Here is a 72,089-nt window from a genome sequence, read left to right as displayed (position 1 = left end):
ATGTGAAGGACATAACAAAGTTTTTCAAGTACATTAGGTGCATTCGTCTTTAACCGATTTTATTTCATGTGGACGGTTGGTCATAGCGAATAAAAAAACGTTACGACATAGCGAAGACGTTTTCAAACAGAATAACTAACTTACATAACATGAAGAAGTTTTGACAAAACATTGATATGTTTAAACATACACAAAATAATTTTTAAGACTATCTAAATATGATTTAGTACAGGGAAAACAGGTTTTGTACGTAAAAATGTTTTGAAATAGGGTTAGGATATTTCAACATAATATAAAACGTGCTGGATATAAAATAAACAGTAACTAACGCTGGTCACCAGAGGTAGTTCTAGGCATAACATCAGTGTAATTGGCCACAAGAATGACACATGACAAAATCTATCATCAAAATAGAATGTTAAATGTTGAAATAATGGAGGGTTTTCCCCCCTCCAAAATGGCCTTAAATGTAAATATGACATAGTTTCTATGAGGATGTTTTCGGGTTCTACATTCGGAAATGTCTATCGATCAATTTCCAATCATGCGCGTTTACAAGTACCTGGCGCCATTTTCTTTGTGAAAGTGCAATATAGCTTTATAATAATTTTAATCCTTCAAGACAAAAATAATATCAAATATACATTGTAACCATGTTGATTATGCTAAACTAAAGAATTTTGTTCTTATATTTTATCCACGTCCTTTAAACAGTCAGAGTTATTTAAGGACGTGCCAGGGTTAGGAGATGGAGGAAAACCGGAGTACCCAGAGAAAAAATAACCGGTCTAGGGTCAGTACCTCACATGGGTTTGGAACTCACGACCCAGTGGTGTAAGGCTAGTGATAAAGTGTCGGGACACCTTAACCGCTCGGCCACCGCGACCCCAACTTTGAATTGAATTGGGGGATGTGGATTTATTACAGGAAAATTAAATAGCATTTCAAAGAATTTTTACTTTTACTCACTTAAATAGGCTGACCAGTGTGTTACCGGTTCTTAGCTTATTGTTGATATATACTGGTACCTTAAGAATGTATGAGTCTGATAGCATTATGCAAGTGAATTGGTCAATATGTTTGTATAAATGATTTTGACCCTGACGATCTAAATGATATTTGAGAAAGATACTTATTTTGGAAAGATGTTTATATTGCTTGGAATGAAGTTATAAGGAACAAGAGGCCCAGAGGGCCTGTATCGCTCACCTGGTTTCATGAGATATGAAACAAGAATGATGCTTAAGTATATTTGTTGCTGGTATTGCTATGTCAATATATATCATAAGCATTTTAAATGGGTACATGTACATTGGTTTTGTTTTAATACTACAAATGCCAAAAAGTGCATTAATCCATGAAATTGACTTTTGGCGCGAACCTATATGGATGCTACCACACAAATGTGAGTGATATTCATTGCTTAGTTTCAGAGAAGAACCCCTAAGCCCCCTGGCGGCCCGGGTCAACCCCAACATTTTTACAAATTTGAATCCCCACCCCATAACCACGCTACCATACAAATGTGAGTAATATCCATTGCTTAGTTTCAGAGAAGAAGTTGTTTAAACAAATTTACCAATTTTGGCCCCTCCCCTCGGGGGGGGGGGGGGGGGGGCGGCCCTGTCATTTGTACAATTTCAAATTCCTACCCCAAGGTGATGCTACCAGTAAAATATGAGAGATATCCATTGCTTGGTTCAGAAGAAGAAGTCAATTATATGAATATAGCCCGATTGACCACATTTGGCCCCGCCCCTCAGGCCCCTGGGGGGTCAGCCCCATCATTTGTAAAATTTTGAATCCCCACCCTAAAGTGATGCTACCAGACAAATATGAGCGACAGCCATTGCTCGGTTTCAGAGAAGTCGTTTATATCAATATAGCCGGATTGACCATATTCGGCCCCGCCCCTCAGGCCCCTGGGGGTCAGCCCCATCATTTGTACACTTTTGAATCCCCACCCAATAATGTTGCTACCAGGCAAATATGAGCGATGGCCATTGCTTGGTTTCAGAGAAAAAGTTGTTTATATCAATAGCACCAAATTGACCCCTTTTGGCCCCGCCCCAGAGGCCCCTGGGAGGGGTCAGCCCCATCATTTGTACAATTTAGAATCCCCACCCTATAATGATGCTACCAGGCAAATATGAGCAATAGCCATTGCTTGGTTTCAGAGAAGAAGTCGTTTATATGAATATAGCCGGATTGACCACATTCGGCCCCGCCCCTCAGGCCCCTGGGGGGTCAGCCCCATCATTTGTACAATTTTGAATCCCCACCCCATAATGATGCTACCAGGCAAATATGAGCGATGGCCATTGCTTGGTTTCAGAGAAAAAGTTGTTTATATCAATAGCACCAAATTGACCCCTTTTGGCCCCGCCCCAGAGGCTCCTAAGGGGTCAGACCCATCATTTGTACAATTTAGAATCCCCACCCTAAAGTGATGCTACCAGACAAATATGAGCGACAGCCATTGCTCGGTTTCAGAGAAGTCGTTTATATCAATATAGCCGGATTGACCACATTCGGCCCCGCCCCTCAGGCCCCTGGGGGGTCAGCCCCATCATTTGTACACTTTTGAATCCCCACCCAATAATGTTGCTACCAGGCAAATATGAGCGATAGCCATTGCTTGGTTTCAGAGAAGAAGTTGTTTATATCAATAGCACCAAATTGACCCCTTTTGGCCCCGCCCCAGAGATCCCTAAGGGGTCAGCCCCATCATTTGTACAATTTAGAATCCCCACCCTATAATGATGCTACCAGGCAAATATGAGCAATAGCCATTGCTTGGTTTCAGAGAAGAAGTCGTTTATATGAATATAGCCGGATTGACGACAATCGGCCCCGCCCCTCAGGCCCCTGGGGGGTCAGCCCCATCATTTGTACAATTTTGAATCCCCACCCCATAATGATGCTACCAGGCAAATATGAGCAATAGCCATTGCTTGGTTTCAGAGAAGAAGTCGTTTATATGAATATAGCCGGATTGACGACAATCGGCCCCGCCCCTCAGGCCCCTGGGGGGTCAGCCCCATCATTTGTACACTTTTGAATCCCCACCCAATAATGTTGCTACCAGGCAAATATGAGCGATGGCCATTGCTTGGTTTCAGAGAAGAAGTTGTTTATATCAATAGCGCCAAATTGACCCCTTTTGACCCCGCCCCAGAGGCCCCTAGGGGGTCAGTTCCATCATTTGTACAATTTTGAGTCCCCTACCCAAGAACGGAAGTGACGACAACACGACTGCATCGGGTGTTAACGCCATTACTAGCTGTGTTGTCGTCACTTCCGTAAAGGAAGACTGAATGGTCGTTGTGATCGTAACTTAATTTGAGTTCTGATATAAATTTCTGAGTAATGCGTGCACAACAGTTATTAAATGATGGCCAGCTATGAAGAAAAATAATTTCTGAAACGATGACACAAATGCTTGTAGCAGTAGAGCAATGCATATTTCAGGGAGAACAGGGATTTCCTCGAGAGGGTAGGCGGTGACCTAGATTTTCGATCTTTTACTTGCTTACCTTTTAGTATTTATAAGGCCGAGGTACGATGTTTTTTTTCAAATTAAGCATGCGACTGTAATACATTAATTTACTCGTCTATAATGAAACATTTGAATTATAAATATCATAATCATGTCCACAAGTACCTGTGCATCCGATGTATTCGATTCAACCGTGTTCGACATAAGTGAGTTTTACTGTACCTATGTGCCCTGCATTTATTTTGGATTGTCTGTTAACGCAAAGACATGTTTTGCCCGTGTTCAAATACTTGAAGTTTTTTCGTCCTATTCATATTACATTATAAGCATAAAATTAATGAGAAAATGAGTGTATGCTATGTAATACTGTTGATGTGTACTGAGAGTGTGGTATAGGTAGCATAGCATGTGTCAGGTAGATTTCAATTAAAAAACATTTGAGTCGAGTAATATCGTTCCTTTTCCTGATGATGATGACCATTGGAATCATTTTGATAATAATGATAAAACAAGGTTCTTTTTTTGCAGATACAGACCCTTCATGTAAGATACTTTTTCATTAAACATAGGATGACCGATGACCCTTAAAAGCAAGCAACGTGACTAAAACCCATATACAGTGTAAGATGCAACCATTCGTGTCAAACGGTAAGCAATAGAATTAGAGCAATTTTCTGTATTATATTTCACACTTCAATGTAAATTAAAAGAAGTGCATCAACTACATATAGGTACCAGATAATTTGTTTTCCTGGAGGGACAGTGTATTTGGTTCAGGTTCCAATGTTATAAAAACATAAATTAGCCATTCTGCTTTAAGACATGTACTCAACATGGATAGGTATTTCTGATTTTTGTTTACAATGATAAAATTACAATGAGTGATCCCTCACACACTTAAAAATACAATAGACCATGAAAAATCTCTATTTATTACATTTTTACCAGTGAAATATCAAAATTTCTTCATTCTATAAAAGTGATATTTTTCACTAGTGAAGAATATCATATTTTTCACTAGTGAAAAATATCACTTTTGCTGATTTGACCAATCAAATTAATGATTAGAAAATACCAAAATAATTGACCAATCAGAAAGCCCGACATATATGTCAGCACCTGGACAGGGGAAACTACTTTTTTTGTTTACAAATTATCGCTGTAGTCCTAGTTAGCAGGTTTTAGTTGATAAAAAATGTAATAAACAGAATATCTAACAGTGTCTTCAGTAAAACCAAATATATTTCACTCGTGCGGCTAATATTTTGATATTTTTCACTCGTGCTGCGCACTCGTGAAAAATATCAAAATATTAGCCCCACTCGTGAAATATATTTGGTATTACTGAAGACACTGTTAGATATCCTCTATTTCTATAGCCATTAAAGTCAAAAACAGTATACCACTTGATCGGCTGTCATGGAACAATGTCTCTGAGAAATACCAATATATCCCTTTGTTCAATGGAAATATATATTGCATCTACTACTCAGACATCTGGTTCCACAATATTTCACTTCAGAACAAACTACTACACGAAGTGTTTGTTATGTCAAAATACTGTCTGGGTCACTTTAGTAACAGTCTGATTCGCACGTTCCCTATTACCCTATATTGTCGGTAGGGTCGTATTCAAGCAGTGACATAGTTTGTTTTACCATGCACAATATACGACGTCGGTGCACAAATGTTGAATCACATATAGACTTTCTATATGAGCCCAACATAAAAGGTACCTCTCTCGTTTATCTCAACTGGCATGCCGAGTGTAGCTCCGTATGAAAAGGTACGAGAAATTGCAATTTTAGACCATTCGACATGTAAATTTGACACAGCATTAAGAAGTTCTGATACAGTTTTGTTTCGTAAGGATGACTTTCTTGCTCGTATATCGGTTTATATTGACATTATAGTATGATCTGTGGGGTTGCAAAAGATTTAAAACATTTAATTTTAAGGGCAGGTTTGCTATTTGGTTGACCTTAACATAACGTAAGATGGTCACCAGTAGTGACAAAATTTCAATATACTGTTTGCTATATACTCCCTCAACAACTTTTAAAATAACATTTTCTTAATTTTTCTACATGTATGAAAACGACGGCTGATATTCTAGCTCGCCTGGTCCGAATATATGATTCCTAGATATGAATCGTGAAACAATTCGAAGATACCTCACATCCAATACTCTGTATTCACTTATCTGCTGTTCAACTTCCTTCATACTGGTAAGTAGTGTTCAGCTCACGTATATTACACGGATACGTAAGACACATGTTCCACAACGTGTATGACATTTCTATAGAATTTCGTTATGGCAGATGTTGGTTGATAATGTACTATTTGGATTCTACAAAATGTAGTTTCATTCCTTTAAATTTTCTGATATTCTATTTGCATAGTAGAAATTAAATTAACCAAACAACTTTATTCCATTTAAGGGATGGTTTTTCCAATTGATAGGACCGTCATTGTTGGAACTTCAACTGAATACAGGAGTAACATTCGCCACGGCTTCTACATATATGACTGTATTCAACGTAACCCAGATAATCGGATCTCTCGGAATAGGTTTCTTTCTTTACCAGAGAGTTAATTCATTCCTTCTTATTGTCATCAGTCTCACAGTTGCCGCCGCTAGTGCAGTGGCCATACCGTTGTGTCTCGCCTATATTCCAATGATGACTTCTCATGCTGGTTTGGGGATTTCTACAGGCGGACTTGATATGTGTAAGTCCACTACTTACTGAAACAAATCAATGAACACTTCCCGGTACATAATTTATGGCCCCGTATCTGAGATACTCTGTCTGTCCGTCCGTTAAGGTCAAATTTTGTATCTTTTTACTGATGATCATTTTGTTATGACGCTTTGAAGCAATGTTGGTCAAAATTAAACAAATAATCAACTGACCAAAGTTCAAGGTCACTGGGTCAAAGTTCAAGGTCATTTTTTCCCCATTGATAAACATTTTATGATGACAATGAACCAAAGTTGTTTAAAATTAAACAAAATGACAACTGACGTAGTGTCAACGTTGCTGGGTCAAAGGTGAAGGTCCAGTTTTGTATATTTTCCCTCAAGAAGTTACTTTGACGACATGCATCATGAAGCAAAGTTAATGGCAATTTAACAAGGAATCAACTGACTTAATGTTACGGTCATTGGGTCAATGTAATGTTTCAATTTTGTATCTTTTTAGTGATTAACATTTCAATATGTTATCATGAAGCATTTTGGTCAGAACTTCCGGTAAAAAAAGAATCAACTGACCAAACGTTGTTATCAAGGTCCAAATGGCAGGTTTTGTATTTTCACTTATGGAAATTTTATGCCATAACGAAACAAACCAAAGATCTAGGTCATTTGGATCCAAAGGTCAAATACAAACTGGGTCTCAGACTACCACTCTCGCTCTTGATGGGAAAGGTTTTTAAATTGAAATATATCAAAACAAACAAATGAGCATTGCACCAGTTAATGGAAAGATACAAGTCATATCAAATTATATGTAAAAAGTTTTTTCCCTTTCCTTGCGATTATTTTTGTAGTAAAACTGACAAACACCAACGTAGCTATATTGGCAAATGTCTTCTTGGCGATTATTGGGGAAATATTGCCACAAGATAGGGCGGCTCTTGTTGACTGTCAGAGTTCTCGTTCTTATATTGTTAATACATAGTTGGTGTGAAGATCTTCAGCATTAGCAAGAGTTTTGATTTGAAGCAATTAAAAAAAATGTAAAAAGCAATGTTTAATATCAGATTAAATGTATGTCATCGAACTATTTTAGAATTACAACAAAGTTACATATTGAAATACATAAAATCACAGAGAAATTAAGACATCAAGTAAATACATGTCTGTATATACCTCGCTTTTGTTTTGACGGAAGTAAAGCTGGCTCGACATGCGACTCATTCGATTCCATTCGTTATAATTCGAGTCTGATGTTTGAAGATTTGAGTTATTCATCATATATGGAATAGAAAATTGACATAAAGGAACCAAAATGTCCCGTGTTCAAACTTTTTTTTCAGTGGTCATAGCCGAGATGTCCGCCTTGTGGGGATCAGATACTGAGGTTCCTATGCACGCCTTGTATTTCACCTCAGCTCTTGGATCTGTGCTGTCTCCCCTCTGCATGACGCCATATTTGAAAAAATTAGAAGACATTTATGTGTTATCAGGAAAGGAAACTCCAGATGCAACAATCAATTCTAGTGTGTCGCCCTGTATTAATTCAAGCATTGTCATACCAATGGCACGTTGTATCAGACAACAGACATTAGAAGCACCATCAAGACTTTATATCCCATATAACATATCTGCCGGGCTAGCCGTCATCGTTTTATTGCCCACTTTGGTAATATTGATATTGTATATCAAAAACAAATTTAAGGTCACATACAATCACGAGATTTCAACTGCTGAGAGGAAACAAGTTTCTGGCAAGTTTATGTATAAAGCATTACTGATAACTGGGCTAATGTCATGGCTCGATACGTCAATAGAGGATTCTTTCGGTTACTTTTCACCATCGTTCTGCGTCACACAAATGGGATGGAGCAGCCAGTCAAGTGCCTACGTGGTATCTATATTTGGAGTATCAATAGTTATAGGCCGTTTTGTAGGTATATTACTTACTCATGTACCTTTCAGTTCTATAAAACTGATGACGTCATACTGCCTTCTGCTGATTATTGCTCAAATATTAGTAGTCGTAAGTGGAATTCTGTCGCTAGATTACGGGATTTGGATAGGAAGTTTTCTATCTGGTTTTGGTGTATCAGTTTTGTCTCCGTGTATCTTTACTTTAACAGAGGAACATTTTGTCCCTGTTTCTGGTAAAATCGCTGCCTATTTCGTAATGGTTGCGTCTTTAGGATCTGGACTTAACTCTTTGCTGATTGGCTATTTAATGGATAACATATCTAACATGTATTTTAGTTACGTTCTTTTAATAGAAAGTGTAGTTTACCTATTTCTTATTTTGATTTGTGTGATAATGATTCGTTCAAAACAAGATATTAATGATGAAAGTAATGAACTGTCAACCAATAGAAACACAGAGGAACCTCCATTGTATATAACACATTTATAATAAATCATATTTACCTCAATATTTTCAGATAAAAAGAAATGAGTTAATGAGTCTGACCAGTCTTGATATCTCTTTAACCGTGCTTTACTAATGTGTGGAATTGACTATTTCTTTCTACAGTATCTGGTTTGATAGCGACCCAGGCGCCGAATCCTTATTTCCTGCTCGTTTGATAAATCTTACAAGGGCGCAAAGAAAACGAATTTCAATAAAACACCAACTTAGGTAATGTTTTCCACTAAAGAAAACAATTGACCATATCGATAAAATGATCTTGTTGAGCTTACTCTCTGCCTTTCGAAAATAAAGATTATATCTAGAGAAAATCTCCATTTACAACTATAATTTTCATGTTACGAACAAACTACTGTATGAACTATTTTTTTATGTCAAAATACCGTCTCGATCCTTTTAGCTGCGGTCTGATTCAAAGATAACCCATTATGCTATACTGTCGGAAAGTTTATTGAAGGGCGATATAAATTTTCATAGTACCCGACGTCGGGCATTACAAATTTCTATATGATATTTTATATATTATATGACCACACTACTTGAATACGTACACAAGGTACACGATATTCGTTTATCCTACTGTGTAGTAGGTAATATTTGCGGGAGATCTAATTTCGTTATGTAAGTGGTAATTAGATATAGCGCGAAAATAATACCTTGCGAATATAGAGGTGTTCACTGCATAATGCTTACAAGTATTTACTATCCTTATCCAATAGGGGCATTCCGTCGTTGAAATGAGTTTATGCTATAAAAAGAAAAGTAAAAGGTAATCTTGTATTTAACTAGTAAAAACTATATAAACTTGACAGTAATGCAACACCCAAAGCCCGAAGATAACCCAAAAGTTCTCAAAAATAAAGTTTTTGAAAATGTGACTTCGACCCGAAGTGCGAAAATTAACCCCCGCCAAAGACAATTAATACGAGCATGCGTAGACAAGTTCAGGAACAGAAACGAAAATGGCAACATTTTTTATTCAAATATGGGAGGACTCTCAGCGAATGTTTTCTCAATAACTTTTAGTTTTCATTAAAATTAAATACTTCATACATACACATGTACATACATTAAGACAACTTTCTTCATTATATATTGTGTATCCATACAAAGGATAAAGATGATCTATAAATGTCCTACTTCTTCTTATTATTATAAGCCGTTGCATAACATATCTCTATGAAACTATTTTTGTTAAGTACCATGTGCCCTGAATTCATTTTGGTTAAATTTTTTCATCCTTTTCATATTACATTAGAAGTATAAAATGAATAAGAAAATGAATTTCCTGATAGACTGGGTGAGAGAATGAGTGTAAGTTGTTTGATGATGTTATGGGTATTGATAGTTTGATATACGTATCGTGTGTCAGTTGTGTGGCGCGTGAGAGCCCCTCCCCCTTTTCTGTCTTAAATTATAATGGCCAATTATACAGTGTAACATGCAACCCTTCGTGTCAAACAGTAAGCAATAGAATTAGAGCAATTTTCTGTATTATATTTCACACTTCAATGTGAATTCAAAGAAGTGCATCAACTACATATAGGTACCAGATCATCTGTATTCCTGGAGGGGCAGTGTATTCGGTTCAGGTTCCAATGTTATAAAAACGTAAATTGGCCATTATGCTTTAAGACTTGTACTCAACATGGATAAGTATTTCATATTTTTGTTTGCAATGATAAAATTACAATAAGTGAACCCCCACAGACATGTCATCAACTTTTTTCCCAAAGAGGAGACCCGGAGTTATCTCGGGATAACCGTATGCACCCTCCCCCTCCCATACACACGTAACAATACAAAAGACTATGAAAAATCTCCATTATGATAGCTATTAAGCTCAATAACAGTATACCCCTTGATTGGCTGTCTTGGAACAATGTCCCAGAGAAATATACCAATATATCCCTTTGTTCAATGCAAATATCCATTGTGTTACCTTCAGAACAAACTACGTCATAAATGTGTTTTTATGTCAAAATACCGTCTGGGTCACTTTAGCAACGGTCTGATTCGCACGTTCCCTATTACCCTATATTGTCGGTAGGGTCGTATTCAAGCAGTCACATAGGTTTTTTTCCATGAACAATATCCGATGTCTGCACGAAGGTTAGAGCACATATAGACTTTCTATATGAGCACAACACAAAAGGTACCTCTCTCGTTTATCTCAACTGGCATGCCGAGTGTAGCTCCGTATGAAAAGGTACGAAAAATTGCATTTTTAGACCATTCGACATAACATTCATGCTCGTATATTGGTTTATATTGACATTATAGTATGATCTGTGAGGTTGCAAAAGATTCAAAACATTTAATTTTAAGGGCAGGTTTGCTATTTGGTTGACCCTTCACATAACGTAAAGGAACTTTAAAGATGGTCACCAGTAGTGACAAAATTTCAATATACTGTGTGCTATATACTCCCTCATCAACGTTTAAAATAACATTTTCTTAATTGTTCTACATGTATGAAAACGACGGCTGATATTCTAGCTCGCCTGATCCGAATATATGATTCCTAGATATGAATCGTGAGACAATTCGAAGATACCTCACATCCAATACTCTGTATTCACTTATCTGCTGTTCAACTTCCTTCATACTGGTAAGTAGTGTTCAGCTCACGTTTATTACACTGCTACGTAAGACACATGTTCCATAACGTGTGTGACATTTATTATAGAATTTCATTATGGTAGATATTGTTTGATAAGGTACTGTTCGGATTCTACAAAATATATAAAAGTGGGGAAGACATTCATATGTTTTATTCAGAAGTGTCTTTGTGGCGATTTTCGGCAATCCCACTTAGGCTAGATGCTATTGTAGTTGATTATTGTAATAATTGCTTCTATTGTCTTATAGAAGGCAATTGCAGCATGATAAGTTTTATCATTATCTGTACTTTTTATGTTTTCTGAGTCATGAGTATGAGTTTTTATGTAATAAATGTTAAATGTCATCATTTTGGTGGCGATTTTCATTCAAATATATTGTCCGAGTTTTCTTGTTATGAGTGTAGATCATTACATATATATTATCATTCCGTTAAATGGTTCTGACTTTCTGTTTGTATAGTGGATATTAAATTAACCAAACAACTTTTTTCCATTTAAGGGATGGTTTTTCCAATTGATAGGACCGTCATTGTTGGAACTTCAACTGAATACAGGAGTAACTTTCGCCACGGCTTCTACATATATGACTGTATTCAACGTAACCCATATCATTGGATCTCTCGGAATAGGTTTCATTCTTTACAAGTGAGTTAATGCATTCCTTCTTATTGTCATCAGTCTGGCAGTTGCCGCCGCTAGTGCAGTGGCCATACCAATGTGTCTCGCCTATATTCCAATGATGACTTCTCATGCTGGTTTGGGGATTTCTACAGGCGGACTTGATATGTGTAAGTCCACTACTTACTGAAACAAATCTATGAACACTTAATACATAATTTATGACCCCGTATCTGAGATACTCTGTATGTCCGTCCGTCCATTAAATTTGTTCCTCACGATAATTTTGATATCTATTGACCAATTTGCTTGATACTTGGCCTAGATGTTCAATTCACAAAAATACACACTAAAGTAAAAGGTCAAGATCTAATTTTGTATCTTTTAAATAATGATCATTTTATTATGACACTTTGAAGCAATGTTGGTCAAAATTAAACAAGTAATCAACTGATCAAACGTCAAGGTCACTCGGTCAAAGTTCAAGGTCAAATTTTGTATCTGTTTAGTGATTAACGTTTTATTATGTTATCATGAAGCATTTTTGGTCAGAACTACCGGTAAACAAGAAATCATCTGGGCAGGTTTTGTATATTCACTTATGGAAATTTTATGACTTATGAAACTGACCAAAGATCAAGGTCGTTGGACTGTGCTGTGGCTGCCCCTGATTAGATTAAATGACAAGGTCATTTTGGTCCAAAGGTCAAAGACAAAGTGGGTCTCAGACTCTGTCTCTTGATAAGAAAGGTTTTTTAATTGAAATAAAACAAATCAAAACAAACAAATGAGCATGGCACCAGTAAGTGGAAAGAAACAAGAGTCATATAAAAGTATATGTAAAAAGTTTATTTTCTTTCCTTTCGATTATTTTTGAAGTAAAACTGACAAACATCAACGTAGTTATATTGGCAGATGTCTTCTTGACGATCATGGGGGAAATATTGCCACACAATAGGGCCCTTGTTAACCTGTCAGTGTTCTCGTTCCTATATTGTTAAAACATAGTTGGTGTGCACATCTTCAGCATTTGTTTTTGAAGAGTTTTGAAACAATCAAAAAAATGTAAAAAGCAATGTTTAATATCAGATTTTAGAATTACAACAAAGTTACGTTTTGTTTTGACGGAAGTAAAGCAGGTTCGTCACGCGACTCATTCGATTCCATTCATTATAATTTGAGCCTGATGTTTGAAGTTTTGAGTTATTCTTCATGAATGGTAGAGAAAATTGACATAAAGGAACCAAAATAGCCCATGTTCACACTTGTTTTTTTAGTGGTCATAGCCGAGATGTCCGCCTTGTGGGGATCAGACACTGAGGTTCCTATGCACGCCTTGTATTTCACCTCAGCTCTTGGAACTGTGCTGTCTCCCCTCAGCACATTTATAATAAAATCATATTTACCTCAATGTTTTCAGACAAAAATAAATGAGTTAATGAGTTTGGCCAGTCTTGATATCTCTTTAACCGTGCTTTACTAATGTGTGGAATTGACTATTTCTTTCTACAGTATCAGTTTTGATAGCGACCCAGGCGCCGGATCCTTATTTCCTGCTCGTTTGATAAATCTTACAAAGACGCAAAGAAAACAAAATTCAATAATACACCAACTTAGGTAATGTTTCCACTAACGAAAAGAATTTACCATATTGATAAAATGGTCTTGTTGAGCTTACTTTCTGCCTTTCGAAAAAAAGATTATATCTAGAGAAAATAAAAATTTCCATTTACAGCTATAATTTTCGGAAGTAACATTGTCTGACCAAGCACGCGTCATCAGCCCGTGTAGGGATATTATTATTGGAGTCAATTACTATCGCTCCTTGTCGTGACCAACATTTTCGCTTGATAATTATAAAATAAAAACCAGGTAATTTTTTTTTAAAATAAGGACTGACCTGATATTTATCAAACGGGGATGGCTCTTAACAATGACAAAAATCATTATACATCTTTTTGAAGAAATACAAACATCATTTTGCCCTTAAATTCTTAAATACGATGCATATCCATTTGAATTTGAAGGAGCGACCCTTCGTGTCAAACAGAACTTCATGCTATCTGATGATTTACAATTCGTTGACCTGGAGGCATTTTCTAAATTATATCTTGCACATACATGTAAAGTATAGGCGATGCACCAATTACACAAAGTGTGCAAGTACGTTATAATATTTAATTCTGGAATAGTACGAGGTCTGATTGATAAGTTGTGAGCCTCATATTGAATAATTTGAATTTTGCCGACAATATTGTATTATTTTTCCACAAAATCCCTTTCAGTATCTATACACTTTTTCCAGCGGTGTTTAAGGACCTCAATGCCACTTTTATAGAACTCCTTTTCTTGGCTGTTCAGAAAGTCATCCACTGCATGTTAGGGTTAGGGTCCCTACAATAGCAGTTTTCAGTTCTGGAAATAGATGAAAGTCTGATGGAGCGAGATCAGGTGAATAAGGCGGATGCTCAATCAACTTAAAGCTACAATCGTGAATGGCAGCTATGGCAACGACAGACTTGTTCACCCTAACCCTACCGATTTTGTCCGTTTTGCAAAAGCGCTTGTCTTGTTTTCTTTAGAGCGCTACCTCGTCGATATAAACTAACCAGACGAGACAGGTCCTTGGCCACACGGCCCTTTATAGTTAAACAATAGTAGGACTTAAAAAGAACGTCCTTGAGTACCTCCTTCAGTACGAGGCTCACAACATATCAATCAACTCTCGTAGTGTCTCGGATCGTTTGGTATTTGGCTGGTTCCCATGTAATAACAAGAATAGATGGTTTTATGATGTTTAATTTGTGTAATGTTTTTGGATTGATTGAATAACGTAGATTGATCCCCCATATATATATGCTCTACTTTTATATTAGAACAAGTGGAATCTTGAGTTGAATATAGAAAAATCAAAAGTTATGATATTTGGCCGACGAAAAACGCCAGGTGATTTGAGATTTATTTTTAATGGCAAGGCTTCAGATATTGTGAAAGAATTTAATTACCTCGGTATTTTTTTTTTTTATCTTAGTCTGAATAATTCTTGAAAGCTTAACGTAAACAAACACGCAGAGATACCAGGGCAATGCATAAGGTACTAAGAAAAAGTAAATTACTTGATCTAAACAGAGTGCTAACTGGACGTATTTGGCAAAGAAAAAGTCAACTGTTTTATTATACGGTTGTGAAGTATGGGGTTTTTCAAACAATATTGTAATAGAAAAAGTCCATTTAAAATTTTTCAAACTGCTACTTCACCTAAAAGCATCTAGCCCAGATTTTCGATTGAAGGAGACACCCTCTAGATAACGCGATTAAAACCAAAATTATTAGTTTTTGGACGAACCTTACCGCAGCTAAAAGTGATAAAACCAATTATTTGTTATACAAGGTATCGAATATCGTAAAGAAACTGGTGGTAAAATTGTAATCACCGAATGCATTAAACATATTTTGATTATTTGTAGACTTTCCAATAGAATGGCTAAATCAAAATCCTTTCAATTCCAACTGACTTATTCCCAAGGTAAAGCTCACACTAACTGATCAATTCAAACAAAACTGAATGGAAATATATGTTGAGAGTCTCCCAAATATATTACAATATATAGAATTCACAAGAACAAAGTCGGTTTTTGAAAAGTGTTTCAAAATTGTATGCAAAAATGACGCTTTAACTATTTGTTGATTAAGAACTAGAAATAATCTTTTACCTGTTGGAAGTGGAATTTGTAGAGAAGTATCTGCCAAATGTGTGATAAAAGAAACATCAGGGGCGAGTATCATTATATAATGTGAATGTGCTTTAGGAATGAAAGAAAGTGCTGCTTACCATCCAAATTGATCCTAAAACATAGTGTTTTATCATAACAAAATATCATGTTGTCCAAAAAAAAGTATTTACATTTATCAAAAAAAAAAATAATAACCTTGTATGTTCCCTGAATAATGAATCTTCAATCAAAATAAATTCAATAAACATCTTTTGGAAATGTTCATCCCGCATTACTTCTATGGTTGATCTGATTGTATATTGTATTATATTGTATTACATTATGTTATATTATATTATATTGTATTACATTATGTTATATTATATTATATCATTGTATTATATTATATTACATTACGTTATATTATCATGTATTATATTATAAGTATACCATTGTTAGTAACGGTATTGAGATTGCAATTAATGAAATGAAACCACGCTATCACCAGTTTTGCACAAACAAAGTATGCTATCGGTTTCCCCCAGGCGCACGTAAACTGGGTCATCTGTTTTGTTTTTCTTCGGTTGACCGCATTCTTGCAGAGAGCGGATCGCAATAACCTCGGAATACATATGTGCCCTCTATCATGCAACATTTCAGTAGCCCAATAATCTATTACACTAGTCATTTAGAAATTAAAAATAAATACATTCACTTTTTCTTGGTTTCATAGATATATAAATAGTATCATTTATCAATTAAACAATAGGTAAGCCCCTTTGTTTGAAAAAAATCTTTTTTATTTACCTATTCATTACATGTTACGAACATGCTACTTTATAAACTGTTTTTATGTCAAAATTAGTGCTGTAACGATACATCGATACGTATCGATATATGTTCGTTTTGTGCCGCGATACGATACATCGATGCAGTCATCCCTGTATCGTAATATCGCCGGCATGGGTGCGGGTCCATGTAACACATTTGATACAGCGAATCGAGCGCGCCGAAGCGCACCGTCAGTAAAACGCTTGTAACCGGATTGTATGAAGTCGCCAATGCAGAGCGCCTTGATGATTGCGAATAAATATGGACAACGGCTAACGCTGACAGCCATGTGTAATTCCGTTTAACTTTATCTCTCTATCTATATCTATATCTTAGTACTAAACCTCCTCCGACTTGTAAATCAAAGATATTCGTTGACAGAATGGGAGGCGGAGTTAATGTATTCCGGGAACACAATAACTTGAATTCGCATTAAATCGGCATCACCCTCATTTGACAATTTTACACCACCAGCAATACAAGTATTGAAAACCGAAAACCGTGGACAGGTTTAACACAAATAAAGCCGAAAACCACTATGTTTAAAAGCTGATAGCAAACATGCTACATGATGTATCGATAACTAGTTTATAATAAATGATATGCGCCCTTTTCGGCAGTGGAAATGAATGTTTCCGTGAGTTGTAACTTGTTGCACGTTGTTGACCCAAGGTATAACATTCAGAGTCGACAATGTTTCAGTGACAAGACTCAAGAGTCCTGTTTATATTTGACATTTATTTAGATCTGTTTAATTCTACTGTTTTTGTTAAAAATGTGTTCAATGAGCGTCATTAAAACTTCAGATTGAACGTTAAATATTGTTTGATTTGTTTCAATTTATGACAATTTCACGTATACGCGATACGTATCGTACCGTGACATTGTTGCCGATACACAGCACTAGTCAAAATACCGTCTCGATTCCTTTCGTTGCGGTCTGATTCACAGATAACCCATTATGCTATACTGTCAGAAGTGTTGTATTTAAATTTCATGTAAATAGTAAATCAAGTGATATTTATCCAGATTAAAAATCACTATTCTGTTGCAATTAAACAGAAGTAGCTTGACCAATTGTTAATGTGTCATGGCTATCCATGGGTCTTGATTTTGTATCGAAAATGTGTTACTATTAACAGGTTTTTTTTTAACACAGAATTTGTACGTACACTTTTTGTTCACAAATTTATCTACTAGCAGTAGATATTTTTGACACACACTATGTACGTACATTTTTCGTTGGCTAAAACGTACAACTAGTAAAACTATTTTGCACGTCCGCCATCGGCCATCGTAAACAAGCGCTCGCACTACCTGCAGCTATAGACACTTGTTATCATAACGGCATGGTTATTTTGTGCAATATGTCTGAACTATATGAGCTTTATTTGTTTTCATGAAACTTGCATTTTACGCTTGTTTTGCCGAAATTTTGGGCACTTAGCCCTTGCTATATAGGTGCCTCTGTCCCTGGCGGAGGACACCCCTAATCAGACTCCCTAAGGATCTCTAGAGATGGCCTGACTGGACTGGTTTGTGTTTCTTGCACCAATTTAACTTATTATAACAGTACTTAACAGGATCTTTCATTTGACCAATAAAGATCATTTAATTGTGTGTGCCAAGATCTCGCACTCGGATATTTTGGTTATTATGTCATGAAGCCATTGAAGCAAAAGTATAAAACATAAACACTGCACTTTTGTTAATGAGTAGTTTTATTTCTTTGAGAAGTACAGTATGTATGATGTGGACAACATTGAGATATCTTCTTATTCTCCCATGCCTGTATAGACACATATACCCGCGGGTATATAAACAGGAGGATTTATATTTTGGAAATTAGAAATATGTCTGCAAGACATGAAAGTGCTCGCTCCTCCTGAGGATTTCACTTTGTCAAATTTGATATTGTGGCGGTACATCTAATCTCGACGTGTCCCTGTATTCCGTTGTGCCATTTTCGGCGACGTTCTCATGTCGGTATGACTGATCTGTTACTTTGTTATTTATAGCAATTACAAGTTGCAGCAAAAAAAAAAGTCTTTTGAGTCCATGAAACAGTGCTATAATTTTCATTATCATGGTCACGAAAAAAGTATATGGGTGGTCAAGTAAAGTACTCGACTTTTCAAATTACGTTACTACATGTACATATCCTACAACACCCAGCATAAGCTCCGCCTACCTCTCTCCTGGATGCAAAAAAAAAAAAAAAAAAAAACAGAATTTATACCCCTGGTCTTCAGTACTTTCAGTACTTTGATTACGACAAACATTCAAAACTGAAAATAAGTTTTGTTCCCTTATTGATCTGCTACTTGTTGCTGTTTTTCTTAAAGTTCAATTGTAATTTAGCAAAATACCTAGATAATTGAATTAATTTACGATTTCCAAATGAAATCCGTTATATGTCCAATTTACGTTGTTCCTCCACATACCACCATTACTAAATACAAACACTTTTGTTTTATTTGTATTGACTGTTGAATCCCACTATTTTGTATATATCTCTAAGAATTTAACATGTCTTGTTAGCCCTCTTGTGTTTCTGAAAAAAGTCACCATGCCATCTGCGTACATCCTAACTTGCATTAATTTTTTCTTTCCTCTGGATTGTGTTTGATCAGGGCCCAGTTGTTCAAAAGATGATTACCTTAATTACTAATCTTGATTTGTGAAAATTTCATTTCTCATTTGTTGCAAAACCTGTGAGTATATCATCTTTAAATTATGCCAGTTCGAAGAGAATTAAGAATTATAGAGTTTCATAAAGTTTTGTTAAGCTAATTCTACCATAAATTATTATATCAGGATTTGAAAAATGTTGTTAAAATATGATTAGCCTAATCACCTTTTGAACAACTGGACCCAGATATAAGTCTCTAATTCTCGCCTCAGTTTTAAAATTGAATACGTTTCTCCACGTGAGGAAATATCTATATCATGGTACCATGTTGAATGAATTGGTCAATTAGTTTTTGTTTGACACTCAGTGCATAAATATTGTCTATCCCATACCCTATTTTAACCTGTATTTATTGAGTATTGATTTCACGAATGTCAACCATTTACAATCAATTCGATCTTGCAACCAAAGTTTATATACTAAGTGATATAAAGTACTAGATAGTTTATTTTCATATGTAACAATTTTATGCTGAAAGGTTATCATTCGTGTTTTAATTTCTATTTCTAAAGGGTAACGACCAAGCTCTATATATATCATAAAATTTGGGGTATTACTTCTCAGGTTAAGATATATTTTGCAAAATTGCAGGTGGATTTTTTTCAACCCGCATAGCCATACAGTTAAATAAGTAGTACAAGTGAATAAAACAGTTGGATATCAAAAGATATTGGAATATTTCTAATTTTCTTATAAAGACCATATATAATGTTTTTCTAACCTGTTCAGACAATCTGTTCCTGGTTTTAATGAACGTACCGTTGTGATACTATACCAAGGTAAGAGTATACAATCATCAGTGGCTCATCGTTCTAATTAAGTAAATGACTATACTTTTACTTTTTATTTGTCTTAAAGATGGCGACTTTGGCTTTTAGTGTATTGACTATTAATTTCCAATTCTTGCAATATTTTTGAAAACAATTCGGCATTCTGTAGACGTGTCGTCAGCATACAAATTTTCATTACAAAAAAAAAAAAAAAAAAACTCCAAAAAAACCCCCAAAAAACAACGTTCTAGATCATTGAGGAATTGGGAAAACAGATATGGCGACAAATTTTCACCTTGTCTCAGTCCAACATTACATATTAATCGGCAATGAGTTTCTTCCAGAGTCCAACTCAACACATTATCAAACGCTTTTTTTCTTTAATCTATGAAAGAGCTTTTGTGTGTGCGAAATATGAAAGAAATTAATGAATGGAATATAAAGATATTTTCTAACGCACACTAACCTTTTCTAAATCCTGCCTTTAATTCGATATAAGATTGATTCCATCGGCCAATTTATTTAGTATTCCTAATTATCGCCGTAAACAATTTTCCAAAACAAGAAACAAATGCATTTATTGGTTTCATAACATCAACTTTCCAGGATTCTGGAACTATTTCGTATCTAGGATTGTATTAAACAGTTTCACATATATAGGTAAAAAATATGGCAAGTATTCTTGATACACTCATTGATAAGATATCATCAATACCACTTGCTTTATTATTATTATTATTTCTCAATTTTTTGAATAAATATTTTAACTTCATCATCTATTTTTGGCTAATTAAAACTTAATATAGAATGATTATCTTGTATGACTGAAAGATCAAAATCTTCATCTTTACTCGTATTGGTGCTGAGATTTATATAAAAAAAACCTCATTAATTGGGAAATTTGTCTCACTAAGTTTACTAAGGATATCCCATAATTATTATTTCCTGTGGTTTCCCCTGAAATTCTCTCGGAGACGGAGTGAATATATCAGTAATTCCACAATCGAACATATAAGTGAAACCGGCCGCTTGTAAAATATTGTTCAGCGACATTTAATAAGATTGTGGAACCAAATTATCGGGTGTTTTTTTGTGTTTGCACAAACAATAGTTTCGTATTTTTTAACGACATTATAAATGTAATCATATTAAAGTTTAAGTATAAATTCATATCTAATTAATTAAAAGAATATGTTTCGTGTAAATCAAACTATTATATTTACAAAAATGTGTCCTTTAGCATTCATACGAAACTACGGACGTATTCCAATTGATTGAAACCGAGGCGCTACCAAGCACATTCCACAACAACCGACCGAAAGGACAGGTGCTAGTTAGCAAGGATAACAGATACACAACCACTACTTACCTGGCGTTTAACATTAATGGGCAAGGATGCAGCTTAAGCACATGAAAGCTTTGCTGCAACCACAGGTAATTGCTTTTCAACCAGAAAGGTTTAACTTGAGACAAAAATTCCAGTAGGCCTACTGTTCTATCCTCGATCTGACATTTCATTTTCTGTTGGCTTCAGGGTTTGATATACCTGAGAAGTCGCAATGATAGTCAAACTAATATAGTATCAAACTAATGTAAACTTCACAATGCATGTGGGATTAGTGGGTAGTTGACTGGAATTCAACATTTACATTCCATCTACATGTAAATGCATCTGGATACAACCCCCCCCCCCCCCCACCATTTCCACATAAATTCAACATATATATACCTGCATCCCCTCCCCCCACCACACACACACACACTCACTCCGGCAAACATCAGAATACCAAAATAACCTATATGTATTAAAGCGACTATTCGGGGAAGCAAACTTAGTCTAGATGCATTATCTGGTCTTCCAAAAGTTCTATCACAGCAATGCGATGGTCAAGTTCTGCTTGCATTGTCCAGTTTTGACCACTTTAATTCGGGAAAAGCCCTGTCCTAATATAACACATATCTATTTTTATAAGTCACGTGGTATTTCGAAAACGAGGCAGTGAGAAAACGTCAACAGAAACACGTGAATTTTTAGAGATGTCCGATTCATCAAGCAGTCAAAGCAGTAACACGGTACGTAAACACTTAATTAACATGTCATATATGATGCATGTGTGGGACTTATGCCTAAAGATTGTTTTCATATGACTTAATACATGCAATAATAACAATAAAAACTGAAATCGGTGTGAATCGGCATCCGATGCAGAGATGGGGCCCAATGTGGGGTAATCTAATGTATGTCATCGTCACCGGTGATATCGTGATCAATTCATTTACACTAAATCAATAGTTGTGTAGGCATATATATATATTAGAAAACAATCAAGACATAGTGTTATTGATTTAACAGGATATGAGTAGATGAGGTGAATGCTTACAGTAATTTAAACAATCAAATATCATGCATGTAGACCTACATGTATTTCTCGACAGAAGTGAAGCTTCGGGAAACGTTTCAATTACCAATATGTTATACATGTATACATGCACATGCACATAACGGCTATTGACAAAGCCTCTTAGCTCCAAGATTCTTACTTCCATGACGATATGTGTTTTGTTTTCTCATCAGTTTGAAGAACTTCATGTAATGAATTGCCAATTCAACCTCGAGCTCCCTGTTTAGGACGGAGTTTCCAATTTTGGACAGCTCAATTTACTATTATCAATTAATAAAGCTAAACTATTTGTATATTTAAAGATCTATTGATTCTTTATAAAAGAAATACTCAAAATATGCCATTTTATATTGTTATTTTATTTGTCTCTATATATTGAATAAATTTCAATTATGTTTAATTTTGAATAATGAGTTCCCCCATGGAAAGTTGTAATAGTTTGCATAGTACTGCTGTATGTATAACATTATTTAAATTTTGCACTTGAAGAATTCTTTTGATACCAAAGTCTTACCCCCATCATTACCATTTAAAGGAATGCTGCTGTCATTGATCACCAAACATAATCAATATACCAAATAGAGCATACGTATATAGCTATAGACTAATCATATTTTCATACCAGGCTTATGTGATCTTGTTAACTGAAGTGTATTAGAATACCTACTTTTGGTTGCTGAACATGCAAATTTCTTTAGTTTTCTATTGTTACACATATATAAATGAATTAGTATGTACATGTATACAAATATACATGTATATACAAATGTATTTATATTTTGTCTTCGATATGCATAGCAATATAAAATTCATCAGTAAACTTTTCTGTTGCATTGCATTGTAAACTTTTTCCTTCAGTTTTGCTCTTACAATAATTTCTTGCTTTCTCATCAGATAGATTATGAATATGCACAAGTCCATACATCCCCAAGGAGGGGGAGGGGATTAAGGAGGAGGGGAGGAACCTGTGGACGGCTAAGGGGTCGAGGAAGGGGTCTCGGGGCAGACAGCAGTCCAAGGATGGAGAGGGCGAGGTAGAGGAAGGGGGCCAAGGGGTGCACGTGGTACAGTTGCTGTGCTGCAGCAGGAGGATCAGGCCAGGGTACTGACATTGCAACAGCAAAGGAGAAGGGATCTACATGAACCTTGCGCTCCTATCATACAAAGCTAATAATCATATTTTTGTAATATTAGTAGTGTGACTTTCTGTATGCTACTGTTTTATGAATGTTATCCACAATTTACTTCATCATTCAAATTATTTTGACTAGTTGATAATCAATTACAAAGTACTGTATTATTTCTTTTCATATCTTTTTTATTTTGATATTTCTTTGGCATGTACACAGACAAAAAGAACAGTAGACATTTTACCAAAGCATTCAGGAGACAATTTATACTATTACTCACTGAAAGTGTTAAATTTTACCAAAAATGCACAGACCCTCTCACACATCAAACATACTTCCCATATGTGTATGAACACCTAATTTTTAACCAACCAAGTGAATGGTATGGTTATAAGACCTGTTTCTCTAGGTAGGTATTTACATTACACATGGGGGTATTTCATTTTAGTTCACAGAATATTGAAAAAATATGCAACTAGACACTTGATTAACACATTTATCAGAATGAACCATCTATGAACACAATGTTATTATAAGTTAGTAACAACTACACACAATGTTAGTACACACGTGCACCTCAAACACATTCTCACAAGTGAACACTTCGTATACACACTGATAATTGAACACTTCCTACAAACTGATAGTGAACACTTCCTACACACACTGATAATTGGACACTTCCTACAAACTGATAGTGAATAATTCCTACACACACTGATAATTGAACACTTCCTACACACACTGATAAGTGAACACTTCCTACACACACCGATAGTGAACACTTCCTACACACACTGCTAGTGAACACTTCCTACACACACTGATAAGTGAACACTTCCTACACACACTGATAGTGAACACTTCCTATACACACTGCTAGTGAACACTTCCTACACAAACTGATAAGTGAACACTTCCTGCAAACTGATAATTGAACACTTCCTACACACAATGTTGAAAGAACACCTGCATTTACTGTCAAGTGAACACTCTCAAACACACACTAGTACTGAAATGTAAACACCTGCAATACACCATTAAGTGAACACCTACCTCCTACATGTTCTGAAATTGAACACCACATTTACACAATACTTACTTCCACAAACAATTATCAAAAAACGCATACATACCTTATATAAAACCTTAGAAAAATTTGGGATGAAATTTGAGGGAAAATAGATAAGTTATATAAGTGCATTAAAATTTATCAACTCAAAAACCAAAAATAAGGAAAAACAGTTATTTTTATACATTAGAATGCTACAGTACTCCCACCCACATGGATTTGTTCTATAATAATTGTTTTATGTATTAGGATATAATCAGAAGGATGGACCCAAAGCCACTGATAAATTTAGTTCTTCAGCTAGTGTATCGTCAGCCAGGCCTAGTTTTTGACCTTTGCGAAAATGTAGGTGAACCAGAGGATCCAGGACTAGAACCAAATGTTGCTCCTCCAATTCATTTCAACTGTACTGCACATCCAACATATCTCCATTGGAGAATGATATTTGCACCACATGCTTTTCTTTGACAAGTTGTGGGTATTCGAACTGACGTGAGTTACAACAGGGCACTTTGGAAGCATATGGATTTCCTTTCTTCAACACTATCATTTTGAGTGTCTGTTTCCACAATGTCTCCTTCCTCCTCTGCAAGCTCATCATCAACATCAACCTCTTCCATTTCTATGGGATCTTCAGCCATTGGCAAGTGTTCAGGTTGACGTGTCTGAGGTATACTGGATAGTAAAAGATAATGTACAATGTAATTCATTTAAACAAGAGGCCCAATGAACCTGTATCGCTCACTTGGCTATACAGCAACTTTGAAGTTATCTCAGTTATTTCTGAAGATACTATGAAGATTACCGCTTTATCAAAATCACAGTAGGCTAGGTTTATCAATAACAATTAACTTCCAGCATACAATTAGGTTTCAGAGCCTCTGCTAGTGAGAAACCATTTTTTTTAAAGATTAAGCCTATATTTAACCCAAATTACATAGAATGAATGTCATTCATTTTGAACAAACTTGGTAGCCTTTTACACCAGCATGTTACAGGCCTAATATCAAGTCCCTGTGCCTCTTGGTTATTGAGAAAAAGTTGTTTAAAGTAAAACGTGGACACCGGATGGCCAGACAGAAAGACAGCGGGACAGACGTCGGATGCCGCCCCAGTACTCCTCCACAGCAGCATATTACAGTTATAATTATATGTTTCTTGGTTATTGACAAAAATGTCCTTTTAGTTTACTATTGAGGATGTTAGACCTGTGTGACCTTGAATGACATTGACAGCAAGGTCATCCATTTACAGACTGTGTGCAGGATGACAGGTGACAGAACATAATGTCCTGCGGGGAAATTGGGCGTACCAATACCTCTTTACTATATATACAAGTAAATGTATTATTATAGCAATAAGAACACACCATCAAAAATAACACAACATACTTACTCAATAAATGAGGTGTCATCCTCTTTAGCCTTCTGTTGGTAATGGGAAAGCAAGCTGGCATTAATGTTACTCTGGGAGTCTGACTGTAATGCTTCCACACAAGATAAATCAGACGAGTGTGATGACTGAGCTCTGAAATATTAAAATTATGAAAAATTACACAATTCTTTTAAAAACAAATATATATGCCCGAAATGGTGTATTATTTATTCATGACATGCAGTAGCAGAGCATATTTATAATTACAGAATATAAATTTAGTATGTTTGACTGCTCACCCTACCATACAATATGGTGCTGGGTCTAACAGTTAAAATATGTTGTAAAAAACAAAATAGTAAAAACATTTATGGAATTACAATGTCATATATGTGTGACCTGCTACAGTTTACTTCAACACGGAACGATGAACACTGAATAAAAAAATTAAGATACATCAATGTATATTTTGAGGGGTTATAAATCCAACATAGTTAGATCCAAGAACTTACTCTATATCTGAGACATCGGAGGTCTATCTATAGCTATAGGTTCTTTATGGGTATGTGCAGGCGTAGATGTTACTGGTGTAGGGGTGCACACATGTGATGGCGGTCCCATAGAAGTTTCAGCTGGTGTCGGGATGTCTTCACCTGCATGAACTTCTTGTGTCAATGAAGTGCACTTGAAAAATATAAAAATAATTATGTACTGCATGCTAAGTTATAATGATAATCTTTTCCCCACAAATCGTAATTTTTACCACATTTCAAAGAATGGAACAAAACAGCACTTGTATTTGAAGCCATACACCAATATTATTTGCAAATCGTTTATATTATGAGTCAACTGTATATCTGAAACATATAGGCCTATATGCCTACATGTAATATAATATGATAGTCGTCCTGAAAGTCCTACTGAACTTTACACATACACCATTTTGTATTTAATAAAGAAAACAGTAAGCTTGATAGGTCTGACATTAATCATCAGTCATACATCAATTGATAATTTTTCATAATTAAAATGATAGTGGCATAAATATAGCCTATAGCTGTGATATGCGAACAATAAAAAAACCCGTATAAATTACCCCTTACGGGGCCCCATAAAACGGAGGTGGAATGTGTCTATCTCTTCATTCTACCACAGGCGTCTGAAGTTCTGACAGTAAACCGAGATATAATACCATATAAAAAATAAGAGTATCTACTATAAAAAAAGAAATAGTAGATACTCTTATTTTTTATATGGTATTATATCTCGGTTTACTGTCAGAACTTCAGACGCCTGTGATTCTACACATCATTTTTCATTTATGTTGCTTGAAACTAATAACCATTACACTTAAGCAACATACTTTATGCATTGTTTGTCAACAAAACTAAGGACATTTACGAGTTACATTCTGATAACGATATAAAATGTGCGGCAATAGAATAGAACTGACCCTACGCAGGCTACGGGCTTACCACTTATCCAGAAGAATCCGTGCTGCATGCTCGTTTGTAGAGAAACTATTTTCTTCATTGAATGTCTTCCACCTAGTGTGTTGTTTCCCCAGTCGTATAATCGGGTTGACCTGTGACCATTTCTATTTACGTCGCTATGTTGCCGAACTCGTTACAATTCTAGGCCGACATCTCTTGGCTTCGGAAGTCATGTTTCTGCCGCTTATGTTTACGTTATACTTGCCTAGATTCTTGCGCATGCGCCCAAAGCGGGAAATTTGCATTTTATCTCGTCATTCGACAGTGAGAGGATTCCCCAGAAAATTATTATTTTTTAATTCTAGGGGTTACATATCGCCAAAACTTCAATAAGAATTTTTCATAAGAGTGTATTTTCTTTATGGATTTGCCGTTTTTTCAACTTTGACCTATTTCTTCCCCGAATAGTCGCTTTAAGGGAAAATTCCCAAACTTAAAATTTCTTTGGCGAATTGAAGCATTATAGAATTTAAAGCAAAAGTCTGTCAAGGAACCTTCTTTCATCCTTTAACTCTGGAAAACAAACTCTGTAATGCTTTTCTGTTGCATATAAGGTTAAGAATTTTAATAAGTTAAAGAATATTGATGAAACTGACCCAAGGTTTGAAAAAAAAAAAACTTTTCAAGGTAGAGCTTTTATGAGGTCTACTTCTAGAAGATACCATTAAAACAACTATTCTGTGATAATTTCTATATTTATCATGGTGACAGGATGGGGCAGCCAAAATATGCGCCATAACATGGTCAGCAAATAACCAGAAGATGGCAGCCTGTACGTCAGACCGGGTGGTGCTATTGTTTGATGAACAGGGAGAGAAGAGAGACAAATTCTCTTTAAGACCAGCTGATGCCAAGGTAAGTTTAAAATGGAATTATATTGTTTTACATATTACACATTTATAATTAAAGAAGTAAAAAAAATGTAATCGGAAATGAACCAAGTATTTAGTTGTTTTAATAATTAATATACATTATGTATTTTTATATTAATTTTGCTTCCATTCACATTCAGTATGGGAAGAAAAGTTACACTGTGAAGGGATTAGCATTTTCACCAGACTCGCTGAAAATAGCTGTGGGACAGACAGATAATATCATTTATGTATACAAGATTGGAGAGGACTGGTAAGTTAACAGTAAGCCATTATCACATTAATTCAGAGAGAAGTGTCTGAAACACTTTTCAAAGTATCTGAAAAATATAAACTAAAAGTGTTCATCATCTAAGCATGTTACAAGGATCTGAGAAATGGTTTTGTGGACAATGACTTGTGCCCATGTTTAATGTGATTTTCATCGAAGATTAATAAAAAAAAGAAGATAACATTGTCATTTCATTTTAAATTAATTGTCATCATTTAGGGGCGATAAGAAGACCATCTGTAACAAGTTCGTACAACAGAGTGCCGTCACCTGTATGATCTGGCCAAATGATCAGCCGATTGTTTTCGGATTAGCCGATGGAAAGGTAAGAACATATCATTAGTATAATTCATTACCTAGGTTTTTCCATCATTTCTTTTATTATAGGTTCACGAGTCTTATGTTTTTACTCACAGAATACTAATTATCTATACTATCTTATTTTGCATAGATGCATGTACTTTTATGGTCATTAGGCATAAAGGATAGCAGAACCAGAATAACACCCATTTACATGTTACCTGATATTAATGTTTTGTTACATAGACTGGCGATTTCTTTTGATTACATTGACATTGAATACATACCTTTGTAAGAAAAAATTCTATCAGCTTCATAAAAAAGACAATCTTATATGTTAATGGAAAATTTAGAGTGTGATATAAAAATATCTAGATGAACTACCAGACTAGTCTATTTACATTAATGCTAGGTACTTTTAGATTAATAGAAATTATCTAAAACATTTATCAACACCTGTGTCTTTAGAACATATTTTTCATGTGAATTTACGTCTTGGCTTAAATACAGTACTACTTGTGTTGATCAGGTGAGAGCAGCAAACATCAAAACCAACAAATCATCTACAATATATGGAACAGACTCCTATGTAGTCTCCTTGGCACCAAAGTATGTAGACATAATGTCACTGATTGTTTTCATAATATAGTCATCAGCTTAGATGTAGATATCAAATTAGTCTCTGGAATATATAATTATGTACTTAACTTTTATACTTATTACTAGTAGCTTTTAAGTTAAATATTTTAAGTTTTTCAATAATTAAATTGGTGAATTGCAGAGTTTTTTTGCATAAGGATATAATATTATATATCACAGATTCTCTGACTAATGATTTTTAACAATGAAATTCATGACTTCCATGTAACACTACACATTTTCTCTTCCAGTCCAACAGGAAAAGGTTTCCTATCGGGCCATGCTGATGGTGCCATTGTTCGCTACTTCTTTGATGATGAAGGTTCTGGAGATTCTCAGGTGTGTTGATTGGTATTTGTTTTATCAGATTCGGGATATATTTTCTGACAAAGCATGTATCATCTATCAGTTTTAAGTTCCTTCAAACTGTGAGTCAGTGATTGTCTGATTATGATGTGAAATCTCAACATGCTATTTTGCAAGTGTAAATTTAATTCTTTCATTTGAAAAAAAACTTGAAAATTTAGACCTAGGGAAATGGTATTCCATTAAAATATCTACATGACCCCAGGACTCCAAAATAAATCAATTTTGTCCATGGTTTGATTTCCTTCATATGACCTCTATGTAATTTATTAAAGAAATTCTATATGTAGTACCACTTAACAAAACGTGGAGTCCTGCATGGACGGGATATACATTTTACTGGAATAGCCCTAACTAGCTATACAGTTTACAAGCCCTATGAAAGTCTGTAATTGTGATAATCTCTGTTGATGATACTGGTAGTTGTCTCACAAAGGTAGGTTATTGTGGAAGTGAAACATACAGGAATTCTAAATAATTTATTCTAATAATTTGATTTCAGGGTAAGGTATGCACACACCCCTGTCCACCCTATGCCTTGGCATTCTCCCAGAATTCAATCGTAGCAGCCGGCTGTGACAAGAGAATCATTGCATACGGAAGAGATGGTAGAAGTTTCCAACATTTTGACTTCAGTCGAGAAACTGACGAGCATGAATTTACAACTGCTGTGTGTAGTCCCAGTGGCCAATCTGTTGTTATTGGAAGTTTTGACAAGTAAGTAGACTTTGCTTTTGTTAATCATTGACAAGTACAGATTTGTATGCAATCTGATAGTAAAGATTTTTTATCTGCCATTTTGTATTAACAAATTTTTCTGAAAATTACTTAACTTCATTGTTTGATATTAAAGGTACATAATGTAATAAATAAATTAAAATTTGAATTTTTTTTTTAAAATTTCTTTAGAAATTTCTCAGAAATTTCAAGAATTTGTTTTTCATTTTGTCTTAGTAAAACTTGACTATGCAGATATAGCAGTTTTCTTGTGTTAAAATTAAGATTGGATCTGATAATATTTTTTTCAGATTGAGAACTTTAAACTGGAGCCCTAGACGACAGATGTGGGATGAACCAAAGTTAAAGGAGATCAGGAATCTGTACACTATCACGGCCCTGGCCTGGAAGAAGGATGGATCGCGTGTCACATGTGTAAGTGTCACCGGGCAGCACATGCAATTCATCACATGACGAAAGTGTTAAGTGTTACGAACGTTCTGGAAATGTCACACAATGAAAGTTTGAATATTGTTGAACATTAAAAATCCAGATATAGTCAGAGAATAAAATATCATGTTAACACAATTGTCCATGAAATTTTAAATTTTACTAAAAAGAAAGAATGTGATATCTCATATTACATGAAATAGTGTCAATATCTGACGGGGTATTTACCTAATTATCAGTTCTGTTTCACACTTGAAGTGATGAAAGATCAGTAAAAATAATTGAAATAGGAACAAAAGCTTAAACTCAGAAACTGTTGGTATGGTTTTTGTCTGGAAATGAGAATCAGCTTGTTGACAGTATATAGCTCGGTATTGTAGGTTATAACATTACTTATATTTAGCAAATTTACAGTAAGTTGTGACTGTGAAGGGTTATACAATAATTGTACATTTCATACTAAGGAGCTGCACACATTGTTTTGAAGATAACTTAAAATATGTATTATACAAATTGAGTGAGACAGAAATGCTTTTCATTACAGGGAACCCTCTGTGGAGGTGTAGAAATCTTTGACTGCTGTCTTAAGAGAACCATTTACAAGAACAAGTTTGAGATGACACATGTTGGACTGAGTCAGGTAAATCAAGCTCTACACGAGTTGCTGTTAGACACTACAGTCATTGTCATGGTCAGCATATATCATAAAAAAGCAATTTAAAAAGTAGAAAGTGTGGATTTGTATACTTGTTAAGATACTTGACTGAACATCTTTTAGAGAAAGGTTCATATTTAACATGAATTCTTCATTTTTAATTAATGAATACTTCATCCTCAGGTGATTGTGAAGAACATGTCCAATCAGAGCAGGGTTGTACTCAAGTCTCACTATGGCTACGAGATTGATGAGGTCAGGATCATGGGGAAAGACCGCTACTTGATAGCTCACACATCGGACACCATTCTTTTGGGGGACCTCACATCCAACAAACTCAGCGAGGTAAAATCTGAAAATTATCAAAGAGGGAATTATTCATATTTTGATTATAAGCAGTTTTAATATTTTTGTTTTTCATTACATGGCTAAATTCTTTTAACTATGTGAGGTTAAGATTAAAACCTTAATCTTAGTATCACTGATGTGATGAATACTTAATTTGGTACCTATGTTTTTTGTAATATTTAACTTAAAAAGTGAAATAAAAATGTGTAACTTATAAAGTGAAATAAATGTGATTTTTATAAGAGTTTTTCTTTTGTAGATTCCTTGGCATGGAACAGGAGGAAATGAGAAATACTACTTCGACAATGAAAGTGTAAGTTTGGATAGTCTGCATTCTCATTTGAGGGGTTCAGTTTCAAGAACCCTTAAGGACTGCTTAACTCTTTCCGTACTCATGACGACTACACGCATCACAATTAACATGCCTTCCATCTTTTGTGACGACTCAAATCGATACTTGATATTACTTGCTGGTTCAGCATAGTCATAAGAAGAAATTGACACGGAATTGATGATTATTAGAAATAATAAGCAATGTAAATATTGTATTGATGAATTATTTTACGTACCAGAAGCATATTCATTTGTTAAGATTGTCTATTTCAAAGAATTCTGCCGGTTCATGCCGGGTTGTTTACATAGCTACAAAATGGCGGCCTCAAATTTACTTTCGTTTTCTGCGAGATTGTGGAGGTGTTAAACACAATAAAGCTATTAAAAACGATAGAATATATATGATTGAGTAACGTTTACCATCAAAATAAGTAAGAAATACGTAAAATATTTTTACACAACGAAAAACGATGTTTTGGCTTCATGATTACTTGCATATGTGTGACACATGTGCCGATCAACATGTCATTTCCCGCGATTCTGCCTGGTGATTTCGCCGTATTTCAAACGAAAAATTGTGTAAAAGAGTTTCTGTACTCAGTACTCGTTCCATATGATAAACTTCATTTAATATTAAGCATCACACAACAGTAAAAGATCATTTTATCGATGTCTGATGTGATAGCCATATGCTCCAATACACAAAGGACCTACCCAGCATTCACTTCCGGTAGCGACCGCGAAATTTGAATGAGTACGTAAAGAGTTAAAATGCTGAACCTACCACAAAAAATAATCTGATGTTTATTTCCAGAAACTTTATTGTCTCTACAATGAACTTGTTCTGCATATAAGTGCATGTCATAGCAGTTACTTTAAATAGAGAAAAAACATTGTTTTTGACATGAAGTATTAAGTAATATAACAGTATCAATTTTAATAGGAGAGATAAAAAGTAAAATGAAATGTATTGCTAAGCTACAAAAAATTTAAACTGGTGTTAAAATGTATGTCATCCAGTTAAATTCTCGATTTTCTTGTGGAATTGTAGGTTTGCATGATTTTCAATGCTGGTGAGCTGTCTCTGATTGAGTATGGGGCCAATGAAGTGCTAGGATCTGTTAGGACAGAGTTCATGAACCCTCACCTAATAAGGTAGGTAACACAGATTATTTACACTAGTCTCATACCTGTCAGGGGGTCAGAACTGGAGTTGTTCTGAGGAATTGGGAAGGCAGAATCTTGATATGGGCTATTCATATTTACCACGGTTGTAAAAATTCCTATGGGCCATTTGCTTTTCGTCTTTGCAAAACTTTCAAATTCCTATGGGCCATTTGCTTTTCGTCTTTGCAAGACTTTCAAATTCCTATGGGCCATTTGCTTTTCGTCTTTGCAAGACTTTCAAATTTCTATGGGCCATTAAGAACTTTCATATGCTCATGGCCCTTGTCATTCCCAACCCCTGCATTCTATTATCTGTCACTCATGTTAAATTTGTTTTGACAATAAATAAAATCTAATAAGTGTTTAATTGTTAAATAATTCGGTTATGTTTGATTCACAGTGTAAGACTGAATGAGAGGAAGCAAAGAGGAGTGGATGACAACAAAAAGATAGCTTACCTCCTTGATCTGAAGACTGTTGCTATTGGTAGGTATTGAATCAGATGTACTATGTATAAAGCAAAAAAAAGATGGAGGACTCGTGAAACAGAACCCTTATGGTTAAGCTGATATTGAAACTAGGTGTAACATACAGTTGTCTTTGTTGCTTTCACCTCTTTGAACTTATTTTAGAATTACCTTTAAACAAACTTGATTAAGTTTTAAGAATCAGAATATGTCTGTATGTGTATATTGGAACATTAAATGAAAGAAAATGTTTTAAAAATGTGTTGGTATATTAACTTTTAAGGTTGACTGCTAAGTTAAACTTACAGGTATTTTAAGATTAATTTTACTTTACGAAAAACTTTTTTTTTTTTTACCTTTCAGTCGACTTGAACTCTGGTTTGACCCTGGGTCAAGTTAATCATGAGTCCAAAATTGATTGGCTGGAACTCAACGAAACTGGACGCAAGATGTTGTTCCGAGACAAGAGGATGAGGGTAATGCTCTGTTACAGTACTTGGTCCTTTATTCATGTGTTCACATAAATCTGTTGATTAATTAATTGCATTTTGAAAATTTGCAATAATTCTTTTCACTATTTTGTTTTATTTTTCTGGTACATATGTGTTTTGGGACTTATAATTCTGCAGAATTCTTTTTAAATGAAAATATAGCATTTAATATAAATTTACATTTTAATAGCTCAAATTTCTAGAATTTAGTTTTATGTTTGCTTTCCCTAAAACATCAGGATTTGAAATATAAGACTGGATTAATTGTATGTTACAACTAAAGTTACAATTTATTACTTGCAATTATAATGTGTGAAAGTAAATCAGATCAGAATTGGACTTCTTAAGGAATATTTTGTTCTTGTTTTCAGCTCAACTTGTATGATGTGGAGTCTAAGCAGAGAACTACTATCCTCAACTACTGTTCCTATGTACAGGTAGAGACATGAAATATGGCCACATACTAATTCATTGGTCGACATTTCCCAACAGCTCAAGATTTCATCATGAGGCTTTTTCAGTGTATTATCATGTTTGAATTGCTAAGTGATACAATATTCATTTACCGTAAAAACCTGTGTTATTTGCACAGTTTTTTTTGTACTGAAAAAGGTTTAAAGTTGGGGTTGCGCAAATTATACAGGTTGAAATGTTTTCAAAACTTTTTACAGAAAAAAAGATTGTCAGTTCTAATTGTCTGCCATCTTGGAAAAAGATGGAAATTCCAGTTAGGAACTAATAAATACCAATAAAAGCAGTAAAAATGAACACATTTATTTATTTATTTATTTATTTAGTAAAACACTCTCCTCTTTGACCCTGGCTGTTAATAGGACGTTAAACAAAACAAACCAAACAAACCAAATCCTCTTGATAAGTTTCTGTTGTGATATTTTGAGTTGTCTCCCGTTAACAGTGGGTGCCAGGCAGTGACGTGGTGGTTGGACAGAACCGCGGTAACTTGTGTGTCTGGTACAACATTGATGCCCCAGAACGTGTCACCATGTTCCCACTCAAGGTAATGTTCCCCTAAATAACTCTATAAGTCTATCATCAGTAAATCCCATCAACTGAATTTGAAATTGTTTTTTGTGTCAGATAAAAATGGTGGATTGTTGATTTAAAGAAACCAACGGATTGAATTTCAGTATATGCTATTAAAACTAGCTTATAACATATGATGAAATATTCAGTTGTTCACTGTTGAGAAATAAAAGTCTGTTTTAGCCCTCAATGTGAATACTGTTCATATTTATAACCTTTTCTTCCATCGCATATATTGAATATTGACCTGAGAAGCTATAACAGTTACTGAATATTCTGAAAATGGATTAAAAATCAGTTCAATATGACATGGGAATCATTTCTAAGGTAGCAATGAAATAAACAGCTACTTACTTCAAAAGTCAAAGCAGTTACTGTTTACAACAAAGTTTTGAATTAGAAGGGAATTATTTTTATTGATGTTGTGTGACCTTCAGGGTGACATCGTAGACCTGGAGAGGACAGATGGTAAGACCGATGTTGTGGTCAACGAAGGAGTGACCACTATCTCCTACACACTGGACGAGGGACTAATTGAGTTTGGGACAGCCATCGATGATGGTGATTTTGAAAGGTAAGATAAAAGATCATGGTATCAGTGATGTGGTAGCAGATTGGGTAACTATATTTGGTGTAGTAGAATGCTACATAATCCAACACCACATATCTGAACTTTCAAATATTTAAAGTCTTGCTGTGTCCATAACATAACAAATTTACCAGTTGTCATGAAATCACATATCCAAACATCTACACATTAACCAAACAAAATGTCCCTCTCTGAAACATTCTTAATGTGTTATAGTTTTGCATTATTATTGTATGACCGACATAAATGAACATTTAGGAGATTATTTAACTTAAGAGATTTAATGAGAAGAAAAAGTAGTGTTGTATGGTGCATTTCTACAAAAGATCAAATGATTTGATCGGATGGCACAATGTCTATTATCAACTTTTGAAAATTATCTGTATGTATGATACAGGTCCCTTGGACCTCTTCTTTTGAAAATATGATTTCAATTAGAAATAGATGTTGGCGGTGTTGAAAAGTGAAAATTTTGTTTGTGTGATTTGTCCCATAGGGCAGTGTCTTTCCTTGAGACCCTGGAGATGTCGGCGGAGACTGAAGCCATGTGGAAAACACTGAGCAAACTTTCTATGGAGGACCGTCAACTGCACATAGCAGAGAGGTAGGAGTTCTTATATTACAACTTCCTCCAGATTCTGATCTGACTTAATAGGATCAGTGTTATCAACATTTCTGTGTTTGCATCATCTAGAAATTTGAAAACATTTGGACCGTGATGTATTGGTACCAACTGATTGTTATTATTAAAAATGTGTCGAGCGTTGGGTACTCTGGCCTTTCAGCCTTTTAGTGGATGAGAAAAGATAGGAAAATAGTATGGAGTGACAGGGAGGCAGGGAAAGGAGATTGGGGAGTAGTCTGTTGTATCGTATCTAGAATATATCTATAATTTTGAAGGTGACAAATTTGGTATTCCAGAATAAAATGATGTAAATGCAGCCTAGTCAAGGCTTTTTTTCTTACCCTTGATATTTTGCTATTTTGTATGTGGTATTATATGTACATTTAGATTTTGAAGAATTAAAATATGATAAATTTTCAAGTAAAATAACCAGTTGTTTTCTAATTTACCCAAGAGACAAAAAACTCACTTTGGAGAGTCAAAAATATACTTCGTAATCTTAGGTGTTTCAGAATCCCTGTTTTTCTGTGGTACTTTTAATGTGTTAAAATCCCTGATTGCCCAGTAAATGTTTACTCATTATGTTCGTGACATATGTTAAAGTATATTCTGACTATCACCATGCAGTCAGTAAAATCATCAATCAGCCAGGACTAGAAGTGGTATCGTCCATTTTACTTTACAGATGTTACTCTGCCCTCGGAGACATAGCCAAAGCTCGGTACATGAAGGAAACCTTTAGAATCGCCGAGGAAATTGCTCAGACTACTGTAAGTAATATTCCCTAACTTGTGGCTGCTGTCTGTAAAATTTTAGCTGACATCTCTGTTTAGTGTCTGGCAATATTTCATTAATTTGGCAGTACATGTATGTGAACGCTTTATAATTGCATACGGATGATATATATACCCTGCTGAAAAGAGTGATTGTTTTTTGTGAAAATACTGTTGATATGACTAGTATTACTTTCATGATTTAATATTTTTCACAGTAAACTAACCAATCACATACCATCATTTACTGTATAAATAGGTATGATGACATCATCAAATACAAAATTAATTTTGCTGGCTTCTTATTGGGGATGCCTTCTATTTCTTCAGCACCAGTAACGCACGCTGTACAGCTGTTTGAAATTAAATGAAGTATTCCTTCTTTCTTTATAAATGCCTAGTATACACACTTGTGAAGCACGGTATTTCAGCTCCTGTCTGGAATGTTAATGTGATAGTATATTCAGATTATTCTGTGTTGCAGGGAGGAGATGGATTCAGTAACTACAGAGTGAGAGCCAGGTTCGCCATTATGGAGAAGAGGTACAAGGAGGCAGAAGGAATCTATCTAGAACAGGTATGTACTGTCATATTTCATCAAAGTAATTCCTCTTTCATTGTTAAATTCATAGAATCTTATGCTGCTGTCGTTTTGACAGAAATCCAATTTTGACTGCTCACTTTTGAGTTGAAATTTGACTTCTTGATGCTGAAATCTGATATTTTGATATAGAATTTGAACATCTTAGTATTCAATATGTTGTGTGCATATAGTTTTTCTAAAAGAGAGAGGATAGCAGTATAACATGTAATGATCCGATAGTATGAATTAAAGATCTGTGGCCTAAGGATGTTAAGAATAGCAAAAATAGACTCAGTAAAAGTGTGTTCCTATGTTAAAAGCGTTGACAATTTGGCCATGTAAATATGAAGTGTTGAGTGTTAATTGATGTTTTATATAAAACTCTATCTGTGCTGTGTGTTACAGAACCACGTTGATGAGGCTATGGAGATGTACCAGGAGATGCACATGTGGGACGAGGCCATAGAAGTTGCCGAGGCCAAGGTTTGTCCCCACTTATACAGTTGTCAAATATGTTAAAGGGTGGTCTCTTGACAAAGTTGGTTTCTTAACAAAGGTGGTCTCTTAGTATAAGGTGGTCTCTTGACAAAGGTTGTCCCTTGACAAAGGTGGTCTCTTGACAAAGGTTGTCCCTTGACAAAGGTGGTCTCTTGACAAAGGTAGTTTCTTAACAAAGGTGGTCTCTTGATAAAGGTGGTCCCTTGTCGACAAAGGTGGTCTCTTTACAAAGGTGGTCCCTTGTCAGAGGTGGTCTCTTAGTGTAAGGTGGTCTCTTGACAAGAGTCCAAGGTTGTTTCTTGACAAAGGTTGTCCCTTGTCAAAGGTTGTTTCTTGACAAAGTTGGTCCCTTGACGAAGGTGGTCTCTTGACAAAGGTGGTCTCTTGACAAGAGTCCAAAGATTATTTCTTAACAGAGGTTGTCTTATATCAGAAGCAGTCATTTGCTAGAGATGGTCTCAACAAACAGTCTCTTGACAGAATAATAACATATTGTAAACTATTTGGTGCAGAGTAGGCGAGAAGTTGCTTTATAGTGTGTTTCCTGAGCAGATTCAACTGTACAATGTAAATACATGTATCTTAAAAGTCTTGTACAGAAACAAAACTGGGATATTCGGACATGACCAGAAACAAAAGCCTGGAAGCAAATTTGATTAAAATAGTTCTTGTGATATTCCCTTGTGGGTATTTGCATGTTCAGATTTAATATGATGAATCCCACAGACCCGAGACATTAGTATAAGTTTCTTAATCCATTGTTTCATTCATTGTAAAACATTTAATTATAATTTGACAGAACCACCCAGAACTGGAGAACCTGAAAAGGAGCTACTATGCCTGGCTAATGGAGACGGGCCAAGAGGAGAAAGCAGGAGAGGTAAAGTCTTAGGGCTGACTCTGAGTGGTGGAGGTCTGTCATAGATAGCTTCCTGGAAATTCCAAAATCACATTATAACCATATACAATGATATTCCATGCACTTGCAAGGGCATGCAATTTCCTATTAAAAGTACTAGTCAAAACAAAGTCTACATGCATAGTGTAAATAAAATCTGAAGACAACTTAATCTTCATTTTCTTTGTAAATATTGAAAATTTCAACGGCCTGGAAGTTTTAGCCAGTAGATTTTCTTTGTAAATATTGAAAATTTCAACGGCCTGGAAGTTTTAGCCATAGGCTGAGGCTAGTGAAATTGAACTATCCCTCAAATGAATTTTAAAATTAGTATTTAGCCATATCTGTAAGCCCAGTTATTGTACAAAAAAATTTCACTTCAGGTGAAAGAACGAGAGGAGGACAACATGGCTGCTATCAACATGTACATGAAGGCAGGACTACCAGCTAGAGCTGCCCGACTCGCCACAAGTCGTGAGGTAATGTAGTCATTATTAGCTGTATTGCTGGGAATTTGGTATATGGAATCTAATCTTTTAAAACTTGTATTGTGATAATGACTAGCAGGAGAGGTAATCTATGATATATAAAACAGTTGTTACCTTTTGCTGAAAGCTGTTACAAGAAAACACATATGGGACTGGGGTAGACATTTTGATAAATTACATGTGGTGAGGTGGGTTCAAATTAAAATCGCATCTATGTGTTGGTGGGTTTTGAAATAAATAAATAGATTCTGTTGTTTGGTGTATGTGATGTGTTTGTACCATTTTTAGCTCACCGGTTACATTTGTACGTCCACATCCCACTTTAAAGTTTTTGGGGTCAGTTTATGGAAAGCTTGTAAGTCCAAAAGTATACACCTCACACCCTTCTAATTTGGTTTATGCATTCAGGAGTGATGATATGGCTGCAAAATCATGCAGAAAAAATTTATGAGTTTTTCGCATTTAACCATTTTGTGGACTTAACTTTTTTAGCACCAAAATCCTTTTTAAAGTTTTTAGCACCAAAATCCTTTTTAAAGTTTTTGGGGTAAGATTTGTAAAGCTTGTAAGTCCATACCCTTCTTATTTGGTTTATACATCCATTAGAGGTCTAGGAGCAATATATTATGTGACGTACAATTTCACAATGACATGCTTATACATACATAAAAAATAAATGCATACTGTGATTGCTGCTGCCGGTGAGCTTTCGCAATCATTGATGACACTTATTTACATTAAAATTGCTTCTTTACGTGGATACTGTTCACAAAAAAGTGGATATGTGGGAGGGTCATCAAAATTTATGTCCCATATATGTTTTCCTGGATCAGCCCTGAGGTGAATATCAATGAAGAATTCATCTCGGTTCTATAATGTAATCTAAATTGTTTTCAAATGACCTACAAGAGAAACCTACACTGTATATCTATAGTGTGGATACAAATTTATAAAATAAATGATGTTATGTTTCCAATACAGGAGTTGATGTCAAATTCAGACCTCATCGCTAGAATCGCTTCCGAGTTAATCAAAGGAGAATTATATGAAAGGGTATGTATTTCATTTTACTAAGTAAACGACAACTTTTAATTAGAATTATTATCTCTTATTTTAGGTCGTTTTGATAGTCTGATTTCAAAATAAAAACTTGACTCTAGTTTTCTCCTTTTGTCCAGATAAATCCCAAAATTTACCAAAACTATTATTAATTGGTATTAAAAGACATTTTAAAAGGATCAATGCTGAAATTAAGGCTCTTGTTACTGATATATGTATTTCGATGACGTGTATTGATTTTGTACATTGTATTTTGATTTGTATATTGGTAGGCTGGAGACATGTATGAAAAGATACATGACCAACAGAGGGCCATGGACTGCTTCAAAAAGGGGAGAGCTTATCATAGAGGTAATAGAATGTCACTAGTAACTTATCCAACAAGCTTTGATTGTATTGATATATGAACTGATAATTTGATTTTTACTACTTAGCTGTTAAACTGGCGCGGAACTCGTACCCAGCTGAGGTAGTGAAGCTTGAGGAGGACTGGGGAGACTATCTGGTCCAGCAGAAACAGTTAGATAACGCCATCAGTCACTTTATAGAGGCCGGGTTAGTATGACAGTTAGATAACGCCATCAGTCACTTTATAGAGGCCGGGTTAGTATGACAGTTAGATAACGCCATCAGTCACTTTATAGAGGCCGGGTTAGTATGACAGATAACGCCATCAGTCACTTTATAGAGGCCGGGTTAGTATGACAGTTAGATAACGCCATCAGTCACTTTATAGAGGCCGGGTTAGTATGACAGATAACGCCATCAGTCACTTTATAGAGGCCGGGTTAGTATGACAGATAACGCCATCAGTCACTTTATAGAGGCCGGGTAAGTATGACAGTTAGATAACGCCATCAGTCACTTTATAGAGGCCGGGTTAGTATGACAGATAACGCCATCAGTCACTTTATAGAGGCCGGGTTAGTATGACAGTTAGATAACGCCATCAGTCACTTTATAGAGGCCGGGTTAGTATGACAGTTAGATAACGCCATCAGTCACTTTATAGAGGCCGGGTTAGTATGACAGTTAGATAACGCCATCAGTCACTTTATAGAGGCCGGGTTAGTATGACAGTTAGATAACGCCATCAGTCACTTTATAGAGGCCGGGTTAGTATGACAGTTAGATAACGCCATCAGTCACTTTATAGAGGCCGGGTTAGTATGACAGTTAGATAACGCCATCAGTCACTTTATAGAGGCCGGGTTAGTATGACAGTAGATAACGCCATCAGTCACTTTATAGAGGCCGGGTTAGTATGACAGTTAGATAACGCCATCAGTCACTTTATAGAGGCCGGGTTAGTATGACAGTTAGATAACGCCATCAGTCACTTTATAGAGGCCAGGTTAGTATGACAGTTAGATAACGCCATCAGTCACTTTATAGAGGCCGGGTTAGTATGACAGTAGATAACGCCATCAGTCACTTAGAGGCCGGGTTAGTATACAGTTAGATAACGCCATCAGTCACTTTATAGAGGCCGGGTTAGTATGACAGTTAGATAACGCCATCAGTCACTTTATAGAGGCCGGGTTAGTATGACAGTTAGATAACGCCATCAGTCACTTTATAGAGGCCGGGTTAGTATGACAGTTAGATAACGCCATCAGTCACTTTATAGAGGCCGGGTTAGTATGACAGTTAGATAACGCCATCGGTCACTTTATAGAGGCCGGGTTAGTATGACAGTTAGATAACGCCATCGGTCACTTTATAGAGGCCGGGTTAGTATGACAGTTAGATAACGCCATCAGTCACTTTATAGAGGCCGGGTTAGTATGACAGTTAGATAACGCCATCAGTCACTTTATAGAGGCCGGGTTAGTATGACAGTTAGATAACGCCATCAGTCACTTTATAGAGGCCGGGTTAGTATGACAGTTAGATAACGCCATCAGTCACTTTATAGAGGCCGGGTTAGTATGACAGTTAGATAACGCCATCAGTCACTTTATAGAGGCCGGGTTAGTATGACAGTTAGATAACGCCATCAGTCACTTTATAGAGGCCGGGTTAGTATGACAGTTAGATAACGCCATCGGGTCACTTTATAGAGGCCGGGTTAGTATGACAGTTAGATAACGCCATCAGTCACTTTATAGAGGCCGGGTTAGTATGACAGTTAGATAACGCCATCAGTCACTTTATAGAGGCCGGGTTAGTATGACAGTTAGATAACGCCATCAGTCACTTTATAGAGGCCGGGTTAGTATGACAGTTAGATAACGCCATCAGTCACTTTATAGAGGCCGGGTTAGTATGACAGTTAGATAACGCCATCAGTCACTTTATAGAGGCCGGGTTAGTATGACAGTTAGATAACGCCATCAGTCACTTTATAGAGGCCGGGTTAGTATGACAGTTAGATAACGCCATCAGTCACTTTATAGAGGCCGGGTTAGTATGACAGTTAGATAACGCCATCAGTCACTTTATAGAGGCCGGGTTAGTATGACAGTTAGATAACGCCATCAGTCACTTTATAGAGGCCGGGTTAGTATGACAGTTAGATAACGCCATCAGTCACTTTATAGAGGCCGGGTTAGTATGACAGTTAGATAACGCCATCAGTCACTTTATAGAGGCCGGGTTAGTATGACAGTTAGATAACGCCATCGGTCACTTTATAGAGGCCGGGTTAGTATGACAGTTAGATAACGCCATCAGTCACTTTATAGAGGCCGGGTTAGTATGACAGTTAGATAACGCCATCAGTCACTTTATAGAGGCCGGGTTAGTATGACAGTTAGATAACGCCATCAGTCACTTTATAGAGGCCGGGTTAGTATGACAGTTAGATAACGCCATCGGTCACTTTATAGAGGCCGGGTTAGTATGACAGTTAGATAACGCCATCAGGTCACTTTATAGAGGCCGGGTTAGTATGACAGTTAGATAACGCCATCGGTCACTTTATAGAGGCCGGGTTAGTATGACAGTTAGATAACGCCATCAGTCACTTTATAGAGGCCGGGTTAGTATGACAGTTAGATAACGCCATCAGTCACTTTATAGAGGCCGGGTTAGTATGACAGTTAGATAACGCCATCAGTCACTTTATAGAGGCCGGGTTAGTATGACAGTTAGATAACGCCATCAGTCACTTTATAGAGGCCGGGTTAGTATGACAGTTAGATAACGCCATCAGTCACTTTATAGAGGCCGGGTTAGTATGACAGTTAGATAACGCCATCAGTCACTTTATAGAGGCCGGGTTAGTATGACAGTTAGATAACGCCATCAGTCACTTTATAGAGGCCGGGTTAGTATGACAGTTAGATAACGCCATCAGTCACTTTATAGAGGCCGGGTTAGTATGACAGTTAGATAACGCCATCAGTCACTTTATAGAGGCCGGGTTAGTATGACAGTTAGATAACGCCATCAGTCACTTTATAGAGGCCGGGTTAGTATGACAGTTAGATAACGCCATCAGTCACTTTATAGAGGCCGGGTTAGTATGACAGTTAGATAACGCCATCGGTCACTTTATAGAGGCCGGGTTAGTATGACAGTTAGATAACGCCATCAGGTCACTTTATAGAGGCCGGGTTAGTATGACAGTTAGATAACGCCATCAGTCACTTTATAGAGGCCGGGTTAGTATGACAGTTAGATAACGCCATCAGTCACTTTATAGAGGCCGGGTTAGTATGACAGTTAGATAACGCCATCGGTCACTTTATAGAGGCCGGGTTAGTATGACAGTTAGATAACGCCATCAGTCACTTTATAGAGGCCGGGTTAGTATGACAGTTAGATAACGCCATCAGTCACTTTATAGAGGCCGGGTTAGTATGACAGTTAGATAACGCCATCAGTCACTTTATAGAGGCCGGGTTAGTATGACAGTTAGATAACGCCATCAGTCACTTTATAGAGGCCGGGTTAGTATGACAGTTAGATAACGCCATCAGTCACTTTATAGAGGCCGGGTTAGTATGACAGTTAGATAACGCCATCAGTCACTTTATAGAGGCCGGGTTAGTATGACAGTTAGATAACGCCATCAGTCACTTATAGGCGGGTAAGTAACGCCATCGGTCACTTTATAGAGGCCGGGTTAGTATGACAGTTAGATAACGCCATCAGTCACTTTATAGAGGCCGGGTTAGTATGACAGTTAGATAACGCCATCAGTCACTTTATAGAGGCCGGGTTAGTATGACAGATAACGCCATCAGTCACTTTATAGAGGCCGGGTTAGTATGACAGTTAGATAACGCCATCAGTCACTTTATAGAGGCCGGGTTAGTATGACAGTTAGATAACGCCATCAGTCACTTTATAGAGGCCGGGTTAGTATGACAGTTAGATAACGCCATCAGTCACTTTATAGAGGCCGGGTTAGTATGACAGATAACGCCATCAGTCACTTTATAGAGGCCGGGTTAGTATGACAGTTAGATAACGCCATCAGTCACTTTATAGAGGCCAGGTTAGTATGACAGTTAGATAACGCCATCAGTCACTTTATAGAGGCCGGGTTAGTATGACAGTTAGATAACGCCATCGGTCACTTTATAGAGGCCGGGTTAGTATGACGGTTAGATAACGCCATCAGTCACTTTATAGAGGCCGGGTTAGTATGACAGTTAGATAACGCCATCAGTCACTTTATAGAGGCCGGGTTAGTATGACAGTTAGATAACGCCATCGGTCACTTTATAGAGGCCGGGTTAGTATGACAGTTAGATAACGCCATCAGTCACTTTATAGAGGCCGGGTTAGTATGACAGATAACGCCATCAGTCACTTTAACGAGGCCAGGTTAGTATGACAGTTAGATAACGCCATCAGTCACTTTATAGAGGCCAGGTTAGTATGACAGTTAGATAACGCCATCAGTCACTTTATAGAGGCCGGGTTAGTATGACAGTTAGATAACGCCATCGGTCACTTTATAGAGGCCGGGTTAGTATGACGGTTAGATAACGCCATCAGTCACTTTATAGAGGCCGGGTTAGTATGACAGTTAGATAACGCCATCAGTCACTTTATAGAGGCCGGGTTAGTATGACAGTTAACGCCATCAGTCACTTTATAGAGGCCGGGTTAGTATGACAGTTAGATAACGCCATCGGTCACTTTATAGAGGCCGGGTTAGTATGACAGATAACGCCATCAGTCACTTTATAGAGGCCGGGTTAGTATGACAGTTAGATAACGCCATCAGTCACTTTATGGAGGCCGGGTTAGTATGACAGCTAAATAATTCAATCAGCATCTTTATCGAGTCTGAGTTAGAATAACAGTCCAAAGTGAGACATTCTGTAATGTATTAGCTTGATGGCGGTTGTCTTAGGAAGATGGAGTGAATCAGATATCACAGATCAGAGGTCAGGGTCATAAGTAAAAAGTCAATGTCACAGATCAGAGGTCAGGGTCATAAGTAAAAAGTCAATATCACAGATCAGAGGTCAGGGTCATAAGTAAAAAGTCAATATCACAGATCAGAGGTCAGGGTCATAAGTAAAAAGCCAATATCACAGATCAAAGGTCAGGGTCATAAGTAAAAAGCCAATATCACAGATCAGAGGTCAGGGTCATAAGTAAAAAGTCAATATCACAGATCAGAGGTCAGGGTCATAAGTAAAAAGTCAATATCACAGATCAGAGGTCAGGGTCATAAGTAAAAAGTTGATGTCACAGATTATATAGGTCAGGTTTATAAATAAAAGGTCATTTTCACAGGTCAGAGGTCATGGTTGAAAAAAATGTCAGGCAAATAATGCAATATTAAAACTATTAAGTTAACATGGTAATGAAGAGAAGCTAGATCAGTTGTCACTGGTAAAGAAAAGGATGATATCAGCTGGAGAGGGTATATTCAGGAAAATGAGGTGGAGGTGATTTTCTGTTATGGATGTTGATATTAATCATACTAAAGTATTCTTGGTATAATTGTAAATGTATCTTGATTACAGGGCAACAAAGAAAGCAGTTGAAGCCGCCATTAGCTCGAGACAATGGGCAAAGGCAGTTCAGATCCTAGAACTACAGGATCCATCCATGTCCGCCAAGTACTACAAGAAAATAGCGGATCATTACGCCACGACCGGTGAACTGGAGGTAAGTTGGAGGAATATGAATAATCACTTGTTTTTTCAGTTTAAGATTTCACATCTAATAACAATCCGATTGAAACTCAGATGGAGACTCTTGTGATTTATCGTAACTGTTGTAATGATTAAGAGATATACTGTAAACGTGGAAATTTACGCGAGCAGGAAATTTAGCCAATTATAAGGAGTACTTTTGATCGCAAAAATTACCCCCATGCATATAGTTACATATCGAAATTGGGAAATTGAACCCCCTGCGAAAATAACCATGGTTACAGTACGCAGCCACACCCAGATATTTGAACAATATATTTCACATTTTCGGGAATTTTGGATTCCTTTGTGACTGTACTATTTTTATATATTGATGACTATCATCATTACAGATGGCTGAGCGATACTATGTGGAGGCTGGCTGTACTAGAGAGGCAGTTGACATGTACAACAATGCTGGGCGATGGGAGATGGCTCATAAGGTGTGTTGATATGATAACAGATATTGCCGGAGCACAATTAACTGTAGATAATTAACCTAGTTAGCAGCTAGCCCAAGTAACCTCTTGCCCAAACATCAAAAGTTAGAAATTTTGATGGACACATGTCTAGTGTGGGGCCAGAATGTAACTCTATACTTATAAAAACATGAAATTAATTGCTAGCGAAGATTCAGAGTGAAATAACCAGTTTATTTATTTTTTGTGTCACAGCTGGCATCAGGTTACATGAAAGCAGACGATGTGGCCACACTATATATTTCCCAGGCTCGGCAGCTGGAGGACCAGGGCAAGTTCAAGGAGGCAGAAAAGTCAGTCCCTTTGTTTTGAAAATTGATTGTTGTCACAGTGGTGTTGATATAAAGACTTAAACTATGAAATGCTTTGGATTTAAAAATTATGCAGGTTGTATATAGCTGTAAAATTTATGAAATGCTTGTATTTTAAATATGCAGGTTGTATATATAGCTGTTAACATTTTATTTTTTGAAATTTTATTGATCTGAGCATTGCTTCCATATAAACAAGTCTTCATTAAGTGTTTGTAATTTAAACCTGCAGGTTGTACGTAGCTGTTACTGAGCCTGACATGGCCATCACGATGTACAAGAAACAGAAGATGTATGGTGATATGATTAAGTTGGTGAAAACCCACCATCCAGACCTCGTCAAGGATACACATGTCCATTTAGCCCAGGTCTGACCATGTCTTTTATCGTCATAAGAATTACAATAGACAGAAAAAATATGGAAGAGAGAATTCAAAGTAACCAAAATGTTAGCCACATTTGTGAAATGTTTTTGTCATTTATGAAGGCACTAATTAAATATTCTATTAATTCATAGTGTGAATTCCAAAAAATAGCATATGCCCAAAATTAAAGGCTAACAATACTGATCCAATCCATGTATTTTTCATATATCTTCCTGATTGGTACTTAATGTTTAGTCATTCTTGTTCTACATATTAATTACTGGTAAGCTAGGAGGTGAATTAAAATTTTTGCCATTGAAAAAATAATTTACATTTAATGTACTATTTTGATGTTTCTCAATATTTTATTGGTAAAAATATAATTAAAACATGCTTTAATACAGGGGAATGTTTGCAATAGTGTCATGATGAAAGGACATTTTGAGATTTTCCATTAATGGTTGCTTTGTAGGAGTTAATGGAGACAAATAACCTGCGACAGGCAGAACATCACTTCCTCGAGGCTGATGATTGGAAGGCTGCTGTCAACATGTACCGTACTCAGGATATGTGGGACGAGGCTCACAGGGTATGTTATACATAATCAGGGCCACCAGTGCAGGGAAATACAAATATGAACATTTACAATATATACTGTCATAATAGGTCACAATAGATTCATGTTGAATCTCGCACCATTGATAGAGCCTTGAGAAGCGGGCAGTATTGCCCCATAGTACCCATGTGTGTAGCCAATAGGATGTCACTATTACAGTGTTAGCACGGGCCTTGAGAAAGCCTTGAATTTCATTCTGGGCCTTGAAAAGCCTTGAATTTCATTCTGGGTCTTGAAAAGCCTTGAAAATTGGTTTACAGCCTTGAAAAATTCCTTGGAATATTAAGGTTTCATTAGGATAAGTGAAACCCTGGCCACTGATCATTTGGATTCAACCTTGTCTATGTCGCCTCCCCTACAGACGTTAATAATTACCTTGTCAAGTTGTATTTTGATCAAGTGGATAATTATAAGTTGCTTTTTTGTTCTCTTGTTCCCTCTCAAGATGACTTAGATAACAGGTAAAATGGACATTTAATTAAGACATTGAAAAAGCCTTGAAATGGCCTTGAATTTGGTTTGGCATAATCTGTATGAACCCTGTATTATGTCATGTGATATACTGATATTATTTGTGTAATTATAGGTGGCAAAGAATGCTGGTGGGGCCACAGCTGCCAAACAGGTGGCCTATCTGTGGGCTAGAAGCCTTGGTGGGGACTCTGCTGTCAAACTCCTCAACAAGTTTGGATTGCTGGAGGCAGCTATTGACTATGCTACAGAAAATTGGTGCGTTTTTTATTATTTTTAAAAAAAGTGGAGATAGAAAAAAATTGACATGTTTTTAAATTCATTTCTCTCCACAAGGAATTGCAGATCTCTGAAGGGAATAATGAACATCCAAATGCTTCAAAAGTGTAGTTGGAGGAATCAAGTCTCTCATTGTCCGGCGTAGGGAACTGCATTACCAATATGTTAACCCTAATTTTAATTCCTCATTGAGCTAAAATTCCCAGGGAATGATTGCCTTTTGTGGACAAGCATGCATTCTGATTTATTGAAAAAAAAATCTATATAATTCTAGCCATGGAAAGTTATTGTGTCTTTAGACTTAAGTGTCTTCTAGACCATGGTCAATTGACCATACAGTATATTAAGAAATGCATTCCATATTGAGGTTACAGACCATATTGGGTATAAAGAAAACAATTTGTTTGCTGTGACAAATAATAATGTAGAATTGATTGATTTGTACATTTATTTTGAATTCTCGTTTTCTTTCAGTGCATTTGATTTTGCTTTTGAACTGGCTCGCATAGCCATGAAAAATAAACTGCCAGAAATCCATCTCAAGCATGCCATGTACTTAGAAGATGAAGGACGATTTGCAGATGCTGAACGCGAGTTTATAAATGCACAAAAACCAAAAGAGGCTGTTCTAATGTGAGTGCAAAATTCAAATTTCTAAAATTGATTATAGTCGCTAAACTGATTTTATTTTATATGCAGTGATCAAATCAGACTGTTGATAATTAAAGAGAATAAAGAAACTGTATTTTTTGAATTTAACAGAAAACTTTGCTGAAATATTGGCTAAAGTGCAAATAAATGACAATCCTTTTTGTTAGGTATGTTCATAATCAGGACTGGGATTCCGCCCAGCGCGTGGCCGAGTCACACGATTCTGACTCTGTAGCTGATGTCCTGGTTGGACAGGCAAGGTTCGCGTTCGAGGAGAAAGATTATACGAGAGCTGAATCTTACTTACTACGTGCCCAGCGACCAGAGCTAGCAGTCAAGTATTACAAGGTAAAAATATGCTATCAGGTCAGCTTTTAGATAATGGTGAAATAAAAAAGTTTTTTTTTTTTTTTTATTATTATAAAATTCCAAATGTTTTGACAGATTGCCCTAATATTCTTGATTTATCAAATAGAGGTACATCTTATGGTGTGTTCTTGTTGTATGGCAATTCTTGATCAGAGAGTAATTTACATTATAATTTAATTTGTGTGTTGCAATCTTACTCCTAAAATATTTACATGAAATTGTGAAAGCCTCAATGTGAAATTTATCTCTAGAATTTTGCTGAATATTCATACATTGGTAAGCTGTAAAAAGTAATAAGGAATATCCCAGACAATACATAAAAAGGACGGGTAAAACATTACGAACTTCAAGAAAAGTAAAATTTGAAAATTATGACCTTGGCATATGGTATCTATTGTAAGAAAAAAAAGTACACTTTGGTTCACTTCATTACAGAAAGATATTTCATTCAAATATTTATACGTCGGTAAGCCTGTGTTTGTTGATAAGTCAACCCATGTTTGTTGCAGTTTTAAGTAAAATGCTTTTCCTTTATCTGTCAATTATCCCATACAAGTCAAAGTTGATAGATGGGTTAGTCTCCTGAGCTTACTACATGACAGATACGGTAACATGTAAACTGAAAAAAATTAATACAGTTTATCGATATATGCATTTTAAAAATCACTAATTATATTACACAAAGAAAACAAGACACAATGTCAGGTATAGGTAGTTCTGTACGTCCAGTGGTCTCCCTTGGGTATATTGTGTTGGTTTCCTGGGCTTACAACAGGATAAATACGGTAATGTGTATTCTAACAAATGTTACATTGTGTTGGCAGGAGTCGGGTATGTGGCAGGATGCCCTGCGGGTTTGTAAGGAGTATGTACCTCACAAGTTACAGGGACTTCAGGATGAGTATGACCGCGAGATGACAGACAAAAATACAAGGTAAGTTTTATTTTCAATAATTTTAAAAAATAGATGAAAGATTTTTCACCCATTTCAATATTAACATCAATGAATAGTTTTTAAAATAGATGAAAGATTTTTCACACATTTCAATATTAACATCAATGATATACATTTTCTGACAAAATATTGTACAAATTAGATCTGTTAACAGGAACAGAAGATTTTGTCAAAATCAATCTATCTATCTGTCAAAAATGTTTTTAAATGTAACAGTTCTTTTTTACTTAATTTGAGCTGCCCAGTTTTATATTTGACATAAAATGGTATACTTGTGGAGAGTTTGAATTCCAAACAATGATAACCAATAAAATGAGATATGTCAGTGATGATAAGATATTCATCCTCTTTTACAGAGGGGCAGAGGCTATGGTACAACAGGCGCGCGAGTGGGAGTCGTCGGGAGAGTACGCCAGGGCTATAGAGTGTTACCTCAAAGTTACACCACAGCTAACCACCGACACAAACCTCATAGAAAAATGCTGGATCAAGGTTAGACAAGCGAAAATCTGTTATGAAAACTGAATCTATCGTTATATAGTCTAAGCTGTCCTAAAGGCCCACTCTGTATACCAAACACTATTATCATAATTTAAAGACATGTTTTAATTTCTGATATAATTTGTTGTGTATTAACCTTTTTATAAGGCCATCAGTCTGTAAGGACAAATTTTCTTTGCTCCCTTGATTTTCCTTTACAGAAAGGTTTAACTATATCTTAATGCCATTAAGCTGCATGAATTCATTTTCATGAATGGATTTATCTAAACTTAACAGTATTAAGAAATCCAGATGCTATACCTGATTTCTTTTTTTTTTTTTTTTTTTACTATTCACAGGTTTATAACTGTTACAGACTGAGGTCGACATTATACAACTTTAAAATTTCAAGGCGCAATTACATAATGTACTTGAATGCAGGTGTGGTTATTTTTCAAAGAACTTATTAATGATATGTTTAAAAGTATTAAAATGAGCACAATTCTTATATTGTATTGAAACTTAACAGGCAGGTGAGCTTGCAATAAAATTCCTCGGACAGAACAAAGCCCAGACTGTGGTTGAGATTGTGGCGCCAAGATTAGCAGAAATGAGGAAGCACAGCAAGGTAAGCTTTGATTTCTGTTTAGAGAAAATGTTTGTAGAATCCTGTCTCAGTGTGTGATTCTATATTGGCGGAAGGCCCTTTGTAGATTAAAGCTTAATGAAACCTGGTGATTAATTTTCAGTTTTCTGCATTTTAAACCAAAAATGGAGTACATGTATTTAGGATTTTGTAAGAACATGTTTAAACACTGCATGTTAAGCAAGATGTCAAATGAAAGGAATGCTAAATAGTTAAAAGTTTTGAAGAAAATCTGTTCTTTTTGATAAATCATACTTTGTAATACCCCTACCTTGGATTTTACTCCTGTTTGTTTTGAAAAAGGGAAGTTCTGTTCAGTATACAATATTCATCATGTCTGTTTGTCCGTCCATCCATCCACATTCTCTTTTCTAGGACATAGTCTGCAAACCTAGGAGGATCTTAGGAAGTCAATGTGTCATGTACCAGAAGTTAGTCACTGTGGGCTACATTTTGACTTTTGACATCTTTATGACAAAATCATTTTGTGACTGTATCAGTATTTGAATGTATTACGGAAATTGTCTTGATAATTTTTGTGTGATAATAGTATTAAGTATTTTTTTTTTTTTTTTTTTTAAATGTTTAGGCAGCAGAACTTTATCTCAGTGCTGACTTAATCAAAGAAGCCATAGACATGTTTATGGCTGGTGAGGACTGGAACAAAGCCAAGAAGGTCGCCAAGGAGTTAGAACCAAGGTAATCCATATACAAAGTCTGTGAAATCATAACCCTCCGCTGAAAATACTTCGAGTCAATGCTATCATGTGGCCTATTCAGGAGGGAAAATTTTACTGTTGATACAATATATTAACTTCTCAACACAGGATAATGTACATTTCATTCGGAGGCAAATGTTTTGAAGTTTGTATGATCTCCATGTTTGTGGAGTTAGTCTCTCCCCTTTTCTTAACGACTAGGCCCTTTTATACCTCTGTCAAATTCCATTGGAATAGACCCTCTATTTAGCAATATAGTCCCCCTGTCATTATCGGTCTGATTTTTCTAATTTCATTATTGACCTTTCATTTAAAAGAAATTGCACCATTAATTGTTTTCTGTAGATTGGAGGCCTATGTTGATGAACGCTACAAAGACCACTTGAAAAATCAAGGAAAGGCAGAAGCTGTAAGTAAGAGTCTCTACAATGGAACCATTGTCATAAATTTATGTTACATAATAATCTAATTAAGGGATAGGGTTACTTTGAAAAAAATGCATCAATATCTTCTCTGCATAGCTCCTATAACTTAGGATATTTTTTCATGTAATATCTAGAAAAATGTGTATTTGATAAATTCAAAATGATATTGTGACATTCCTTTTGGCAGTTTCAAATTGGCCATTGTTGATGTTGCTGGGGCACTGGACATACATCAATATCTTCTCTGCATAGTTCCTATAACTTAAAATACTTTTTATGGAATATTTATAAACAAATGTATATTTGGTAAATCCAAAATGATATCGTGACATTCCTTTTGGTATTTTACAGCTGGCCAGTGTCGACGTTGTTGGAGCACTAGATATGTATGCTGGCAAGGGTGAATGGGAAAAATGTCTACAAACAGCAGAACAACAGGTAAAGCCTAACCCATCAGGAGGAACACATTAACCAGTATTCAGTCCATCCCTATATAAAAAATTTACATATTCTTCATTTTACTTTCCTTGACTGATTCAAAATTTTTAAAATCAACTGAATAGCTCCTAATATTAGCTAATATGTTGAGGTTTCATGGGTATTTAAAATTTTGTGCAGCATTTCATTGTAAAAATTTTGCAAAATACTAGTGAACAAGTCTAGACATTTGTGAAACGTTTACAGAGATTATAACTCAAGATACAAATAATTGTTGTGTTATGGCATTTATTTTTGCGTTATATTTAATGAGAGTGGATATATTTGAATTAATCCATGATAAATAGTACAGATACATATATTTGTTGTGGTTTAGTATTCATTTTTGCATTATAATTAATGACTTCCACAGTGGATATATTTGAATTTATCCATGATAAATTGTACCAACTGTCCAGTATTGAAAATTTATGTTTGACAGAACCCTACAAGTTATATTTCTTTTGTACAGTACTAAGAGTTTTCATTTTAAAACCTAACTATTTAAAATTTATATTTGACAGAATCCCAAGGTTCTACACAAGTATGCTGCGTTGTATGCCACAGATCTTATCAAAGGAGGTGAAAGTCGAAAAGCTTTGGATATTTACGTCCGATATGGAGCGCCTGCAAATGCCCAGGTAAAGCATGGAACTGGACACCTGCTTTAATTAAAACAGAAACTTTAATTAAAACAGAAACTTTAATTAAAACAGAAACAATTATTTTGTAATAGTAATATAAGCCAGGAAAGTGAAGATTCAAAGTTTTACTGAAGTCTGAATTTTAAGATAAAAAAGTTGGACACATTTGGTAAATTTCTTAGATAAGTTGATATTTTTTCTTAATTGAAGCAGCTTTCCCATGTGGATGTTCAAGCTAGAAATCACTTCTCCTGGTTAAATTGTTTCATGAAACTGGTTTACTAGGGAACATAATGCTTGATTTTCTGTATGTGTTGGGTGGTCAATGAACACATTAAATATGTTCTATTTTGCAATCATATTATTTCATTTGTAATCAAAATCAATATTGTTTGCAAAATTTCACATTGTTCTTAATTTTTCCTGCAGAATTTCAACATATACAAGCGTATATTTAGTGACGTTGTAAACACACGAGACTTGAATCGACCTGAAGCCTACAGAATATGGGCGGACCTGAGAGATGTATTCTATGATTTAGTGAGTTCTGTTCTCCGTTCTGCCAGTCTTATAACACAAGTGAAAACAACAATCTCTACCAATCAGAGCATAGGATATCTTTAAATTCTTTTATCTTACTAATATTTTACACACTGTACAAATGCCAGTCATTGGCAGTGAATTTTAACTTGCCTCTTTAGCATTTGATTAAAATCATGTTGTTGACATTAATTTATAGGCCTCTTTCATCTACTTTGAAGTAAAAAAGCCCCTCATCTCAGATACTTGTCCTGGTTGAAATAAAAAAATAATCTCCCTCGTTATTCTTCAGGAGAAAATGTGTGGAAAAAAGCATCACGAACAAACCTTTCTACTGTTGTTAATTTCCATTCTAATTAACTGTGAAATTAGATGTGTTCATAGAACCATTATGAGCAATCATTGTTTCCAATATTTTGAAGCAGTTTATTTGAAAATTGATAATGATTGGTTAAAAAAACCCATGCCCTTGTCTGTTTTTTCACCAACAAAATGAGAAAAAAAATAAACTCACTCTCTCATCTCTTTTTAGGAAATTTGCCAGAGAACCAAGTAATTAATTTGACTAAGCCTTAGCAATTTACCAATTTTATAGTGTACCTATTTGATTTAGATTTTTTGGCATAACTTATTGTAATACAGACAAATCTTGTTAATATCTTGAGCTCAAAGAACCCACTTTTGATGGTTCCAATGATAAAAATGCTGATATACTTGGGAATCTCAGTTTTTGTATGGCCCCCATAGACTTTGTGATAACGAGGTCTAACTGTATTTTCTTAAGTGAAGTATCAAGAACATATTTTGAATTAACATTTTCAATAATTTTAGTTTTTTTGTACTGAAATAAAGTTTAAAGTTGGGGGTGCGCAAATTACACGGGTTTTTATGGTAAGTAGATTTGATCATTAACAAAATATGTGTATTATGTTTTCAGAATGAGAACATGGGAAAGTCTAATGAAAGTGGTTCTCCCCAACATAACGAGTTTGAGTGGATGTTGCTCATTGCTCACTATTATGCCACACGGTCCGCAGCTATGGCTCACAAATCCCTGGACAGTGTGGCCACCAAGTTGTCTGTGTCACTGCTGCGGCACACAGACATCATACCAGCTGACAAGGCCTTTTACGAAGCGGGCATGATGTGTCGGGTATGTCAGCAAAATACTAAAAACTGTAACATGAATAATTTCTTTTTCATCAAAATGTGTCGGTTCAGGTTTCTAGTGCATTTTATATATCACAAATATTGTTACACAATCTATCATGGGGCCACATTGGCCGAGTGGTTAAGGTGTCCTGACACTTTATCACTAGCTCTCCACCTCTGGGTTGCCTGTTGCCTGGTACTGACCGTAGGCGGTGGTTTTTCTCTGGGTACTTCGGCTTTCCTCCACCTCCAAAACCTGGCATGTCTTTAACTGACCATGGCTGTTAATAGGACGTTAAAAAACATAAAGCAAACCAATAAACCAAACCAAATCTATCCACCTGTCTGTCTAAAAATTTTATCAAGAAATTTTGCAATATTGGCCATACACTCATTAAGGTTGTATGATATTTTGCATGAAAGTTCTTTTGAGATGAAATGTCATTGCTATACAGTCATACTGAAAAAGTGGATAATCATTATCTTTTATTTAACAGCTTATCTCATGTTTGAACTTTTTAAACAATTGTATTAGTTTGATTGTCAGGATTCCATTTTAGCAACAAATAAACCATAAAATTTCAATGTTGTGTTCAATGACATTCAATTGAATTTCAGGCTATAGATGAAATATAATTTTGAGAATTTCAAAGTTTCTGACAGTTGATAATTAATATATTACTTAGACATCTTCATCAAAACTACAAAATGAAATCCCTTCATAAGATTTTCATTAATTCTTGTAATTAATGAATCATACATTTTCATGTTCAGAAGGAGCTGTAGTAAGAGTTAGTTTCTGGCAGTTTATAATGTTCATAAATGGAAAAAATGTCCTCAAACACGATACACATCTGAACATTATATGTAATAGTGTCTGTAGTCAGAACTTTATGACTTCTTCTTTGGAACCATAACCCCCAGAGTCATAATATTTGACCTGCTGCCTGCTTTGATGAGTAGTAACAGTTTTCTTCAAATGTATGACTTTTTACTTTTAAGTGAAATAAGTCGGAATGACCTATAAATTGTGTTTTTGAAATATATATATTTTTGTTTGTCTTTGGTTCAACATCCTTGCAAAAGCCAATACATATGAGGAAGGTTTTTTTTATTACACAGCAAAATTGAAATTCCTAGTAATACTTGATATTGGGCCTGTAGCATGCTGGGGTAAAGGGCTACAAAGTTTGTTCAAATAAATGACCTTGACCTTCATTCAAGGTCACAGGGGTCAAATAGGCTATAATCTTCAAACGACTTCTTCTCAATAACCAAGAGGCCCAGGGACTTGATATTAGGCCTGTAGCATGCTGGGGTGAAGCACTACCAATTTTGTTCAAATAAATGACCTTGACCTACATTCAAGGTCACAGGGGTGAAATCGGCTCAAATCTGTAAACAATAATTTTGCGATAGCCAAGAGCCTCCAAGACCTGATATTAGGCCAATAGAATGCTGGAATGAAGGACTAGAAAATTTTTAATATGAATAAAACTAGCTTACAATGATATTTGAATAAAGAGGTAATCAACATAGTATCTTTAGAAATGACTTCAATCAACTTCAAAGTTGCTGTAGAGCCAGGTGAGCGATACAGGCCCATTGGGCCTCTTGTCTACTTTAAAATGAAAAAAGGCCCCTCATCTCAGATATTTTTCCTGGCTGAAATAAAAAAATAATCTCCCTCGTTATTCTTCAGGAGAAAATGTGTGGAAAAAAGCATCACAAACAAACTTTTCTACTGTTGTTAATTTCCATTCTAATTAACTGTGAAATTAGATGTGTTCATAGAACCATGATGATCAATCATTGTTTCCAATATTTTGAAGCAGTTTATTTGAAAATTGATAATGATTGGTTAAAAAAAACCATGCCCTTGTCTGTTTTTTCACCAACAAAATGAGAAAAAAAATAAACTCACTCTCTCATCTCTTTTTAGGAAATTTGCCAGAGAACCAAGTAATTAATTTTACTAAGCCTTAGCAATTTACCAATTTTATAGTGTACCTATTTGATTTAGATTTTTTGGCATAACTTATTGTAATACAGACAAATCTTGTTAATATCTTGAGCTCAAAGAACCCACTTTTGATGGTTCCAATGATAAAAATGCTGATATACTTGGGAATCTCAGTTTTTGTATGGCCCCCATAGACTTTGTGATAACGAGGTCTAACTGTATTTTCTTAAGTGAAGTATCAAGAACATATTTTGAATTAACATTTTCAATAATTTTAGTTTTTTTGTACTGAAATAAAGTTTAAAGTTGGGGGTGCGCAAATTACACGGGTTTTTATGGTAAGTAGATTTGATCATTAACAAAATATGTGTATTATATTTTCAGAATGAGAACATGGGAAAGTCTAATGAAAGTGGTTCTCCCCAACATAACGAGTTTGAGTGGATGTTGCTCATTGCTCACTATTATGCCACACGGTCCGCAGCTATGGCTCACAAATCCCTGGACAGTGTGGCCACCAAGTTGTCTGTGTCACTGCTGCGGCACACAGACATCATACCAGCTGACAAGGCCTTTTACGAAGCGGGCATGATGTGTCGGGTATGTTAGCAAAATACTAGAAACTGTTACATGAATAATTTCTTTTTCATCGAAATGTGTCGGTTCAGGTTTCTACTGCATTTTATATATCACAAATATTGTTACACAATCTATCATGGGGCTGCATTGGCCAAGTGGTTAAGGTGTCCTGACACTTAATCACTAGCTCTCCACCCCTGGGTTGCCTGTTGCCTGATACTGACCGAAGGCCAGTGGTTTTTCTTCGGGTATTCCGGCTTTCCTCCACCTCCAAAACCTGGCACGTCCTTAAATAACCCTGGCTGTTAATAGGACGTTAAACAAAAACAAACCAAACAAACCAAACCTGTTAATAGGACGTTAAATAAAATAAAGCAAACCAATAAACCAAACCCAATCTATCTGCCTGTCTGTCTAAAAATTTTATTAAGAAATATTGCAATATTGGCCATACACTCATTAAAGATGTATGATATTTTGCATGAAAGTTCTTTTGAGATCAAATGTCATTGCTATACAGTCATACTGCAAAAGTGGATAATCATTATCTTTTATTTAACAGCTTATCTCATGTTTGAACTTTTTAAACAATTGTATTAGTTTGATTGTCAGGATTTCATTTTAGCATCAAGTAAGCCATAAAATTTTAAAGTTGTATTCAATGACATTCAATTGAATTTCGGGCTATAGATGAAATATAATTTTGAGAATTTCAAAGTTTCTGACAGTTGATAATTAATATATTACTTAGACATCTTCATCAAAACTACAAAATAAAATCCCTTCATAAGATTTTCATTAATTCTTGTAATTAATGAATCATACATTTTCATGTTCAGAAGGAGCTGTAGAAAGAGTTAGTTTCTGGCAGTTTATAATGTTCATAAATGGAAAAAATGTCCTCGAAACACGATATACATCTGAACAAAATATGTAATAGTGTCTGTAGTCAGAACTTTATGACTTCTTTAGAACCATAACCCCCAGAGTCATAATATTTGACCTGCTGCCTGCTTTGATGAGTAGTAACAGTTTTCTTCAAATGTATGACTTTTTACTTTTAAGTGAAATAAGTCGGAATGACCTATAAATTGTGTTTTTGAAATATATATATTTTTGTTTGTCTTTGGTTCAACATCCTTGCAAAAGCCAATACATATGAGGAAGGTTTTTTTTTATTACACAGCAAAATTGAAATTCCTAGTAATACAAAATGTCGATTATGATGAAGTAGGATAATGGCTGGTGAGGTGTAACTGTTGTGTTGTAAAAAGATTTTATTTTATAATTTCAGGCCACTACTCAAGAAAACATGGCGTTTGTGTTTCTGAACCGATACTTAGATATCTCAGAGGTAGGTACCATAACCACTAACCCACAATATTAGAAATATCAATGTTACTCATTAGAACAGCTGTTACTAATATAATTTCATGAATCAAAACTAAATATTTATTTTTTACTACTTTTTTCCAAAGCCATATAGCATATTATTACTGTAAAAGGCTTCAAAGCTTGCCATTTTGAATACAAATTAACTGTGAAGACGTTTTGGTTTTAGGCAATAGAGGAAGGTTCCCTGGACATGTTGGACCATACTGATTTCCAGGACACAGATATTCCGTTTGAAATACCACTTCCAGAGAAAGCTCACCTCGCAGTAAGTATAGTTTTCAGCAAATGTGACAATAGTGGTCAATTTTACTCAAACATTATTATGAAGATTTGATTAAAAACTTTCAAAACTTTACATTTATTGATTACAAATATAAGTTAATCCATATAGTGGATTTTTTTTTCTTTTTGCCGTTTTAGATTTGTCAACACACTCATAGATACCTTACTACTAGCAGTTATATTTGATTTCATTTCAACAAATTTTATTGTACAAAAATACACAATAGGATCAGATAACATGCTAAGCCTATATAAATCTTCTCTAGGTATAAAGAGATAATTTTGAAATTTAGATAAAAATAACAGATTGAAGCAGATAAATATGTATATGTCATATTTGTACTGATAAACTGTTACTGGCTAAAGGGAGGTAATAACTTCATTTAAATTTGCAATTTGTATACCCTAAAGTAGATTTTATTAAAAATATATTATTAAAATTTCAAAGAGATATATTTGATTTGCTTTATTTGTGATTTTGGTGCTTTGACAAGTTTACTCTTTGATAACACCATGTGTAGTCACCTTAGTATATCATGTGTATAAAATAAATGTGAATAATTAATTTCTGGATGAAAATTATAAAATTACCATAAAAGATATATTAACATCATCTTAAAAGTTATGTAATTAATGAAAACTGCCAACAATGAGAGGGTAGGGGTTACAGAAATAAATTATCACCAAATTTAGGGGCAAGGTAAAAAATCTCCACCCTAGGGATGAGATTCTTAAATATCTTTACACCGGACTGTACATTAAAGTCCTATATCCCTGCGTTGAGAGTTATCCATGCTGCAACGAAAATGAGGATGTGATTTTATCGGTTATTGTTGTTTTTAGAGCCAACAACACGAGGATATCAAAGAGTGGGTGTTAGCTGTGTCTATGGACCAGAAAGTGGAACAGGTGCTGCCCCGCGATGAGAGGAATGTGTACGAGGCTTCTCTAATGGCCCCAGACACTGGTATCCGCTCACTCCCTTGTGTAATCACAGGTAGGACTATCCTTAACAGGGATTTGATATTTTCTTGGATTAAAAAAAATAACAATAAGATTTTATCGAAAATAAAAGTATGAAATTTCTGATCACTGTGACCCTGAAAGTCATCTTTCTTTCTTTCATTGTTTTGATAATAAATCTTTGTATTCGTTTACAAGTAAACAATTTTTGTTGTTGTTTTGTTATCTGTGATAAGTTGTCTCCCCTGCGATAAACTTGTAAATTTTGCAATCTTACTTCATAGGTATTAAAAGACATCCTTCTGCTTATCTTTTCCCCCCTCATACCATGGCAATTCAATGATATTATCTTAATGGAATCCGCAATTAAGATCAGATTGGTCTTGAATTCTTCAGCCAAAATGACTTCATATAGTAACGCCATTCATTGTTTGCAATCAATGTCCTTGCTGATTTGATTCATTCGTAGAACATAGCGAAGCATTTCCATGACCTGGATCAAAATGATGTAACAATCACGTCATGTGATCTTGACATGCATCTATCTGCAATGTATTCAGTGTTGTGGGGTCAAAGGTCACACTTGATAGCCTTTGAGGGTAATGTAGGGGTAGAATGTATGTAAGTCCTGAATGACTTTTGTTTTGATTTGTTGACAGGTTACCCTGTGTTGAGAAATCAACTGGATTTCAAACAGGCAGGAAAAGTTGCAAACAAAGATGATTGGAATAAGTTCTTAATGGCCACAAAGGTAAGACATTGCTTCAGGCTGTTTTAGGTTGACAAGAAGAATTGGGGAAATTCTGATCTAATTCAGGCCCTGCACATATTTTTTAATTAGCACCATCATGCTATTACTAAATTTTCACAATACATTCATTTGAAATATTGTGAAAATTTCAATGTTTCTCTGTTTTATGCCTCTTTATGATTCTTTTAAATCCTTAGACTTGTATTTTAGTCCTGGCCAAATTTTACAGAAAATTCTAGAGTGACCATCAGTGTTACTTGGGATTTTAAGTAAAACATTTCAACACAAACTAGAAATCTGATTACTGATAGAATTTTGTCAAGTATGACAGGATCGCCAATCCATGTATAAACATGATTGATTTGATAGTTCTGAGTGTGGTAGATTTGTTTGCTGATGTAGTCCTGAATTTAAGTTGGGCCAAAAGTTATGAGTTGGTCCAATGAAAACATAAAATGATTTTTATTTTTTTTTTTTTTTAATTTTGCTGGAGATGTAGATTCTTTAGATAAATACTGTTTTTGATTATTTACAGGAGGAATTTATTTTATGTGAGACATATTAAAAATTTCCAAAAAAGTTCAATAATTACCAAAGAATGGATCTGCTTTCATTTGGCATATGATCATTTGAAAGTCAATAAGTCCATCATGAAAACACTGTTGACCTGATGCTGACTAGTAAACACTCCTTGGTATGATATTATGCAGACCTATTGCGATTGTTACTTGATGTAGATATTTATCCCAGATAATAAATAAACATGTCATAGATTGTTTTTCTCAATTAACTTATTGTTTTTTGTCCTGTTGTAGGTTTCCCACAGCACAGAGCTCCAAGACGTCCTAAAGTTTATTGGAGTCTGGTGTGGAGCGACACCTAATCCCACCTACTCCTTCCAGTAGTAATTGACTCTTCGGCAAATTTTTTCTGCTACCGATAGTTAAAGCTGTTTTATTTGTCTCGTGGGATCACACCTTTGTTCTGTATCCCTCAGAGTAATTTCTTCAGAAGATTTTTCTATTAAACCGTCCATTTACCTTCAAACTGACAACTTGGTTTTGCCAGCAAAGTTTATTAAACTGTTAATCGACTTCTGTTGGGAATAAGAAAGGAGTTTCATCAACCAGAAAACATGGTGGTCATAAAAGGTGCTTTTTCTCTACCTGTTACAGAATCATCTGGCAGATTTTATCTTCAACACAAGGTTCTGGAGGATATAGATAAAAGTGTTCAATAATTCTTGTGTATAACATTTCGTTCAAACTTTTCGTTATGCATATTAGTTATGCATATTATGTTCAAGTGAAAACACCTTGAACGAGTTTGTGTTTCAAGGTGTTTGGACCAAGGTCTCTTACTATTCATAGAAACTTTCTTTTTCACTTGTGAGAAATCATTTCAGAAAGAATTTGATAAAACTTTATATCAGTGGTCCGGTATGAGAATACCTTGAACGAGTCTGTGTTTAAGGGTATTTGGACCAATGTCAAGGTCACTTTTGACAATTCATAGAATTATGGCCAAGTGGATGATTATATAAGAGACAAAAGTGCACAAAAGGAGATTCATTTGTGATGACTAAATTATTATACTGGAGAAAAACCAGTTTGTACCATAATTTCCTTATGTAAACCTTTACAATATCTGTAAAACAGGACACTGACGTTTCTCCTCTAAAACCTTTTGAAAATAAATATCATTCAGTTGACTTCTGATATAAGGAAATATACTTGATCTGGCTTTGAGGTAGATATATGGATTTAATATGGATGTTAATCTCTAAACTGTTCCTAGTACTTTGATATACCTGTGTCAGAGAATTCCATTTACTTTTCTAAAATCGTGCTGTATGTGTAATTTGACTGTGATAACACAATGTTTGCATCTGGACGAGAAATATATTTATGTCTTTAAATCCGTCCATATAGAAATTCCAGATGTCAAGAAGAGCCGTTGGTCAATGTACTTTTTAAATGAAGATGTTGTTAGACAGATCGGTCAAAGTCTAGTTTTAAAAACATTTTTTTTTGTCCGAAATCACTCATACATTTTGTTGTGTAATTTATTAATTTATTGTAAAATAAAAAGTGATACTAGAAAAACAATTTAGCCTTTGTTGTTTTAGAGAATAGCTGAGAAATGCAGGTTAATTAATCTTTACATAATCTTTACAGAATATTTCTTCTTTAATTGAGATCTAGATAATTTGACCTTTATTCAGAAGAATCCTTGGGGGAAGGGAACCCAATTTGCATAATTGGTAGGTCTGGATAATAACGCTCATGTAGGGTATATGCCTGACTTCAATTTAGACAGTAAGGTGTATGAATATGCCAGCTGTATAACACTGCATACTGTAAGAGGCGACTAAATATAGCCATACCTATCTGCCGGATAAGGGAAGTTCTTCTGATGTCTTCTATTTAGGTGATATTGTTGTAAAAACAAAATAAGTAAGACCTGTTGCATCCCACTGTCATCCTCGATACTCCAGGGGTTATGCTTTTGCTCGTGTTTTTCTCAATTAAGTGCTAAACAGAGGTAAAATTCTTAGGGGTCTCAATATATTTTCTATTAAAACATCCATTCATACGTCTCTAACATCTGTCAAAAGCATCAAAATAACCCAACACACGTAGACGTATAGGAAAACACTTCAGCAGTCTAGGCAAACTCACCATATACCATTCATTTATTCTGTCCAACTTCAACTTCTGTCCAATTACATAATACTTCAGCGCTGAAACAAAAAGAAAGACAAATTCAGGAAAGGGCACCGAGATTCATATACAACAATCATGAAGACACCTACGAAAATTTACTAGCCCGTTCAAAATTACCTTCTTTCAAAATTAGGGGACTCTGATTTTTGCCATGGAAGTATTTCAAAATCATCAATAAACAAATACCAAGCACACGATCTGATCAACACTACAGAAAAATCACACACATTTAGATAACACAACACAGCGGGTATACCACATGTTAGGACCACTAAGTATGGCAAACACTCATTTCGATCAGAAGCACCCAAGATACTGGAATTCCCTACCAGACCAGTTTGGAATAACACCAACACAATTCAAAATGCTATTAAATTTATCTTTTTAAATCATGACGTTCTTCATTCCGTCCAGCCGGTGTGAAGATTTCCTCTCCGTTTCTAACCGATGGCTCTAAAATTTAACAATGATAGCATGCATAAATAGTGTTTGTCGACCGAACAATTTTAAAACCCACCGTCATCAGAAATGGCGATGGGTATTGTCCGTCCGTAAACAGTCCTTGTCGTCATTTCATCTTCAAAGTCAATGGAAGGATCCTTTTCAAACATATGTGGGCTCCTATTAGTCACTCTTTCTACGTATTGGCGGTCTTGAATTTTGAGAGTACACTAGGAGTTTGCCATCGGTATTATTGCGCCTGTCCGTCTGTCCGACGTTAGCGTTTAACCCTCATCCATCTTTGTTTTCAAGCGATTAATTTTTTTTGCAATTGACATTCTGGGATGAGGGAATATAAAGTTTGTTTAAATAAACGACATTGACATACTCTTAAGGTGACAGATATAAAGATATAAGAATAAAAAAGAATAAAACAAAACAACATATAAGATATAATGATATAAAGATCTTAAAATGACTTTTCCGGAATACTGGTATTTTAGGTTGAAGATTAATGCTTTTTACACTAGTATCCTCAGATGAATAATCTTGATAAAAATTCCAATGCCACTTGTGTTAAAAACTTCCAACATGTTTTAAAGGAAAAAAGAGGTCCATTGTCATATGGTATTTGACAAGTTGCATTCTTGCGTAAAGTGCCATGTAGTTTATTTGAATGGTTGTATGAAAAGACACAATATATTCTCGCCTTTCAGTAATAATGATTAAAAAAAAAAAAAAAATGAGTAAGATAAAGCCGAAATTAAAGTAAAGCTTCTAGAACTCGTTAGTGATGTTAGTTGATACCTATAAGATGACATTGATCCACTCTTTAAGTCACAGGACAAAAATGTGTTAACACCTTTAAAACGACTTCTAAATAGTATATCTATTCAGGATTGTGATATTTGGTGTGTAAGTATAGCCAAAAAGAAGTGGTACTTTGGGAACTGCATCAGACGAAATTGAATCTTCTAGCAAAGCTTTCTCTATAAGCTGAAGAACAGATGAGCGATGCAGGAACATTGGACCTCTTGTTTCATTACTGTTTCAATCTTTTGATAATGTACTGTCTATCTAACTGCACTCGGAATACCTCGGCCAATTCTCTACGGTCATCTAACCGTAGAGAATCGGCCGAGGTGTTCCGAGTGTATCTAACTGTTGATGAACGTATCGTCCAGATAAAAAGCCCTCAAGTGTCATTGAAGGCGTTACACCAAGGATATGTTATCTGTTAACTGTACTGTTGTTCGTCGCGGCGTTCTTGTTTGTTTGATTATAATCTTTATTCATATGAGCAATAAACAGTAGTCCATATTTAAATGGTTTATAGTAGATAAATAGATAAATACAATGTTTATAATGTATTCAGAAAACTAATTGAGCTCACTTCTTTGAGGAAAGAAATAAACGTTTTAATTACGGGTAGTGGCTACCGACGAGAAAGAAAATATGCACTGTGTTATCAACTGCTAGTCGTTAATGCTTACAAGTCGATCTATTAAAGTCGGTCGGGTGGCTGTCAAAGAAGCCTTTGTGTGGAGTGGGTCATTCACTGTATGACGGTCTGTTTTACAGATCACATTGTATAATATTTGATACGAGATACTACTGTGTTATAACAATGTAATTGGCATATTCTTTTTGTGAGCGTTCCGTTACGTTATGTCGCTGTAGAGTAAGAATGACTTCTTTTCATTCAACAAGGAAGTGTGTATCGAGGCGTAACGCGCATGTTCTCTACGTACTCGACTGTGTTATCACTGGGAACAGACATGCAGCGTATCAACCTCGCGTTACCAATACTGCAGTGATTATCAAGTGTGCACAATTATCCATAACTGCATTCTTTGACATTTTAATGCATCTTATTGCCTGTTTAAATCAATGTTCCTCTCAAAGGTGAAAATGGATACAGAAATCAGTTAATATGTTTATGCCGACGAAAACCTGATATGGATTTAACACCTGTATATCTATTACCTCTGTCAGGTAAGAACCGCTCCCAAAATACATGACCTTGACGCATATTTATGTGCATTGCTGTAGTGTTTTATAGGAATTGAATCTTCATGATTTGTATAGTATTTGCATATTAGTTATATTAACCGTATAAGATAATGCCTATTTTATTTTTCGAAGCTTGTATACATATACATTGTACACACGGTTATTATGATAAATAAAATATTGATTGTACCACTGTTAACTTAAGCTTTCTGTTCACAGCGTCTGTATAATAGATCTGTCATTTCAGTGTGCTTGCATCATGACGTTTCAGTGAACTTGCGCTATAAAGAGAAATAAAGTTTGAACCAGCAATCAAATAGACACTGCATTTAAGTACCCTTAAAGACGTGCTGATAGTTTGTTCAATATTGACAGCAAATTGTAACAGTAATTATCTCCTGTTTGGATAGTCCGCACTATCAGGTATTTATTTTGCCATAATTTGTGTCTCTGTGTCTCCACACACAGGGAAATAAAAACCAGGAAGGCTTCTAGCATTCAACAGGTCCACAAATTATTTCCTAAAAATAGCTCCACTTTGAACCGTTTTTATAAATCACGACATTCACAGAGACAGTGCTTGTACGTTATAACTTGATTTTACCAGTCACTGTAGTTTAAAAGATAGGGATAGTAAAATATACAGCGTAGGTCAAAGACCCTCTGGTAGGAAACTTTGTATGGAATCTATTTCGTTAATTTGGAAGTATCCACGAATGATTAGACATACAATTGTAGATCTACCATAAAGAACAGGTAGAAATGGCAATGGCATATCTATTTAAAGTTTTAGTATATTGGTACAAAAGCCAAATAAAGTAAGCAATTTTAAGACATTTTTATTTCTTCCATATACAAGCTCTGATTGCTCCTTTTAAACGTCAAATGACTGAAACTCCATGTCTATTTAAAACCATATCTTTAATTTGACTAAAAATAGTATCTTTTGTAGATTAATAATCTTTGAATAATGACAAAAAAATCAGTCGTCACCAATTTGATATCAACGCACACGGGATGTAAATTGTCATATAATTTGCATTTTGTTCTAATACTGATGCGGAATTAGCCATCTTATGATGAGATTTTCAAAATATTTCTAATGATAATAGTTATTATGTTTTTTATAAAATTAAATTGTCATCTTGTATAAGAATGGCCTTTTCAATTCAATCATTGGTTTTATTTTTATTTGGCGCATGCATGAATATTGATATATTGCTCATATTATACAGTAGGCCTATCATTAAAAATATGACTGGCAACATCGTCGTTGATCCAAGATCCTGACGCTCACGCACAGCCTCTGGACCGTGGATTGCCACGATGGACTGACAATGGTGTGTCTACTAATGCTTACAACGTCTTGTAAATCGGCTTTAAAAAAGAGAAATGGAAGGCGATGTAAAAGGCTCTATGTCGAGCCGGGACTTTAACATGTGTCGGTGTCTAAAGATAACACTGTTTATTTATGATAAGAGGTTATTTACGATCGTGTAATGGTGAATGCCTTTTCTAGTATTGTGTAAAAAAAAACAAAAAAACATGTTGTACTTTGTGGTTGTGGTAACCTCTTTATTCCGTAGATTAGCGTTTAAATATTCTAGTGGATTATGTTTTCGGCGGTATGAATCCAGAACACTATAAAGTATGGTTAAAATATTAAAAAACATATTATGTTCATTTATAACAATCAGTACCCTACGATGCGTCACGATTGTATACGTGTACTCAACAACGTACGTCAGGGAGTCGGGCTAGTTACGTAACAGATATGGACTGGTATGCAAATTATCAATGTTTGTCTCGAATTCACGCAAGTGTTTGATCTACGACAGTTAATGCAGTTTGCTTCAGTTAAGCATATTCCCATTGTCCAAAATCGATTTATCTTTTTAAATGCCTATCAGTTTTCTTCTCACAGGTGAATATGAGAACACATATCTGTTGAGTTATTAACGCCGATGAAAATATACAATGGATTTTCACCTGGATGAAAGTATGCCAATGGCTTCAGCCAGGTAAGGACAAAGAGCCATAAACATTGTTCGTTAGACCGAATTCTATAAATAAACATTGATCTTTCTACACACCGTAATTTTATTTTCGGTAATAATATGCACTAGTATTGAAACCCAATACAAACAAAAAACAAAAACTTTATGCTATTACCGCCCTCCAGATGTTGCAGTTTCTAATTGGATCTTTTAAATTAAAAATGGAAAAATAATGAATTGCCCCCAAATAAATCTTTCATACCCCGCCTCCACCAACCTGTCGCGTTGACTTTTTCTTAGAATGTGCGTAGGTATATATATATGTTTCGGTGCATCGAGTACAAAAAGCACATGTGATAATATAGGAGTTATTTGGAAAGACGACAGTGAACAGTTACGACTCTCGTAATGAGTTGGTGTACATGTATTATGTTATCCATACCGAGCATGGTCCCTGTGTCAAACTTTGAAATGTAAGTATGTGCATTCATTAGTTAAGGCTATAAAACGTATTAACACATTTTGATTATTGCTACTTTACAAATTCGAGGGCTATTTTTAGTTGTTCGAGTGTCTTGTTGTCTGGGTCATACTCGAGTAATTCAATTTAGCACCAAGTATGACGGCAAAAATGAAATGTTAAATTGAAAAAAAGAGGAGAGGAAACATATAAAAAGAGGAAGAAATGGATAGATATAACAAAAATCCACAAACAATAAATGTAAACATAAACAACACTCCAACAAAACAACTACTGCTTATAACAAAGCTTCGAACTCATTACACTTATGCCAAGGTTACTATGGAAGGGTTTATGACTAGTTCTTAAAAACTACCACTATAAGGCCACTGATGTTGTTTTCCCCATTCGTCAATGTTAATTAGATAATTTTGATATCATGATGCACATTTATGCAGAGTATTGGCTGTGGGCACTGTGGCATCTTTGCTATTTAATCAGGGAGCATTGTCGATCCTGTATTTCATGAAGTTGAATAATATATACTTATAAACTATTGATATAAAAATCTTATCTTATCAGGTATCTATCAATGGAAGATATCTTATATCGCTTTATGAAAATAGGGATCGTCTATGCTCCCTGAATGAATGTTAAGTTGGTTTGACATTTGTTAGCAATATGTATTACAGTACTTACATATCTTTTGTATAATCCTTTGTTAATCAAACTGAATGTTACTTTCTACACAAACAATGTACGTGTTAAACTTAATGCTGACCAGTCGGACTTGAAACGTTGCATAACAACACGTACATTATTTGTGTAGAAAGTAACATTCATTTTGATACGACGTATATCCAAACTGATGAATCTTAACGAAGAAATAATCCTTTGTATAATTTACAAGTCCATCGTAATACACAGAGTGTAATGCATATAGACTGGAACACAAGCTGGGTTAACAGTGACAGGGAATCAACCTGCTGGAGATTTACATACAGAAAAAAACCCCAACAACAACAAACAAAAAACGAACAAACAAACAATCAATTTCTGAATAGACAAGAAACAGTGGTGGTAAGGTAATACACATATATGAAACTGATGTATCGAAATCGTTATAGGACACAGCAGCACGTTAATTAAATAGTTTACGTGTTAGAGTAAAATTTTAGACAGCTACAAATATTTCTTCATTAAACAACACTTATCTTCCTGTCAAGTGTTCAGTATATTTCTCCGGTGTAATACAGTAATCCGTTATTGATACATAAATAAATAAAAATATGAATGAATAGATAAATAAATGAATGAATAGATAAAATAAATGAATAGATAAATAAATGAATACATAAATGAATAAATACATGAATAAATAAATAGATAAATAAATGAATAGATAAATAAAGGAATGAATAGATAAATAGATAAATACATGAATAGATAAAATAAATGAATAGATAAATAAATGAATATATAAATGAATAAATAAATGAATAAATGAATAGATAAATAAATGAATATATAAATGAATAAATAAATGAATAGATAAATGAATAAATAAATAGATAAATAAATGAAGATAAATAAATGAATAGATAAATAAATAAATGAATAGATAAATAAATAAATAGATAAATACACGAATAGATAAATAATGAATAGATAAATACACTGAATAGATAAATAAATGAATAGATAAAGATAAATGAGTAAATAAGATAACGGCTTCTAAAAATACAGTATCCTTTACTGTCCTCAAAATTTCTCAAAGAGTAGATTTCCATAATTTATATTAAGTATAAACTGTGTACAGATCTAAGATAAACAAATTTTGCCAGGTCTTGTTGACAATCATA

General features: G+C 35.2%; 1 protein-coding gene and 1 long non-coding RNA gene across 2 annotated transcripts; one reads left to right on the top strand and one right to left on the bottom strand.

The window, feature by feature from the left end:
- The first annotated feature begins 21,148 nt into the window (after window positions 1-21,148).
- LOC117326163 (intraflagellar transport protein 172 homolog) lies at window positions 21,149-64,698 on the top strand. Its single transcript, XM_033882802.1, has 48 exons — window positions 21,149-21,301; window positions 28,050-28,193; window positions 28,351-28,463; window positions 28,701-28,806; window positions 29,311-29,390; window positions 29,672-29,759; window positions 30,289-30,503; window positions 30,815-30,938; window positions 31,498-31,593; window positions 31,792-31,953; window positions 32,216-32,269; window positions 33,341-33,444; window positions 33,857-33,942; window positions 34,287-34,399; window positions 34,786-34,851; window positions 35,331-35,432; window positions 35,896-36,032; window positions 36,544-36,651; window positions 37,358-37,442; window positions 37,930-38,022; window positions 38,434-38,511; window positions 39,326-39,406; window positions 39,808-39,903; window positions 40,894-40,965; window positions 41,244-41,322; window positions 41,406-41,526; window positions 46,908-47,052; window positions 47,432-47,521; window positions 47,753-47,850; window positions 48,101-48,236; window positions 48,706-48,822; window positions 49,436-49,578; window positions 50,074-50,232; window positions 50,418-50,598; window positions 51,444-51,553; window positions 51,931-52,066; window positions 52,584-52,682; window positions 53,290-53,399; window positions 53,765-53,828; window positions 54,196-54,282; window positions 54,846-54,962; window positions 55,395-55,505; window positions 56,443-56,658; window positions 60,494-60,553; window positions 60,761-60,859; window positions 61,720-61,873; window positions 62,499-62,590; window positions 63,406-64,698. The coding sequence occupies exons 1-48, from the start codon at window positions 21,263-21,265 to the stop codon at window positions 63,493-63,495; spliced, it is 5,256 nt and encodes a 1,751-aa protein (XP_033738693.1). The 5' UTR covers window positions 21,149-21,262; the 3' UTR covers window positions 63,496-64,698.
- LOC117326164 lies at window positions 24,229-27,526 on the bottom strand. The gene is made up of 4 exons (XR_004532433.1): window positions 27,321-27,526; window positions 26,358-26,529; window positions 25,867-25,998; window positions 24,229-25,146 (listed from the first exon to the last, which is right to left on the bottom strand). It is a non-coding gene; the product is annotated as an uncharacterized LOC117326164 (long non-coding RNA).
- Window positions 64,699-72,089: the final 7,391 nt, after the last annotated feature.

Source organism: Pecten maximus, chromosome 4 (genome assembly GCF_902652985.1).
Source record: "Pecten maximus chromosome 4, xPecMax1.1, whole genome shotgun sequence".
Taxonomy (NCBI): domain Eukaryota; kingdom Metazoa; phylum Mollusca; class Bivalvia; order Pectinida; family Pectinidae; genus Pecten; species Pecten maximus.
The sequence above is the reverse complement of the archived record's forward strand: the minus strand, read 5'-3'. Positions and strand labels throughout refer to the sequence as shown.

Bases quoted from the DNA above. Each gene is read 5' to 3' on its own strand.
- LOC117326163 (XM_033882802.1), top strand. From the start codon at position 21,263: ATGCAGCTTAAGCACATGAAAGCTTTGCTGCAACCACAG. The intron at 31,594-31,791 runs GTAAATCAAGCT...CTTCATCCTCAG, and splicing joins CACATGTTGGACTGAGTCAG to GTGATTGTGAAGAACATGTC. The intron at 60,860-61,719 runs GTAAGTATAGTT...TGTTGTTTTTAG, and splicing joins CAGAGAAAGCTCACCTCGCA to AGCCAACAACACGAGGATAT.